Source organism: Poecile atricapillus, chromosome Z (genome assembly GCF_030490865.1).
Source record: "Poecile atricapillus isolate bPoeAtr1 chromosome Z, bPoeAtr1.hap1, whole genome shotgun sequence".
NCBI classification, from domain to species: Eukaryota; Metazoa; Chordata; class Aves; order Passeriformes; family Paridae; genus Poecile; species Poecile atricapillus.
The window spans coordinates 85205780-85277868 of NC_081289.1; the positions used below are offsets into that span (position 1 = coordinate 85205780).

A 72089-nucleotide genomic window follows, 5' to 3' on the forward strand; every position below is an offset into this window, starting at 1 on the left:
GGTGTAAGAAAATGTAAAATATTTCATGGTTGCAAAGAGCTGGAAAGAAACAGTCAAAACAATTACTCGTAACTATATGAGCAGGTGACCACCTCCCATATTCCTGGTATTTCTTTACTGTTCCTTGAAGACATTGGAAGAAGACCATAAAAGGATTGATTGCAATTTTCTATATAGAATAAGACAGGGACAGATTTCGGCTTTAGAAAATTTTCTGAGTGAATTCTCATCTTGTCCAGTGTTTTGCAAAGGTGGAAGCCACCACAGGAAAGGAATTTTTTCCTCATCACGAGTAGCCTCTCTTCTTTCTCTCTTACCAGCCTTTATAGCTGCAGAGGTTAGGCTGTTGTTGAAATAATGGTTCTAGGATTATTCTGTCTCACTGTTTCTTGGTTTATATACAAATGAGTAGAAACAGTGAATTAGGGAAAAACATTCAATAAAAACCCAGCTAAGCAACATATGAGAAAAATGATAAGCCTAACCTTCTGCCTCAGCAAATGGGGTTTCTTTCCAAGAATGGTACATAAACTGTTTATTTGGTCATTAAAACACAGTACTACAGCCAACAGGAGGCACTTATCAGTTGTTACTGAGATTGGTAAAACATCACTGCAGACTCTGGACAAATCAACTTTTTATTGTTGGATACATCTTCCAGTTTGGATAGACCTTATCATCCGGAGAGAGAGCCTCTTCTGTATAATGACAATTTATAATTTTTAACAAAAATTGTTGGTAGCCTGTCCAATGGTGCCCTCAATTAGGGAGTAAAATAGAGTGAAAATATAAAATGAAAGCAAAAGATCAGTTTCCTATTTTAGCAGTAAATAGATTTAGGAATACATTCACATACAGCATTTATAAGTGCAAACAAATTCCATATAGGAAGACAGAGATATTCCCACTGTGCCTAGTATTTTGTTCCAGTTTAAATTTTCTGCTTGTTCAAAATCCACACTCTTGGCACCATTGTAATCTGTTACAAGTGTTTTCTCTCTTGCAGGGAGAAAATTGGAAATACCAAATCCCAGGTAGAACTTAGTCTGTCTACTGCTGTAAAAGACCCAACTGATGTTTTTTAAAAATATATCAGCAACAAAAGGAGAGCTAAGGAGAACCTCCACCCTTCACAGGATATAGACAGAAATATAGTGACAAAGGATAAGGAGAAGCCTGAGATTCTTAATTCCTTTGCCCCAGTCTTGAACAGCAAGACCTGTTGTCTTCAGGGCACCCAGCCCCTAAGCTGGAAAACAGAGATAAGGAGTAAATGAAGCCCCCATAATCAGGGTCAACCATTTTGTCAGTGATCTGCTACTCCACTTGGACACACACAAGTCTGCAGGGTCAGATGGCATCCGCCCAACAGTACTGATGGAGCTGGTGGAATAATTCACCAAGGCACTCTGCATTTTTTACCAGGAGCCTTGGCTAATTGGAGAGGTCCCCATTGATGGAAAATGGTCAGATGTGATGCCCAACTACAAAAAGGGCTGTAAGGAGGATCTGGGGAACTAGAGGCCTGTCAGCCTAACCTCACTGCCAGGGAAAGTCAAGAAGCAGATCACCTGGAATGCCATTACATGGCATTTGCAAGACAAGCAGAGGCCCAGAGAGCACCGATTTAGGAAAGGCAGGTCTTGCTTGACCAACCTGATCTTCCACTATAACAGGATGACCCATTGTTGAAGGTTGAGTGTCCTTCCTTTTGTTCCTTCACACCTATAGAATTCTTACCCATTATTTGCAGGGAAACCTGACTGCTGGTACTTATTGGTACTTGCTTATTGAACACAAATATTTCAGCTGGGCCCAGGGAGGAAGTGATGCAGGAAAAAGAGAGGGTGGGGGAAGCTGGGGGCTGGCTGGTTTTCCTTGGGGCTTCAGGGCAGGACACAATGGGAGCTGTGGTTACTGGGAGAATGGAAATTGCCGTGACCCAGAGGAGCTTCTTTTTCTTCTGTTCTTCATCTGTGGGCCCCTGCACCCCCTGTCCCACCAGGGCATGCTGCAGTGCCAGCCACGGCTGCAGAGCTTGATACATCTCGTCCACCAGCCTGGGATCTCTGCTCATTCCTGCTGGGTGTTTCCACAAAGTCTGGCAGGAGCACCAGCATCCAGTGCCCGCAGGTGTTTGTGAGGCAAAGCCTCTCCTCCATCCCTTCCCGTCTCAGCCGAGAAGGCTGTCACAGGGCCCCTGGGTTCTGTTTTCTTGCTAACACTGTAGTTATTTTTGTTTGTTTGCCTGGTTATACCAGTAAAGAACTGTTATTCCTGCCCCCAGATCTCTGCCTGAGAGCCCTTGATTTCAGAATTATAATAATTCGGAGAGAGGGGGGTCTACATTCTCATTCCAAGTGAGGCTCCTGCCATCCCTAGCAGGCATCTGTTTTCTAAATCAAGACACTCATTTAGTCGATGAGAGAAAGAGTGTGGATGTTGTTTCCTTAGTGTTTAGTAAAGCCCTTGACACCATTTCCCACAGGATTCTCCTGGAGAAGCTGGCTTCCCATGTCCAGGACACATGCACAGTTCACGGTCTGAAATACTGGCTGGTTCACTGGGCCCAGAGAGTGGTTGTGAATGTACTTGCATCCCGCTGGCAGCCAGTTTCCAGTGGTGTCCCCAGGGCTCAGTCCTGGGGCCAGTCCTGCCCAACTCCTGTGTCTGTATGAGGGGATGGCCCCCTGTGAGAGTTTGCAGTGAAACCAAGTTGGTGCTGGATGGCAGGAAGGATCTCCAGAGGGCCCTGGACAAGCCGGATTGATGGAAGAGGTTGATGGTATGAGGTTCAACAAGGCCAAGTGCTGGGTCCTGCCCTTAAGGCAACAACAGACCCCTGCAGCAGTGCAGACCAGGGGAAGCATGGCTGGAAGTCTACCTAGTAGAAAAAGAGCTGGGAATGCTGGTCAGCACTTGACTATGAGCCAGCATGTGTCCAGGTGGCCAAGAAGGCCAGGGGCATCTTGGTTTAGATCAGAAAGAATGTGGCCAACAGGACCAGAGCAGTGACTGAACCCCTGTACTTTGCACTGGTAAGGCCACACTCTATTCTGTATTCACTTTTAGGACCCTCACTTCATTAAAGACACTGAGGTCCTGGAGAGAGTCCAGGGAAGGGCAACAGAGCTGGGAAGGGATCTGAAAAGCAAGTCATATGAGGAGTGGCTAATGTGTTGGGAGTGTTTAGCCGGAATCTCAGGGAAGACCGTAACCCTCTCCATGACTGCCTGAAAGGAGGCTGAAGACAGATGGGGTCTCTTCTTGGGAGTCTCTTCTCTTGGGAGTCTCTTCTCCCAAGTAACAAGGGACAGGACAAGAGGAAATGGCCTCAAGTTCCAGCAGGGGTATATCAGAAAATATTTCTTCTTTGAAAGGATGGCCGTGCATTGGAGCAGGCTGTCCAAGAAAGAGGTGTAACTATCATTCCCAGAAGCTTTCAAAAGGTTTTTGGATGCAGCACTTGGTGATATTGTTTAGTGGTAAACAAGGTAGTGCTGGGTTAATGGTTGGACTCAATGATCTTAGAGGTCTTTTTCAATCTTAATGATTCTATGATCCTGTGAACACACTCTTTGCCAAAATGAGCAATTCCCTGTGTTTGGAAGATTGAACTGGAGAAAGCAGACACAAATATAAGGCTGAATCTAGTGTCACTGTGTAAACAGAACACAGTCCAAGTGAGAGGAATAATGCCTTTCATACAAGAATTGGAAAACACAAAAAAATCATCACAACTGAAGTAAATAGTAAAAACAAAACCTCTATTTTCTGCTAAAAATATAATTTAGCATAATGTAGATAAAATATGCTATGTATATTTATATGCATGCCTATTTTAAACCTATTTTGATGTGTATTGTATACATATGTTAAGAATGCCCTAGTGCAGTCAAATATACAGAGCAAGATTAGCTGGATTTGTGGGTGATATTACTATTCTGAACATTTCATATTTCTTATCATCTCTAGGTCTTCCTATACAAAGTACAAAGCATTTGCCTGAACAAAAAATCTGTTCTGATACATACACACAGAATTGCCATTGATTTCTGCACTGCTGACTTCAATGGGACTTGAATGTGTGTACTGGAGGGCAAAAGACAGCTATTTATAGTCTATCATTCCCAGGAAAAATGAGCAGACTGGCTGTCCATTATACTCTCATCTATGGTATCTCTAACACTTTCTGAATCGTCTTCTCTCATTTAATCCAATTCATTGCAAATGAGCTATAGTAAAAGATGTCTTTGAATTAATCAATTTAGCAACAGAAAAATAGAAAATTAAGTACTTATCCAGGTTTGAAACATAAAAGCCACAAGTTTCTTCCTTGTTTCTAAATAATGTTGTCTGGTTATCTTCCACAGATCCCTTGGAATTTCTCTTTTTAGTGCAGAAGAATGAGTAGACTTTAACAAAAAGCAAGGCTTCCTCAACTTCGTAAAAACAGCAAAAAGGAATAAAAATCAAATCAAGAATTTTCATCTATTTGTATTTCTTTATCATTTTTTAGAAAGGTATGCAGCCACACAGATTGTCTGCTGCTTCATAGTGCTTTTCTGCTATGTCTGTTTATTTCAAAAAAGACAAAAAAAAAAAAAAAAAATTTTGGCTTTAAAAAAATTTTCAAAAGAGAAAGGGAAAACTCATTCTGGGTTCCTAAGTGAAAAATAGGAAGCCTTTACCTGTGTGAAAAATTGCTTCCCACTTTATCTTCCAGCCAAGAGGGTCTGATGTTTTTAAATTTTAAATCTGAAAGAATTTGTGAGAAAACACCTGCTTATTTTCTGTCTCAGTTTTGTGAACAGAGCATGAGTCTGAACTAGGCTTGAGTCACATCAGACATGTAGTCCTTGACGAAACAGGAAAAAGAAAATTTATCTTGGGCATAAAAGCATAAGAACATAGAGGTTCAGAAAAACATAAGGAGTCTTGAAACAAGGCCAAAGTCCAGTTTGACGTGGTTGAATTTATCTCTTTTCAATTTGGCTCAGCTGCTTGTTCTCTTAACCAAAGAACATCTTCCCCATAACCATTCTGGTAATAGTTGTGCTTGTAATGGTAACAACTTACTGAAAAAAAATATTTTTTTAGGAGTTAGGCCATAGTCTTCAAAAAACGTTGTTTGTAAAATTCTTAATGTCTGTGGGTAGTGGTACCACCAGAAACTTCATATTAAACAAATATCAAAGCCATGTATTTTACCAGTCTGGATACTCTGATTAATAAAGTTCTGGAGTTTGATGCTAGGATACGCCTCCTAGGAACAGGGTTGTGTTTGAAAGCCTGCCTCCAGCAACTACAGCTGTGTGTGCTTTCTATAACCATGTCATAAGGGAAGAGTTGCTTAGATAATCTCCATCCAGAGTTGCTAAGAAAATCATGATCACACCTTTAATGTGACATGGTCACTGGACAGCAGTAAAAGCACGGGCAGGGGTAACAGGAAATGCAAAACACCCTAGGGAAAAAAAAACAAAATAACAAGTAAAAAAGTAGTGCTACTAAAAAATACTGAAGAAATGAAAATTGCATAAGGAGATTCCCTCTAAAATACTGCAACTGCAGAGGAAGTGTTCATTTCAACCATGATTCCTCCAAGATTCTCTTGGCACAAGTGAAATACCAGGTACTTAAGGATTGACCCTTCTGTCGAGTTCCCACCAAGGTGAAAAAAAATTGCTCATTTACATCACTTGTAGGCAGCTCAAGAACTAAATATTTTCAAGAACTCAACTTGTTTTCTTAGGAATAAATGGTCAATATCAGATATTCCAGCTATCACTGATGCTACACAGACTGTTTAAATTACTATGTTTAAAGTTACCATGGGTAACTTCCACCAAAGGCATCTTCATTTAATCAGTTTTAGGATTCCTAACAAGTGTATTTATGTGGCAAATGTTTTCTAATACCTCATTAAACAAAACACGCTGTAAAATAATTTTAAATTCAGAAACTTTTGACTGAAGATTCAACAAATATATATACATAATATATGCATATATATACAACTATATACATAATATATATAAATAATAAATACATATATTACTGAAGATGTTATGTTCCAAGATCATATCCTGATTGAAAAAGGAAGAAAAATAAAAACATTTCTGTCCAGTGACAGAACTAACATTTTCACTTCACTAATGTCTCAATCAGCAGAGCAAATCTTTGGTAGCAGTCTGGAAAAATAAAACTTTCTGTAAATTAAATTAAAAGGACAAACTGAAAAATATGTGCTTCTACATTTTCACAAAGGTCCCTTTCATCTTCTGTACATGTAAAGATAGTGCTCTATATAAATTACCTATATGCAGTGTACTTTGTTTTGATTGACTGTGTTTCCACAGCAGTATTTCCGAATGAGGGAAAACCAACTGGCAAAAAAATGAGGCAAACAAGACACATATATGATTCCTCCCACGATACTGTTCAAGATGTTTGAGCACAGGTCATGAAAAGAGTGTTGAGAGCTAGATTTGTTTGGCCTCAAAAAAAATAAAAAGCAAGGGAGAGAATGAATGGCTGTTCACTGATGCCTAATGAAGAGGACAGAAGGAGAATGAAGCTGAGAGCTTTGTTAGGAAATGCTGGATAAATCCTAGGAAAAACTTTATCATCATGAGTAGGTTCAAGCAGTGGAAGAGATTGCTCAGAGAGGGTGTGAAACCACCTTCCTTGCAGACCTTCAGAATTTAGCTGGGCATAGACATGAGCAAGCTATATAGAGCTGGGCTTGTATTGAGGAAGGTATGGACTGAATACTTCCCTTGATCTCCCTTGGAAGTTAAAATATTCTTTGGTTCCAAGCATTTACTGCTCTCAGGTCTGAATAAAAGCTCAATTCCTAGCCCTGCCCAGGGAATCCCACTACTGACTACCAGCATAAAACAGGAATTAACTTAGTTTTGCATACATAGGATCTAGTTACAGATTCTCATGTCTTTTCTCTTTAAGACTGACACCTCCCAAGTTGATACTATGTCTTCACTAAGTTATTACAAACCTAAAATATTTTATAATTAAATCAGAAAAAAAAATCAATAGAGGAAAAATCTGTGCTTACTCCTAGCAGAATTTTCAAGCCATAAAACAAAGAAATATTAAGAACTGATGCTGTGATTGTGCCATATTCAGTGAAATGGACTAATCTGAGGAAAAAAAAATCCTCCCTTGTCTTTCTGATGTGGGTGCATGAAATGGATATCTCCTCAAGGACAATGCACCTAAGTCAAATTAAGAGACAGATTCTTTGCCCAGGTTTTTCATAGCTGTTTAAAGCAGCTCTTTTCAACCCTCCTAAGCGAATCTTGTGAGGGAAAAAAAAATATCAAGCGTAAGATTTGTTGTGTTGTTATCATTTTGCAGAATAAACAGTGTTACCAGGTCACAACATCAACCCTAAAAACAGGAATGAGCAATAAATGTCCTATTAAATTTTGTCACAAAAAGGAGACTTGGATGGGAATTATGCTCTATGATTTTGGCTGGAATTATTTACTGAACTCACATATTCTTCTTTGTTATCATCTGATTTCTTCAGCAGAGAAAAGCTAAAACCCACCAAAATCCACTGTCTTGTACAGGCAGGAATGTATGTAGCATTTTGGTACCTAAAGCTTGTGTTGTTTCATATGTTTACAAACCTACACCAACAGTCCTTGGTTTTCTGGGTTTTATTGCTGAAACATGTCTTTTCCTCTCCTCAGAATATCAAATATTAATATCAGTCTGAATAAAGAGTAAATGATATGCTCATGTACATAGGCAGAAGTATCTTCATGGTGAAAATAAAAAAAGTCACAGTTTTTCTGTAGGCATCAATGCAGTTCAAAAGACATTGCAAGAATATGTCAGAGTGAAAAACCAAAAATTAGTCTACTCTCTACTTTGGTTAGATGACGTTTTGTTAGATATTACAAGATGTTGTAAAGGTTTTCCCAAAATTACTAAATTAGAATTTTTAATCCATTTTGTATTGAAACATAAGCAAGTCCCTCGTGTACATTTCATGGACCAGAGGAAAACAGCATCTCCTTTAAGAGAAGGTCCTCTTGTAACCAGGCTTTTTTTTTAACCATTGTAAGGCTTTAGGGGATTTTTAAGAAACCTCTTTCTTAAAAGTTTATTTACTTGAGTAAGGTGACCTTAACAAAAGCCTTTAAAAGATTCTTCCATGTTTGTCCCCTGTTTGCTATAGAGAAAGCAGAAATTATTCAACTAACATTTCCTGATGGGAAACTCTTATACAGTCAAAAACCTACAGTCACACACCTTTATTCTCCCCTTCCCTTTCCCCTTCTCCCCCCCGCCACCCCTTTCCCATTGCCTTTTTCATTGAGGGGTAAGGACAGCATTGCAAATTGGGTTGTCTCAGTAACACTGAGTTCAACAGTGAGAGCAGCGGGAGGAAGCACAGGGGAATCAAATTCTATTTCAGTTTTTCTTTATGTTTTAGAAATCTGTGTGGGGTTTTACATGTTGGTTGTGGCCAATTTTCTCTTTCTCTGATTTTCTCTTAGGCTCCTTAGTTGTCTTCCTGCCTAGTCACTGAGCTTTGGTGTAGATCTAAAATCAAAAGTTCTTTTTCCTTCTATTCTTGCCCTTGACTACTTTCAAATCAGATCAAAATATATACTGTCATCCAGTAAAAAAAATAGAAAAAGGTACAAAAGAATACAGAGAGAGAGGGAAAAAAAAAAAATGAAATAACTTCCTCTTGCTTTTAGATAGTTTCAGAATGAAAAAGCTCCGGAAAATATTATTTGGGGTTCTTCCCTTTATGATAGTCTCTTACAGTAAGTGCTTTTTTAATAGTGGGAAAGCATAACAGTGTTTCTCTAGGATCTGTGATCTGTGCTAGCTGCATGGTTTTACCTGTATTTTTCTGATTTTTTCTATTCATGAACAGAAAATAATTTTGCTTGGGGGTTCACCTGTCAGCTTTGATTACATGCTGCAGTTGTACAATATAAGCCACAGCATGCAGAGTACAGGTAGTTATTAGTCCTCACTGAGACGGGGGGAGAGGAAGAAGAGGATGAGATAAAGGAGTTCATTTGTGTTTTAGGATTTTTTTTCAGGTGGCTGGGCTTTTTGGGAGGGAAGGTGTTGATTGCTTCTTAGTGTTCAAACAGAAATTAGCTAGATTCTTAAAATTACATTGTAATCATATAGGCCAAAAAGATAAGATCAGGAACACTGCTAGAAAGAGCTCTTGCTCTTTTATTCACAATGTGAATAAAGATGAACAAATGTAGAAAAACTGAGACAGACCTCAAAGGATCTCCACAGAGGAGTCTAGCTTGTGAAAAACTTACGGTGTTAAAAAGGGAGTAAATAAGGTTGATGCAATTCTTTAAAAAATTAAAAAGGCAAATCCACAGTTTACAATTAAAATATCTAGCTGTCACAACGGTCAGCTCCCTCCATCATAAATACCTCTTTTCTGTATTCATAGCCCTCTTTTTTTTTAATACAATAGACTCAAACTTTCAAATGTCAGGAAAAATAGCCTCCTGCTGAGATATTCTTACTCTTAACATTCTGTGTTATGTCACTAGTTTTGTTAATTGACTTTACTGTTTATATAAGTCTGGAATTATTATCATTACTGTTATTGCTATTATGCTTTTAGTAAGCATTCTGCATAAACACTTTTTGTCGTGGAAAAGAATCCAAAAGGAAAATACTAATGACTACACTTCAGGATCAAATAAAAATTACCTTTTCTGTTATTGCATTGTAAGGTTTCTGTCTCCTCTTTAGTACCAACAGTGGTTGGAAATATCTCTGCTAACATCCATATTAAAGGTTCACAAAAAGCTTTTTTTAGAAAGCCTCATTTTCATATAAGGTGCTAAAATGTTTTTTTCAGAAAAACAAGTTCTTTTAATTATGAGTTTAGCATTTTTTGTCATTTCTATTATCTTTCCCCTTTCTTCCCAATAAAAATGCAGTAGAAAAGCACAATGCTTAATTATTTTTCTTTAACCAATTGTAAGTGAAGAAAAGAAATCCTAAGTTAAACATAATAAAAAATAAAACTGGAAGTGTTGGTTTCTGGTTATATTTCTGCTTCCTCCACAGATGTACTTTTTCTGTGAAGAAAAACAGAGTGATGGACACAGGAGGAGAACAGGAAAAAGTTGTGGGGAATTATGAAAACAATTTTAAAATACGAAAACCACTTCCATTTGAAGAGACCCCTAATAATGCTAAACTCAGTCTTGAAGAGTTATTCTGAAAGAATGTTTTGAAATTTAGCAGACCGTTTCTTTTCTAACAGCTGCAATTGGTCTTTAACCAATTCTTATTGGTTAAAGAAATGTTGCAGCCATCCCAACCCTTCACAATTGCAGACTAGTTCAGTGAAAGAAGAAGCAGGTAGAAATAGTCATCAAATTTATGAATTCTAGGAAGACCTACTAAAATATATGACTGATGTTGTACATGTTTGGTGTCAAATTTTTTTCATTGATCAGCTATTTTTTGCCCTGACATAACTAAGAGGTGAACCATTTATGGCTGAAACATCTCCAGCTTCACTTTATGTTTCTTCCTCATGGCATATATTTTAATTTTTAAAAGACTAGTTGGTTTGAATAAAGTGATGGTCAAAAGTCAAAAACACACTTGGAAGCCACAACTGTAGATATTCAATAGGCTAAAAAAGTGCGTTCAGGGGCAGACTGGAAACTTATATTCTTCAAAAACTAGACTATTTTCAAACTTTATCGATGAAAAATAAATGTGGAAAATCTGTTGCATTAAATAGTGGTTCAATTATATTGTAAACTTTCAGTCTGGTTGCACCATCAGGAATACAAACTTTAAAAAAAGCTGGTACCATTAGAACCAAATACTATTTGCTAGAAACAGCTGAAGGTAAAGGATAGTTTTCTATTTTTCCAGCAGGGAAAGAAAAAGAAAACAGCGATAGAAATAGGATATGAAGAAGGTGAAGAAAAATCTTTTTTTAGATTGCTCTTTAGTATTTTGTCTCAGCTGTAAAATAATGTAAAATTTCAGCTGACAAAACAGTACCCTGGAAGCAACCCTACAAATAGCAGCAATTTCTAAATGCTCCTTTTGTAATGATGTGTCGTCTGGAGGTCAAAAGTGTCATTCTAGCACAGGCTTCGTTAAATGTTATTTACATAACAGCAGGAGACTCTTCTCCTAGGTTATGACAGGCTCCTAGCACGAACAAACCAGCAATCCACACAATGGTCCTCAGAATGAAAAAGTGCAAATCAAATAATTACTATAATAGCATAGCAAAAGACAGATAAATGCAGAAATTAGGGGAGAAGTATGGTAAGAGAGGTCTTCCGTCTAGTATTTAGGAAGGCTGTGGATTGCATTAGCTGCAACTCTTAATGATTATTTTTGTAAACCTAAGAGTCATACAGACTGTATCATACAGATTTTGACAATTCCCATAATATAAAATGGCTCAAACTACCATTACAATCAACAGCTATTACAATCAACTGCAGGACACAGTAGGAAGATACTGAAATGTCTTTTCTGCCAAGTTGTCATTCACTGAGGCTGACCTCAGACCATTTTATTCCCTTGCTGATTAGACCATCTCTTACTGCAGCCAGGACTCCAATTTAATACACAAGAATAACACAATAATTCTTTGTTGCTGGGATTTTTTTATTGTCTTGCCACTTTATGCCAGATTCTAACATTTTACCTATGTCAAGAATGCAGATGAAAGATGTTCAGGGTGTTACAATAGATTTTTGGGTGCTGACTACCACCGTCTTTTCTTATTTTATGTCACTGTAATTACATGCTGGAAAAAGGGACAGCCTTGGCTCTAAAGAGATAGGATCAGGGTCTTCCTTTCATAGGCACCTGAAAGAAACTACAACTTTCCCCCCAGCCCCCACTACCCCTCACTGTCACATTGCAACATGACACTCCCCTGGTTTGCAAATATTTCTGTTGCTGCATCTGAAAACAACGCAGTTGTGACAGTTTTACCTGCTACTGCCTGCTGTATTTTGCTGCTAACAGCTTCTGCCCACTCTGGTATTTTGTGTGCTTACAAGTACACTTCCCACCTTTATCCCTGTGAAAGCAGCAGTCTGGACACAGCTCAGGACAGCACAGTACAATGTCCCCCTAAGCACCATTCTGAAGAATAATAGCCAGGTGAACTAAAACCCACAACAGACTAGAATGTGGAGTCTAGAGCTTTTTTGTAGCAGCAGAATTACACAAATTCAATTCTGTTGATGCCAGTGAGCTCAGAAGAAGTGGGAGCAGAACGGTGAATTTCAGCTTAAAAACAGAGTTGGCTATTTCACCTGTACAGGCATTACAGTGGAGAGCAGAAACTTCTCTGCTTATTCATTGCAAATTAACTGCTATTATGATTCTGCATTGGATTAAAAAAGCAGTTGGCTTGAAAGAGAATAATAACTTGAGATGCTGAGAAGAGTCTAAGATAAGTATTTACTTTTTTTTCCATTTTCTTTCCTATCAATTGTAAATCGCTAAACATTCTATAATTTACAGGATCATGTAAATGATCCTTGCTTACCAATATGCTGTACAAAATATCTGAATATGTATCAGATATAGTTATGCTGACTTACTTTGATGCAATATTGGAGAAAAGGAGAGAGATTACCTCAGAAAAGACTTAAACGTCTTTTTTAGGGGGTAGAGAGAGGGGGAAGTATTTCATATCCAGAACACAGCCAGACAAAGCAACATACATTTCTTACAATGCCAGTAGGAATGTTAGATATGTATTTTTTATGCATTGTATTTACATCCATTTGTCTTAAGCTTTCCTCCAAGAATGCAGGAAAACCAAAGAATTAGAGAAATCCCTTCCAGCAGTTTTTATCTTCATTAGGCCATTTTTAAATTATCGTTCTTCTGAAAAGAAGAATCAAGTGTCATGAGATACATTTCATAAGCACTGACATTCACTATCACATTTTTGTTCATTTGCTGTTTCTAGAAGATGATAGAACTAACATTCTTAGCTAGACAGACAAAATTAAATTAAAATTAATTTGAACCATCATCCCTATTCATTGGCACCTGCTGAATGAGTTATGGGAGTAGTCATATTACTTCAGCGCCAAAACATAGAGTTCCTTTTGAAAAATTAGACATCTGTTATCCCTGGAACATACATGTGCTACACAAATTAGCCTTTTAAATCTTCTGCAATTTCTAGAGGATGACATCCTGGAAGGAGTGGGAATTCCAGAGTAAAGGCTGGGCACTCTAGAAGTGCAAAGAAGATTTAAAGAAAATCTCCCATGAGTCCCGAACAGGAATGAAAACACAGCCCCTGCTTTGGAAATGGCTTCAATTTGCTGCAGGATGTGCTCCAAAACTGCCAGTGGAATTAGAAACCAATTTTGAAAAGGTAAGTGAAATCAGAAAGCAAAAGACACAGCAACAAACAATCTGTGCTCTTCTCAACTCCTACACTACCTCTGTCATTGGCCTCGGTTAGCAGCGTTACAGTGTGTGGCATGACTCTTTTATATTTTCTGGATTTAAGTGTTTTCGCATGCTTTCATGAGTATTTCCAGTAAAATTAATGCAACTATGTTTTCTACATCCCACAGCAAACAATGTGCTAAATGGGTTCATTATTAAAACTGTGAGATGTTTTAAAGCACAGACTTTGGAGACTAATGGGAGCCAAAGAGCTGGCAAGGCATCTGTGGGGAACTCTAAGGACATTCCTGTGTTAAATGATGATTTGTTGCAACAACCCCCTCATTAGAGGTAGAAATGAGCTGAGACACAGACTTCTTGTTTATCACAGTATGAAAATGTCCTGGTTTACTCCTCTTTATAACTCAGTTATCCTGACTCCAGCTATTAACTGACTCTGGCTACAGCAAGCTCCTGCTGTAGGTTTGTTTCCCTTGCAGCCTCTGATGGCTGCTTATTTCCTGCTAGACTATGACTACACATATTATTTTGCAGACTCTGAATACAGGCTCTAACTGCAGACCCAGACTGACCTCACAGCAGATTCTCCCTGTCCTGTTATGTCCAGTCCTTCTAGGTCATTCTTCTTCCTCTAGGTCTTCCCTCAAGGTCCTCCCGTAACCAGCCAACTCATCCCTTTTATCACACTAATCTTTATTAGAAATAGCTGTGACTCTTCAGGGGCAAGGCTGCATTGGGTAATTAATACAGCTGTTACTTATCAGAGGTGATGTTGCCTATAATCCCGTCTCCTACAATGATTGCCATCATCAGTCATTTCAGAGGTGCAATCTGTAATGTAGCATCAATGGATAACTACTGTGTGTGAGTACATGCTTAGATGTATTATTAAGACAATTTGATACTGTGTAGCTGTGATGATCTGCCTATTTCAATGTCTGAATACTATGAACCATACTGTGAAAATATATTCTTGTAAAGTACACTTAATACGGTAATTTTAGTTCTAGTGAAGAATGCTAATACTTGTAAAAAATCACATAGAAAAAGATAATTTTAATTTTCATTAAGACATCATAAAGTCTATGTGTACCAGCAGACAAGTCCATGCCAAACACCAACGGCCTTCTGCTCATACGATTTTCTTTTGCCTTTGAAGCATTTTCTATTGATCCATAATGTTAGTGTATTCCATATCTATCTGAGCCCCAAAATTCTTACTCTGTAAGACTCTACAGCCAGACACCTTGTGTGTATTTCTGGGGGTGCTATCATGGGTGTTTATAAAATTGTCTCTCACGGGGAGCTTCTTCGCCGCGTGGTATTTGCTTCGTGTGCAGTCTGGTCTTTGCTCAGACAAAGGTTCTTTCCTTCCCTTTTCAGTTTTTGGGGATTTTTCCTCTCCACTTCTGGGGGAGGCTGTAGCAGGGGTTTCAGGCTGCCTTGGGGAAGGCTCTGCAGGTGCCTGTCAGCAGTGGAGGTGCTGCCCCAGTGAGCAACATCTGCCTCGGTCCCACAAGCCCAAAGCTGTCCCTGCTGGGCACCGTCTTGGGAAGGGCATTTCCAGCATTTCGGGTGGCAGATCGTGAATTTGTGTTATTTCCCCATTTTCCCTTGTCTGTTGACATTCTGTTACTAAACTTATTTTTTTCCACTTGTATCTACTCATATCTCATTCATCATTGTTGGGAAGAGATTGGTTGGAATCAAGAGGCAGGTTATTTATTTCAGATTGCCCACCTCTTAAAACTGTCTCAGTCCAAGACAGACTTAAAAAAATTTCTAGGGTCAAAAAGGCTTTTCACCTGCTTGAAGATTAATAGGTATCACTAAAAGGGGAATGTGTGACAACAGGCTATTTGAGATTATACCGGTAGTCTAGGTTTGTATTTTGGGACTGCTTTTTGAACCTGGACCATTCCCATATTTATCTTTGCTTCTCCAGATTGAAAGCACTTATACTGACCCATATCTCACAAGGTTTTTATCAAAGGTCAGGGTCATCACAGTGGGTCAAGCACATGTAATTTTTAGACCAAATCACTTTAGTAGTCCCTACAACATCCTCAAAAAGCTATTGAAACTCTGATGCTGGATGCAGCCACCCTTCCATTAAGCTGTGACAGCTGTAAATAGATCACACTACCTGCATCCTGCTTTTCTCTATCAGCAGTCCTAAGCTGTGAGTGCCATAATTTATGCAGCTGTGATTCCTGTTGTAGGTTGCAGGTGCCATGAAGAAAAATCACCTATTCCACCACTCCAGGGACCAGAAAATTAACGAGGGACAGAGAAGAATTTTAGCCATAAACTTCCTTTGTTTCTTGGTATATGAAACACAGTGCAACACCTGTTTTGAACTGGTGTGATTAATTGTAATCATAGCAGCCTAAAAAATTAGTCAGTAGTCAAAGTGAAACAATTTAAACAAATCAAGAATGTTTGTAATGCATTGTATTTGCAGTTCTTTTCCAAGTAAACACCTGTGCGTGGCATCAAACAACTCAATTTCAGACTCAATTTTTAAATTTCTTAATTAATTCCTCATAATTCAATGGGGGGAAAAAAAACAACAAACCAACAAACAAAAAACCCACAAATCCCCAAAAAGCAAAACAACACCACTTCCCACCCCAACGTTTGGATGGAATTGGTTAAAATAAAGGTTACTGAAAAACAGATGACACAGGTTTCAACATTTGGAGGTTTTTTTATTTTTTATTTTTGTATAAAAAGACTGAGTCATTGCTGGATCTTTTAAAATGCAGTGGTTTCTTTGTCTGCATTTCCAGGTATCTAAAGAAAATAAGAAAATTTGGCACTCTGGACTTTAAATCATCCTGTGGACTATATAAAAATGGTACAAACATAGAGATCCTGTTTCCATGGTCTTTTGTACCATAAACATACAAATCACAATTTTTTTGTTGTACCTTTGTGAGGGGCAGCATAGAGTTCATGACTCAAGGAAAGCAGATCCCTGTTATGAAGCACAGATTGAGTACAATCGGGGAAACTGAAGTGAAAAAATTACTTTTTATACCCTGATTCACATATTTTGCTTGAGAGACATTTCTATGTTAGTTTCTGTACAATTTCTTTGGTCTGTGTACATGCTTTGTAATGCAGCTTTTAACTCTAAGACCTAGACCCCACAATGGCAGCAGCTATCCTAAACATAGAGGAGAGGGCAGGGGAGGAAATAGGAGTGAAGAAAAGGAGAGGGGAAACAATCTCTTTCATGAGACTGACAGAGAGAGCAAAACTGTGTGGAGGTCAGCAGCAGCGACTGGGTTACTAAAAAAACTGCTGCTGATTTTCTCCTGGCCCAGACACTGCAGTCAACTTGCCTTGACTGAGCAGGGAATGATACTTAAGAAACCAGTGTACACCAGTGAATTTCATGATTAATTTAATTCTTCAGAGATTAATTTTATTTTGAGTTCTGGAGCATCTCATGGCAAAATTCCCGTAGCTTTGCCTCTGGATTTCCTTAAATACCTATAATCCTCTCACTGTGGATTCTTGCATTGATGATCCACTTGCATTGCTGCCTGGACCAGGCATTTTCCATGTGATGTCTGGACAAGTTATCAGGCCTTCTGCACAAGTCAGCTGTGAACCATGGAGTCACAGGAATGCATAAAGACGTGCAAGTGTTGATGTAACAGCATATTTGTATTAATCATTGCAGAAGAAAATAATACAAAAAGTTTTGTATATGCTTTATGCATATGCATACCTTATTTTTATTGATAAAACTTTTTGAGTTTTTTATTTCATATTTTATTTTGTATTTTTTAAATCATAATTTTCCTAATTAAACTGGCAATTTTAGCAAAATTTTACAGAGTAGTACTGTCAATACAATTTTAAATATTACTGCGGCACACGTAACTGAAAAGCAAAACAACTTAAAAGCAATATAAATAAAAACAATAGGTAACTTTTTAGATGCATTTCTCACAAAAATGGTAAAATGGGATACAGAACGTTTATAGATGCAAATGAAAATAAAACCTCATAATTAATTTTGACTCAGTTCTACAAGCATTCCCTGATATATTGCCAATGTCACTGCATTCAATAATCTAGACAGATTAGTACAGGACTCCTATTTTCAGGAATCCATCTGGTATTGTGGCAATTGCAGCTCTTCAGATTACTGCTATGTCCCAGCTATGTAAAATGCATCAATGCTGCAAGAGAAACCTGCCCTGTCAGTTCAGGGAAACCTCCAGTCACAATGTCAGGCCAGTTGCTGGAAGCATATGTGTTAGCTTATTTTCAATGATCATTATGTATAATTAATTCATGAACAGTCATATCATGTTTAAATTTTATACTACCTTCGTGTATCATGTGTAATGAGGAAGGTCTGACACATTCAGAGATTTTGAAAGGACATATATAATATTTTAAGGAAAGCCACAATACGAAGATTTGCTTGGAAAAAGAATAAGAATCCAAAACATCACTTACATGAACCAACAAATACGCAGCTGTGGAAGGGGAGGAGGAGGGGGGTGAGGCAGGTGTGGGTGTGTGTTTGGGTGTGTGCGTTCTTTCTGCTGCAAGCGTCAACAGCTACATCTAGTGGTTTTTGGCAGTATTGACAATTCACATGCAGCCAAACCACGTCTGAGGGAAGCATTTTGTATCCTGCATTAAAGAGAAAAGTTAAATTCTTCTCCAGTGTAGAGCTTCAGCATCAGCAGCCCTGATGCTTCACCGAAAATACTTTTTTTTCTCGAGTTCATTTTATATTAATAATAAATCTATGGAGACTAGGAGTCCTTTATAATTTTATTTTTTCAGTTGTATATTGTAAGAGTATATATATTTGTGTATATTTGTAAGACTATATTATATTTGTGTATTTTCCTTAATACTAGGCTAAATATGCATATAGATGAATAAAAATCCTAATATTTAAATTTTGTGGATTGTAATTATACAAGCTCAGGTAACTTGCCATAGGTTCATATCAGCATATGATGAAAACACTTAACTATCACATTGTTTCTAGACTTGGTAGATGAGCCATAGATTAACAAAATCTTCAAGTTTCCATAATATCAAGTATTCTGTTTTTCAAATACTCCAGAAGCATTTGCCCCAGTCAATTAGAGGCAAACATCCTATATTTCAAACAATTCCACATAATGATAATTTCAGATTAAATAAAACAAAAAAAATCCACATACAAACCTCCAGTCTTTTTTGAAGAATTGGATAGTGTTAGCAGGAATAATTAGCAATGTATGGTATCTATTCATATCCAGTTATTATTTGAAATAAGCAAGTATTTGGAAATAATATTACCAATTTAGAAATCAAAATAATTAATTTGCCAATAAACTCATGCTAACTGAAATGTTAAATTCCAAGAAAATATATTAAAAAACTTCCAGTCATCCCCATAATTAAGCATAATATGACTCCATGAAGAGTGGAGAGCTTTGCTGTAAATGGCAGAAATAGCAGAAGAACCTTTTCAATTCAACTGGACTTCTTGAAATCTGACATAACTTCCAGAACTTCCAGAAACTTCCAAGGTATTTGCCAGCTGTTTAGCAGCCAAGATCTAGCATAGGTTAGAATATGGCAAGAGGTGGTTGTGGAAGAAGGTGTTGAAGTTTAAAATGGATAAAACTGAGCAATAAGAAATTAAATTTTTTTCTTCATACATTAAATTTCATTCATCAACCATTTTAAAAAATCAGCTGGCAATTTTCTTATAGTGACCTACAACCACTTAATGCAGATAAGAAGGAAGGACTAAGCAGAGTTTGAAAGAGGCAGAATAAGTTTTATTACCAAGGTAATTTATTATTGCCAGTCAAAGATATATGTTATATGATACTTACTAGCTGCAACTGCTCAGAAAACATCTATTACTCTCACAGTGAACAATTTAATGTAAAGCTCCACATAGCATAATCAAGGAACATACAAGATCTAATTTCTGCCTTTCTTTATTCAGACAGTGCTAGAAATACTAAGATTCATTGATTTGTGAAGAATAGCACAGAAAATAATAAATATGGCAATGGGCATCTTGACACCACTTTTGTAAATCTGAACTCCCTAGAAGTGGAGTGTTTAGCTTTTCTACATTTGGGCCCACTGAATGAAGGAGGCATTTGAATAGGTTGTAAAACAAGACTTCAAAGACTAAAGCCCAGATTTTTAAATGACTTTTTGTCTACATTATTCCAACTATTTGAAGCAAAATGGACATACCATAGAAGTGCATAGCAATTGATAGAATTGGGCACAGACCACCTGTGGAATGGAGATGGAAAACCAGCCTGATTTGATAAAGTGACAAATTTGTCACTTTATCTTTACTCTAGATAACCACACAGGGCTGTTTAGCTGTATCACCTTGCCACAGCAACTTCTGCAGTGATGTCTAATCAAAGTTCACCCTTCTTTGCCCGAATCTGCTGAATAAGAGAGACATACCACATGATAGATGAGTCCTTCAAGTACAGGGGTTGTTAGCACCCGTACACATTTGCTACAGTTTTAGAGAGGTCTGATGGTGTGTTGGGTTTGTAGGGGTTTTTTTCCCATATTCTACAACTGTCAGTGTCAGTGCTTTGAGAAACTTCTCTTTGCCTCTACCCTTGAGAATATTTTTTCTACTTGTTGTTTTTGAAAAAAGAATGAAAAAAGTATGAAAAAAAATGAACACTGGAGCAGGGGGGAAAATAGAAACCCACCATTTTCCATAATATACTGAACTACTTTATTTTTTATTATGACAGTTGGGAAATAGTGTCAGTATAAGACCTTCTGCTGTTTGAGACTGAATTTCTGTCTCAAACTTGTCCTTGTCCTTGTTCTCGACTGTCACAAGGTGGCACCACAATCTTTTGGAAATGCCATTTGGAAACATAATCCTTTTCTTAGCCTCCTGTGAATCCATTATTTGTTTTGTGCGGGCAAAGTCATAATAGTCAGAAAAGCATTCACAGTGAAAGAGGACCTGAAGAATCTGTCCAATGCGTGCAGCAGATGGGTGGTAACAAATGTGACAAATGTAGCATTTCCAGTATATTTTATTAAACAGTCATGAAGGAGTTAGTGCTATTTGAAGGAATCGTTTTCCAATGTTTTTCTAAATTACTTCAAAGTTATCAGCCCTTATGAAAGCTTTTCCTGGTGGAGATGCAAGGTGGCCCTTTCATTTACATGTTTGTGTTGAAGCTGTGCCCTCACAGTAGTTTTCTTCTGATAGACTACAAGTGTATAGTGATCTAAAAAATCATATTTCAATCTACTTGTTGCCTTTCTTGTGACTCTTTTGTCTCTCCCTCTCCCACCAACTTACAGAAAAGCAAGGAAGTCCTTCTCATGAATTTCACTATGGCCTTTATTTTAACATATTTACTTGACATTTCCTCTTGATTTCACCACTCCATCACCTCTTCATTTCCTCCCCTCCATCACCTCTAAATAGTGGGATGGCCATTTCTCATCGAGTAGGTCACCATTCCTCACAAGCTGGAATGCAAGTCAAATTCTAATACATGACTTTCCAATAAAATCATATCTTACTGTCTTTGAAACATGACAGGCTACATTCCTTCTATTCCATGTTCACACCTGATTAAAGGCTTCTTTATTTTTGCAGGGTGTTATGAAATATCTGCCACATCTCAGAACAGGCATAAAAATTCATAAATTCAAAATTCAAAAATTCATAAAAAATCATAAATTGAGTTTCACTAAAATAGTGGTGAAAACCTGGGTGAAATCTGGGGTTGTTTAGCCTGGAGAAAAGGAGACTCAGAGGTGACCTCATCACTCTCTACAACTCCCTGAAAGGAGGTTGTGGTCAGATGGGGGTTGGTCTCTTTCTCCAGGCAACAGCTGACAGAACCAGAGGACACAGCCTTAAACTGTGCCAAGGGAAATATAGGTTGGATATTAGGAAAAAGTTTCCCACAGAAAGGGTGATAAAGTACTGGAATTGTCTGCCTGAGGAAGTGGTGGAATCACCATCCCTGTATGTGTTTAAACAAATACTGGATGTAGCACTCGGTGCCATGGTCTAGTTGAGGTGTTAGGGCTGGGTGGGACTCGATGATCTTGGAGGTCTCTTCCAACCTGGTCATTCTGTGACTGTGAATTCTGTGAACCCCAGCACTGTGCCCCAGCAAGCCTTCCTCTGGACAGTCTGAATAAGCACCAAGAAGTCCTTTACAGTACAACACTGTCACAGTTGCCTTTTTGATTTTGAGATAACTTAAGAAAAAATCTTTTTTATTTTGCCTTTCTTACTTTTCCTTATACTGCTGCTTAATATCTAACATTGGGTGGGAAAACAGCTGCAGAAAAATGTCAGTGTACTTCTTTGGAACAAATCTGATTCTTCCCATGCTTGAAGTTCAACATAGAGAGAGGCATGCTACTGAATGGACTCCTTAGGGACTTAATGAAACTCTTTTGCAGTGATTTTATGTGACATTTACTCTTTTGATGCAAAAATATAGGAACAAAAAAATCCAAACAACCTTTGATTACTGGTCTTCTGTGGTAATTCATCTTAATGACAATCTGACTAGAGATAGCATATAAAGACTTTCACTTACATTTCACTGCTAATTGCTCTTATTAATTTGCATTGAAAATGAAGATTATTTGTGCTGGTCTGTTTAATTCTCTGTCCCCCTTACTCTGCAGCATAGCTCTTTAAGACAAGGATTGTCCTTCTTAATGACAGAAAATGACCTTTCCATTTATGTTAGCATACCTAAAAATCTTTGGTTTTAATTTGTGTTTTTGTTTAGCAGCATCTCTCACTTCTACTCAGACCATCATGGGGCCTTCTGGCATTGAAATAGATGGTGCTGTTTCACAAGCATTAACCTCAGTCCTATTTTTTGCAGTATGAAAGTTTCCAGACTGTAATAAAGGGCTTCATGTTTCCATGGCAATAAACAGATCATAACACTTAAAACAATTGTAAAATATCCATATTAAAGGAATTTTTAAAAAAACCTTCTGTTTTTTGGGTTTTTTTAATGTTTAAGGAAGTAGCTCCCTAAGAGTACAGAGACTTTTCCCTCTCAGACAGAAGTGAATGCTTAGGGAGATTAAGCTGGCTTGCAGTAAAACTGTGACTTGCTCCTTGATATAGCACTACACAAACCAATCCCTCCTCTTCAAAACAATCAGCATTTGCATTTTAGAAGTAGACAGAAATACAATACAAGCAAAATGCAGCTACTCTTGCCTCTAGCTAAGATGCATACATACAGTACTTTAAAAAACAGTGTAATGCCTTAAAATTAAGATAAGTGCTTTAAATGTAGCAATGCACAGTAAACATTTCCTCTGTTGCATGGTCCTACAAAGCCCCTGTAATCAGGTAACAACTGTTTTCATACTAATAACATGTTTAACTTTATCTTCTCCTTTACTTTAAATTAAAATTCTCAGTGCTCCCCCATTCCTATCTTGGAGTTAAGCAGGTAGGCTGGGCTCCCACAAAGGACACATTCCTGCTGAAACCCTTTTACATTCTGCTAAAAAGAAGTCTTATGCAGATCATAATACTGCTACATGGTACTTGATATTACTACATTATGTTTTGATTAAGGTATTTACTGATTTTTCCCTCACACAACTTGAAATTAAATGCAAAATAGCAACAAAGGATATACAAAGTTAGACATGTCTGAATTTTATTTTTAAAAGTTTATTTGCTTAGCATAGATAAAAACTTTACCATTTTTATAATTAATCATGTGAATATAAACTTGGAGACATTCTTTCATTTTGGATAAATAATGGCAACCAGAAATATTGATGCCATTCAGAGCAAGGATATTGAAAAAAAATACATTCTGAGTTAGAAGTTTTAAGCATAATACATATTCACTAAGTGTCATTCCACAGAAACCTCTGTGTGTAAAGCCTGTGTTTTACATAGACATGCAAATCTAAAGACTTTCAGCAACTGGGCTTGAGTGCATTTCAGGAACATGAAACTTAGTTATCACTTCCACATAAAGCCACCAGGATGGTTTCATAATCCCCTTTGAGTTCATCCTGTAAATTTAAGCATGAAAACCCCACAATTGTTAGAATAATGGTCTCAAGTAAAATAAATTTCAATCAACATTCAATATATATTGATCAAATATTAGTACTCCACCTATATAAATTAATCCCTTGATAAGACACCAGTTAGCCACAGACTGAGCTGAAACCAAGCACCCTCACTGAAGTTATTTGATGATCTAGAAATAAACACAGGCATATCCAGGGTGGACTATAGGTAGACAAGGCTAATAAAAATGCTGGGAGGTCTAGTGGCATAGGTAAAGAAAAGAAGCACAGAACATTTTTTATTTACCCAAGAGCTTAAGCTTTTACTCTGAATAAAATGATACTTTCTTTCTTGATCAGTGGTGTCCAATGCCCATTAGTATTTACAGCACTTTGTGTGTGCAGATTGTGTCCAGGAGCATCTCAAACAAAGGCTAAACAATACAGTAATACTCTACCCACCATGGAATTGCTTATTCAGCTTGGTTAAAATGGATAATAGGCATCATGTATGAAGTGTAATTACTACATGCATTTCTTGTTTTCACTAATTTGAATCTAGTTTTCAGAGGTATATGAATTGTTTAGGGTAGCCAAGCTATACCTCAAGGCATTTGGATGCAATCGCCACTTTGGAACATGATGAGGTGGTGTAATTATGTACCAAATCATAGGTCACACACATTTAAGAGAAGATTAAAACTTACCTTTGGCATCTAACTGTAAAAGTAGCAGATGTCAGTAAAATCCATCATACATGTATGGAGTATGTTTCTACTCCAATGAAGACTTTTTTTTTTTCCCCCCAGAAATGTCTACTACTCTCCAAAAAGATACTATGCTTTGCCAGTTTAGCTTTCTTTGAGTCCCTTACCACTTGAATTTTCTGTAAAAGACGTTACTTTTTAGCAGAATATTTTGAGTAGTTTAACTCATTTATTTAGATCATAGTGAAAATGGGGAAAATAAATGTTAATAAAATTAAAATATTAATTTGCTGGAGTACCCCGAATGTTAAAAGCCAATATCCAGTTATGTCAAATACCTCCCTTAAAGCTGTCATGGTAATCATCTCCACTCTCCTGCTAAGGTACTGCTTAAGTACAAAGAATTTGGGGATACTGTACTGTCCATTCAGCTCTTGGATTCTGCTGTAAGAAGATATCTGAGAGATGTATCACTACTATTTCTATAGGTCTTTTGACAAAAACTTTGACCTGGAAAAATTATTAGTTCTCCCAGCTTGTGGGCCATAGGAAACATAAAACACTTATCTACAATGAGCTATGCAGATGAACAGGTGACTGAGGAGCAGAAAACTAACAGATCTTTACTGGACTTCAAAAATCATCAGGTTGTTTTGTGTTTCATGTGTCATGTGGCAGAAAACCTACCATAATGGCCTGGCGGAGAGAGATGCCATACAGACTCTTATAGTAGCCTTTGATCTCATTCATATCCACTTCATGGCGTGAAACCATGATTCTGATGAGGTCTTTGTGCCGGGTCCCAGCACCCTATTTAAAGAAACAAAGAGAAAAGGGGGAGAAAAAAAGAGAAAATAATTATGCTGCTTTCGTCACTGAAATATCTTTAATCAAATTCTGTATGTTAATCCATCAGACTAGAGATAAATACAACCCTGTCCTTTTTCTTTAGTATTGCTCGTAACAGGGAGATCTCGTATCTGCCTTATGTTCCCTATGAGCACAATTCACTTCTCACAGGCTACCTCCACCCTTTTCTTTTGGGGGCTTTTATGATATTTTTAAACATTTCTTTTAGCTGTTTCTTAAAAGCAGACATCTCCTCCTTCACTGTGCTTGCTAGACATTAGGGACAGCCTAGACTTCACTGCCTTTTTTCATTACTTTTTTAATAGTTTCATCGTCTGCATTTTTATAATGTTTCACTCAATTTTTCACATACTGCTCCGAACCAAGTCACAGGAGTTATGACAATACCTATGTACTACACTGTCTCATGATCTCCATCTGCCTCACTAACATAGGTTCCAAATCTGCCACAAGGATCGTGGTTATCTCATTATAGATTAGGCATCCATAAGGCTCCTACCATGAACTATAGTTGCTCCTCTTTTCCCTTTTTACTATAATTGTTGTTTCGTAAGGAGGGTTACAGCCTGTTTCCTGTCACTGTAAAAGTAAAAGATGTGTGGATGGACAGATGCCCTCCTGAACACACCACAGCAAACAGACAACCCCTCCAACAGAAGTTTCAAAGAAAGCAATAGAAGGAGTGAGAGAAATACTCTGAATTTCCCTCTGCAGTTTTTTCTGCCACACAAAGGGCCTAGAGACCTCTAGCTAACATTTTATTTCTCAGCTTATAAAGCATCTCATATTTACAAAGAGGAGATATTTATTTAGATTACCTTCATCGCCAAATGGAGTTTTTCTGCAAAGAAAGCTGGCTTGCTTGTGGCACACTTTACTGTAATGAAGCAGTGAGACAAGGTCACTTCGGCTATACATTTAATAAAGGTCTACCAATAAAACACTTTCATTTTTCCTACCCACACACCCTATTTATGTACTTCTTTGTTACCTTTCTTCATAATGTATGAGGACAAAAGGATCCTTTCCTCTGTTTATTCAGAAAGCAATTCAGTCAGGGGAGAATAATTACTATAAAAACAACAAAATACTTCCTAATTTACTGCCACAAAATTAAGAAAGGTTAATTTCCCAAGAAGAAAAATGTGAAAGCATTTATGCCTTCTATGTCAGAGCTGGAGGTTATAATAGGTATTTTCCAAACCAAGATATAGTTCGATTTTGATATTTAGTGGGATTTGATGGAAATTATTATTTTATCTGAAGTATGTTTGACTGTGATATAAAAGCTAAGAACCAGATCAGTGCCTGGCTCCCAATTACATCCTTGATCCAGTGGTAAGAGGGAGGACCTTCCTTAACTTTTTGTTCATGAACAACAGTTACTAACTTTATATGAATGTTTTCTTGAACAAAACCACTGAAGGAATTTTTCTGGTTTTAATAATCAATATTATAATATTGATTATATATAATATATATTATATATAACATATTATATTATATATTAAATTATATTATAATATTATATATATTATATTATTCTTGCAACATGAACCTTGGAGAAGAGTGGCTTTGGTTGGAGACAGGTTCAAAACTATTGGGTCTTTGATACAAACTATACCTGTTCTGACAGGTTTTTTGGTATATTGATTTCTTGTAAAGGTCTATGTCAGCAATTCATCTGTTCTCCTCAGAAGACCTTTCCAAATATCAGGAAAGGTATGTCTACTCATTCATCAATTTGAACTGATTTTAGGTTTCAATTAAATCACTATGATTAGATTAGACTTCCAAAGGTATTATTTAGCAAGTTCTCAATGAAGCAAGGTAAGTACAGAACAGTTTCTGATCAGAGCAATTATGGCAGAAATAAAAGTTTAAGCTTAGTCAGAACATACAGTAGGTTTCAATCTGCAGAACCACTTACCAAGGGCAGTGAGGCAGTTCTCAATATCACCTTTCAGCTCCAAATCCAGTACCTTGTTCATGTCATGCTTGCTGTATTTGGTGTACTTCTGAAAGACTAGATAATGGGAAAAACAATATTCTCCTTGCACTGTTTCTGCCCTATTCTGTCCTCACTGCTGCAGCAGAGGACTGTTTGTGGGTCATCTTTCTCACTTTCTTCAGACAGCACAGTGTAAAGAGCAGTGTTGCTGCACAGACTGATGGAGTCAGCATACAGAATGGGACTTTGGTAGGATGGAAGGGTTCATTTCCCATTGGGTGGGGTAGAGTTGGCCCACACTAGAGCCTGTGACACTCTGAGATAGCCCCCTGTCTAGGGCAAACTGGCTAAGAAGCAAGAGCATTTTGGGGAGTTTTCATTGCTTGGCATTGTGATCACAGCTGAGACTTCAGTTTTGCAAACAGTCTAAGTGATACTGCTCATCCCTACTCCTGAAAGAACAGCTAGGCTGCCAACCACACCCTTACTCAGCAAGCACACTTCCAATTAGAGTCACTCTTGACAATCTGTATCTTTGAATTCATGACCAGGCAGTGTTCAAAAATCATCCCAGAGAAGCATGAAGCTTTGTTCAACTTACCCCTTCGAAGATGTGGGTAACTTCTTGCAGTAAGAACAGTTACAAACACACCAGTATCTGTTCCTTTCCTTTTCTCTCCTGCTTCGTACAAGGCCTGTCATGAAGAAAAGATGGTGACAAGGTCAATATCAGAATAGTAAAACTCAAACAGGAATACTGTATTTTGAGATACAAATTGCTTGTTAGTAGTGAGCACTATCCCTTGACCCAGATCAAAATGGTACCCTACCTCAGATTAACTCCAGCTCTGTAAAATAATACTTCGTATTTCACTTATGTCGTAATAGCACCTAGCAAACATTGTGCAGCTAGAAAGCAGACTTTCAGACATTTTATGACCATCCTCTAGCTGTCCTAGGTATACTACATTCTTGAATTAAGTTATTTTTCATTTCTCTTGATAGCAGTCTGCATGCAATCTCAGGACTGGTAGGATTTCTTAGGACTAACAAAACTATGGAAGCCCAGGACTGGTAGGACTTCACAAGACTGACTAAATTATTTCTGCAACTACCTTGTGCAACAAGCAGGAGAAACCTATGCACTTAGTACTTCCTCATCTTTCCAGGAGTGACTTTTACTTCCAGGAAAGTGAAAACCAGTCTCCTCCATTTTCCTCACCTTCTCAAACCTCTCCAAGAGTAATAATAGAAGACCTCCTCCACACAGCATGAAGATTTAAGTCTGCATCAAGATAAACAGTACTGAACTTTCAAATTTAGAAAAAAATATTAATTTACTTTCATATCTAGGGCTGATGACAGAACTAAACTCCTTATGTAAAAGGAATTAAAGCAGTATTTCTCAATGGCCTTTTCTTGTTTTGTTTTTTTTTTTTTTTTAATCAATTTGAAGTAATCCAAGTTTAAATTGCAACTATGATGTAACATTTTGTAGGTAAAAACTCAGCAACAACTAAGCTAAACTCAGATAAAACTCAGCTAAGTTTTATCAAGATTTTAGCAAAGATAGTCCCACTAATGTTGGAAGAAATAATAAGATCAGAAGTTTATTTTAGAATTACTAAGAAAATGACTGTGATGTTTACCAATAATCTTGAAGGGTCTGTCACTAAAAAGCATCTGCTGATATGATATTCTGTGGTATCTAACATGCTGCAGACTTCACAGTGGTCAGTGTATGGTAGCTAATTCTGCACATAGATGAGCATATCCTTCTCACTTAATTCAAGAACTGTTTTATAAACAGAAGCAAGACTGGGTCTGTTTCCTCCACTTGTTAACTTGTGCTTCAAATGGTCTGCATGCTTTTCACCAACTAGACAAGGTCTTGCAGAAATGTTTCTGAAGGTAGGTATTAGGCTAAAGATCTAATTTCCTTTATATAATTAACTTACATGAACCGAGTAAAATACTGTCTCCTCAGAAATTATTACTGTATGACATTGAAATCTCTGCAATGCACAGAATCCAGACAGCCACTAGAATCTCAAACAAAGTCAGAAGAAGAAGTTCTGAAAAGTGCCAAGCATGATCTTACCCTGGCATCACTGTCAGCAAGTTCATCATTCACATGAGGATTTTCACATCGATCAGCCTACATAAAGAAATAAATAAAATTTCAGTGGTACTCACAATCATTCAGTTCATTAAACCTGAACACTTGAGAGTTCTGCAGCACCGCGCCCTCATATATAAACCAGTACATAACTGGAAATTGATGCAGTTATGTCAATCATCCTGTAAATAAAACTGTTGTATTTGTAATCAGAGGACATACTTCTACAGCCATCAGCAACTTATTTCTTAATTCCTACCTAACAGTCCACAGTAAGCATTTGTTTCTTGACATGAAACTAGAGGCTTCAAACCTATGACCTGTTCCCTGATGATCATTTAGCAGACTTCCTTTCAAGCTGATTTGATAGCTAAAACTGGAAATCCAAGCCATACACATGGATCTACCAAAAAATCGTACTGTATACAAATACAAAGTTCATATATATATACTCAAAAATCAAATATTTATTAATTTTAGAAGAGTATTTTAATTGGGAAAGTCCAGTGTTTGAACTCATCTACTTTTGAATGTAAATTTACAAATCATTTTGTCCACTTATTAACTGCCTGCCCTTGAACTATTTTCTAACTAGTATAAACATACATTAAAAGGGAAAAAAAATAATTCTCTAATGTTAAACATTTCTTCTTTTCCTAGTCAATTGACATGACATTATGCTTCTTACTTTTGCTAGTGCTTAAAGATAGCACAAAAAAGTCTTAAAAGCGTAACAGATAAAAAAAAATATATTTTTTTACAATAAAGTTTTTTAAAAGGCATTTGAGATAAATCTCATAGTTTGTTTAAGAACAGTTTCTAATGGTCTAAGATATGAAAGTGAAAAAAAAAAAACAATGCAAAGAAATATTGCAGAAATCTTTAGTTTTTGCAGGTCTCTCTAAAAGAGTCTTGAGAACATTGATTTTTGATTGTAGATATTGTCACTCAAAATGCTTAAACATAGCATACCTTGGCTAGAGCAACCAAAGCCTTTTGAAAATCTCCAGATGTGTCAGAGATGATGTCTTGTGTCAGGTCTCTCTTCAACACTGCAATCAAATAGTTTGTTTTGAAGTTATCAACTTAGTTGACTACATAATCTTTAAAGGTCCCATCAAAGCATTCTCTGATCTTTTTCAGTATTTTCTTAATTGCCCACTTAAGAAATGTGATTTTCTTGCTTTCTTTCATTTGGTTTCAAGTAAAGGAGTTTGTTTGTAATGTATCCTTCAAATCCTGAGATGTGCTGTGAAACTGGAGGCTAAACCTAAAGTGTGCTGAAAATGTCCCTCTCTAAGGTCTTGTGGGTAAGCATTGTCTAAGATTTCTGCTTATAAAATACACAAACATTTTTCTGAGCCTTTTTCTTTTTCATTCTTACTTTTGGCTGTTCTTATCTGTATTGAACTCAAACAAAAAACTCTCCAAAAAAATCAAGCTCTTAATGTAAGAATCTAAGAAAAAATGTCTTGGTAAAAATTTACCTCATCATCTCAGAAAACAGGATTTAATTAGACAACACAGTAAACATGATATATAAGAGAGACACCACATTTACATTGAACTAATTTCTTCAAGTATTTTCCCCTAATAGTTCACTGCTTGCTCCTACTGCTAACATGCCTGCGTTGCTAACTTAACTATGTTTTGTTTGGTTTTTTTTCAAGCCTATGCTTTTATTTTAAAATGACAGCCAGGGTTTAGTTACAGGGGAAGAAAAACAGCTCGGCTTTGCATGCACCCAAGAAAACACCTAAATGTGTGCCTCATTCCATGAGACACCCACAATTCCAGCAGTCGTGATGTATCTTTTCCTTCTCTATTAGGATCTACAAAGTTCGGCAAAAAATCACCATGACCTCCCTCACCAGCAACCCTGACAAATCTTTGTGAAGCTTCATTTGCCTCCCATATTGTTATATTTATATATTGTAAGTGAGGTTTTGACTCCGATGTGTCTCCTATATAGTTATACAATGGTATAACTACTTCCTTGCATCTTAATACTTCTTTCCTGCTCTGAAGTACCTTCTTTGTAGTATTTGCTGGCTTCTCTGATCTGATGGTTGTTTCTTGAGGCCAGAATCTCAATTAAGGTATCTTCATCAGTTCCAAGCCCCTGATAAAAGCAATTGAAGTTTTAGAGATGTTATTCAATAGAGAAAATTTAAAATTCTTATCAGAAATAAGATGAAAATCATTGGATTAGCTTTGAAGAAACCACACAGAATGGGAAATAAAAATTAAAAATATTGTACTTCCATATAATGTAATTTCAGCTCCTTTGGAATTAAATTTCTATCACATTCACTATACTAGTGCCCGAAAGAAGTGCTAAAAGATCAAACAGATAAAAGATAAGAATATAAAATCTATGAAGAAGAAGAGACTCCCCTTTTTTCTTTCTCCTATATAAACATGAATGTAAATGTTGTGGCTCCCATTAGCAAACAGTTTTCAGAAGGCAGAGAGAGTTCATTCCCACAAAAGAATCTCCTCCAACTCTGAAATTCATCAGGGATTACTGGGTCTTGTTCTCATAAACCAAGTTGCCAATACAGATTTATGTAACAAAATGAAGTTAAAATAAAGATAATACCCAAGCCTTGAAATCTATGTCCAGTGTTGTTTACAGGCCTTGGTAAGTACAGATGCTCCCTAGAAAACTTTTTCTTTGGAGATTTTGCCCTTACCTTCATAGAGGCTCTTAATTCTTCAGCATCAAATTGAGCTGGAGTTTTGAGCAAAGCCACAACAACATCTTCTAGATGGCTTTTCAGAGCTTTTTTCAAAGCCTCTTCCAGACTCTGTTTCAGGAGGAAAAAGAAACACACATTAGTTAATGAATGGTAAAAGCGTAGCTGCTGTTCAGCTGCAGTCCAAAAATTAGTCTGGCCTCTGAACCATCTTAGTCTACATCATTCCTATATCCATAACAGAAAGAATTATGAAGCCCTACTTCAAGTTTCAAATTTGTCACGTTTGAGACATTAATTAAAAGTGTCAGGCAGGGTTTTTCAGTGAGGATTCTGGAGTGCTTTCACACATGGCAGTTCAGCTATATTGAAACATTTAAAGCATCATAAGAACACTCAAAATAGGCTGCTCATTCTTCAAGACAATGCCATATTACTCTTACTATTATGATTGAGTTGCTTATTTGTGTAACATTTGAACTCATTGTTTATTGCATGAAGTTTGAAGTGAACGTATGTAATATCACACTAAAAAAACCCACAAGTTCTGAAGATAAAGGCTATATTCCAATTTGACCTAAATTTAAGTGGGGTGAAAAAAAATAATTAAAAATCAGATTTATTATGCCACCTATCTAAAAATGCTCCAAAACCACTAGAAGCCCCTCCTTATACCAGTGCTGGTATACTTGGGGAACAGTGTTATGGCCCAACAACTCTACTGTCCTATTCAGTATTCTGTTTTTATTCATATATACCATTTGAGCCAGGAGAAACATTGACATTCTGGGTGAAAATTAAGCTTGGTTTTAATATACTTTACCTTTCCTTTAGCCTGCTGATAGGCAGCTTTGATCTGCTGTCGCTGAGCATTTGTTCTCTTAGTCAAGATGTCAATGATGGTGGCTTCATCTACACCTATGAATATCAAACAAAATTCCAAAATATCCAAAATAGATTTTTGAATACAGCCAGCTAATTTTTTTAGTTATTATCTGCTTCAAGTCTTTGATTTATTGACAAACTCATATTTAACCAAAGGAAAAACTGTAATAATCTACAGACTCACAAGATTAATGATGAAGCTAAGAAGCCAAATTAATAGATCTAACTAGGATGCAGAAATTCCATAGAAAAAGTCTTAGTGTTCTGAGTGTAGATCTTCCCCTACACTGAAAAAGCCCTAAAAAACTCCAAACAAACAGAAACCCTGACTAAAAAACAAAATAAATGGCATACTCCTTTTATCTCAGTAAGTCTAACTGAAAAACCTTTTGAAGGTGAATGAAATGAGAAGTATACAATATATTATCAGCATTATCATTGCCTGTTGTAGGAATTTTATGGAAATCAAGCCAAAAAGTATTAGTATGGTATGCTGAAATAATATTTCCTTCCCTACAAATTAAATTTTTACAACACTTCCTTCAACATATTCAAGAACTTTAATATAGTGTTAAGGTCTGAAAACATAATGCATCAAGCTGTGGAAGATAGAGATTCTTCACCAAGTGGCATAATTTAATGTACTGCCAAGCTTTCAAAAGTAGAGGCACCTCTCCTGCTGGCTACTTTACTACCTCTTGCTCCAATATTTTATTCAATGCTATTCTCAGAATCTTCTAATCCTAATGTACTAAATGAAATATTTACTTCTCTTACCCTTTACAGTAATAGCTCTGTCCAAAGCAACAACATCAGCTGATGGATCAAAGTTTGGGTATGTCTGTACTCCACGGGTACCTTTTGAACTCTTCTGCAGAGGGAAAATAAAAAATAAAATTTAAAAAAGGAAAAAAAATATATGCTCATACCAAATATTTTTTTTTACAGAAGCAGTTTTGAATGCCCAAATAAACTATGCATTTGAGATTGCCTTTTATCATCAAGAACATAGTTTTGTAGCTACAGGTAATTTAATGGGTTCAACAATGGATATGCATTGGATCTGGCCCTTTCACAGCTCTCATATGAAACAAAAAAGTACTTCATAAATTGGTTTAGGTACCTGAACACCTATTTCTTAAGGTAGGTTGGATTGTATAAGAAAATAATTAACTATTATAATTAGGAAGTTATGCTCAAATTCTATAGGCTCTAAATCCACAAATCCTACAGGCTCTTCCATAAAAAGTGCTAATTTCTTTGCTCATCTTATGCAAACTGCCTGGGTATCACATTGAGTGTGCCCTCAGCTGATTCATAACTAAGCTTTCAAACACTTCTTGCATTCAGGATCTGGGGGAAGTGTTCAAACCTAACCCTACAAAGAAGTGGAGACCTCTTGCCCAGCTTCTTTGAAACTTTAGACATAAGGCACAGTCTTGGCAAAGCATTATCCACTAGCTGGTTGTGGTGAATCTGCCCCTACATGGGCACGCCCTAGTCAATGTCTGAAGATCTCTGGGAGCTTTACCACAGATCATTTGGCTTACCCTGTCAGCAATGTGACACATCAAGTTACGGGTAGGACCTAACAGCATTAAGTAAGTCATACAGCACTCAAGAGCGCTAAATAACAGATTCTCACCTACTGCTATTACAGAACTATAAAATGCTGCAAGATTATTGGATGAAAGATTTATAGAAAATTCCCATTGTAGTGGTATATGGTGAGATTTCTTATTAGAAGACACCAGTAGTTTAGCTAGATGACTCAGAATCACCTTTACTCTTTCTCTAGTTTCAAAAACTAGTATTTTATTTTTTTTAATCTTTTGCCATTAAAATAAAATATCCCAAGAGAAAGGGCAAGATTTTCTGAATAAATGTTTTATGTACAAAAATTTGTATTGAATTTTGTACACTTCTATCTGATAATTAAATGTTCATCTCCTTACACAATTGTCTCACTAGGAGTTGTAAGAGAGCAGACAGACCGCATACTTAAATCAGTGTCTTGCATACTTTTCAAGAGATCATTGTGTCTTGTGTGCTAAGTCAACAGAGGAATGGGACTGTCTCACTGCCTGTTTCTCAATCTCAAAGGCTAGCCTTTGTATACTGGTTTCCATGCCAAACTTATCTACCAGCCATACAAAGCTCTCTGTAACCACCATAGCCAAGAATGTCTCAGGGCCCTGGGAATGGAAGTGGGAAAAGATGGTGGAGCCAAAGGTTTGGCACAAATTGTTGTAAAGTCAAAATTACAAAATCTACAGGGGCCTAGAGCAGAAAACTTTTGTTTAATGAAATTTCCCCCATATAAATTTGTTTTCAAAATATAAGTTTTTTTTAGGGAACTTGTGTGCTTTCACAGTGTACTGCTTTACCTTTGCTTTCATTTCAGTATCTTCACCTCATTCTGACAGACTCTCCATATCATCCTAGCACAGTAACTCTTGACTCCTCACAATCATATCCCTCCCTTCTAATGTACAACAGTAGTCATTGTCTGAGGCTTTATATTACGTGCTGTGGCTCGTTCCACCATGAGCATGACATGTGATATGAAAGCTAGGATATACACTAGTGACTTTCACTTCCTCCTTTACATTCCTGGGTTCCAAATCATTGGCTTCCTACGCCTCAGCCAAAGAGTTCCTGTTTTATTCACATACATTACCTGAACATGTTCACACACGTCCACAACTCAGCATCAGATTACTATATTAAAGATGATCTGAGTGAATTAGTTACTGGCCACTGGGAATTACAGTTTAATCACACCAACTAGTTCGGCCTAGGAATTGATAACTTAACAGATAGGTGCAAATAGGAGCAATTTTTCATCTAGTAGAAAATTTCCTAGGTTATATGGTTACATCAGACTATACACTGCAATAAAATTGGGTTCCAGTTCTAATCTGCTAGAGTTTTGCCATTGTTTTCCTTACATCTGTGTGTATGAAAGATGTTTAAATGCTTTTAAACCACTTGTAAGAGTACAGGAAAATAAGCATGGTGCTTTCAAAAGCTGATAACACTTACAATACATTCCTGCTCCTGATTGTCCATGAACCATGCCTGCTTCAGAAATTCTGATACCATAGCCATGTTGACAGAGTTTCTGGGAAGAGATGCATCAAGTTACAAACCATTTTCATCATTTTCAGAACCAGTGCAACTCAAGATTTTCCACCCTCAAAATCACTTCTCTAGCACGATGACATGTCGTGGTTAATGTCCCACATGGCAACTGGCCCATGCTACTGGAGGCAAGTAACTTTGATGTTTCAGGAGTGATGTGATGCTCCACAGCTGCTTGCTCACCCCTACTCTCTTAGCTACTTTCAGAAGTTTCAGATAAGAACAGCAGCAGCACTATTTTCTTATTAGCATAACAATAAATACATTATATATACATATATTATTAATAAATAATAATAATTAATAATACATTAGCATTAGCACTTACTTACAAAGGGAAGTTACTATAAACCAATTAGTCTTTCTCACAAGTAATCTATCATCTATGCCCACGTAGTTTGATCATTTGGAAACTCACTGGTAAACAAGGGTTCTTGTCTCCTTCACTGTGATTGCAGTTCTTGTGTATTATGTTAGGACCAAAAAAAGATACTCCCCTGTTAAATATACTTTCATGTAATTTCTTTGACTAGACATTTTCTAAGGAAGGTGAGTAAATCTGGATAGTTTTATATACATTGTTTTTTTCTGACATATTTTCTACCATTTCTCCATAATAATGGAGAAATAAGAATTTAAGAAGAGGAAAGAAAAGTAATTTTTGGTTTTTACCATTCAAAAAGAAAATCCACCCAGCTTTCCCAAAAGTCACTATGCAGAAAAGGAAAAAAAATGAGATCTGGTGTAACAGTAAGTACTCAAAAATAATGAAGAGGTTGCTTCATAACAACTTCTGTTGTTGATGTGGGGAACATTCTGTTTGCTAACTGAAATAGTGAGGAAATAGAAAGAGGAAATCAATTGTTTATCAAATAAAGTTAGTCAAACTACATGTTGCTTTTTTAAAACACTCTTCCTCAGCAAGATTTAGGGAATACTTGGTTTTAAAGCATACATGTAAGCAATAACTAGAGATACTATTGCTGAGTAAACCAGACTTCCTTTGAAACTACTGTTAAGAGACAAAATTCTATTTGCAGTCTTTGAGTACAGATGAGAAACACAATTTTAAAAAATTATGTTAGTTATGCTGCAAACAAATCCTCTCTGTCCTGTAGGAAGGGCAGAGATCAGTCTTTTAAATCAACAGAAGCTTAGGACCAAGGAGTGTAGCTGCAGCCCAGCTCTTCCTTTCCCTCACAGAAAAACTGTAAAGATTGCTTCTGCCAACATTCATCTGCCAACAAAGTGACAAATACCTCACACAGCCTGCCTGCAACTCTCTCCAAGGTAAGAGCCAGCCACATTCCCTCTTCCCCAAAGAACTCTTGCTTTTGCTTTCTTCCCTCAGGAAGGAATTTAGCTCTGCCTGTGCTGCCAGAAAAGCTGAAACTGATTTAAAATTTGTATTTGTATGTTATTTAGAGTAGGTCTCAACTGGGTAAATAATGGGCAGAATGTTCAGTCAGATTTAAGGACCAACTTTTTATCCAGGATCAGAAAAGCATGCTCACATCACAATGGCAACCTGCACTTTTCTCAAGCAATCAGAGTGACTCCTGCACCCTTCTGTGACAGAAGTTAACAAGGGCAGATGAAGCAATACGGTACACGAAATTCTGCTGCATTTTTTAACAGCACACATGAAAGCTGTGTGCAATAGGATGGAAACACTGAAAAGTCTCCACACTGGGTACACTGAGTCATCAGCACTGACATGTCCTGGTATGTCTGCTGACTATCTGACTCAGAGCAGAGAACCACTCCAAACTATGAAACAAGATTCAGTCTCCCAGCACCAGATCTGAGAAGAGTGTTTTGCCTGATAAATTAACCCTTTCCAGGGGGAGCTGGCTTCAGGAAGCACTGCTGAAGGGATGAACACTGAAGGGATGTGTTCATACCTTCCTTCTACATATCCCCACCGCCACCCTTGACACCAAGCTCTAGAGGTTTTGATGCCTTTGGGGCAAGAAGTAGTAGAAGGCTACTAAACTACATTAAGTTTGGTTTATTAAGCCTCTAAAACTTCATGCCTTTTCTGATTTAAATTATACAGTAAGGGGGAAAAAAATAGAGGTGTGTCTTAAAAACTTTTAAAAGTACTTTTTCTTTTGAAATAAAGACAATGGCATGTAGATCCATCTATTTCCATATAGTAAAGAAATAATGCAATTTTTATACAAGTCAAAGCAGTCAATGGCCCTTGGGAGGAGCTAAAAACCTTAGTCTGCTTAAATTAGTTTAGCAAGATAAGAAACCAACTTATATATAAAACTCTTCTTCTGCTTTGGAGAAAACTACATCTGATAAGAAAAAAAAAGACTGGAATCTAGGAAGACAGCCAGCCCACTGATGGAGACAAGATCTTGCCCAATACTTTGTCCTGCCACTCTAAAATGTAAAGTGATCGTGTAAACAACACCTAGACCATGAGGGATACATTGAGTGCAAACATCACTTTAATATAGTACCAAAAGCAACGGATTCCCATTTGGAATTACCAACATGGCAATGGGACTGAAAAATGAGACAGACATCCAGGCTGAAAGACCTAACTGTTGTTTGGCAAAAAAAAAAAAAAAAGTCACCATAAAATTGCTTTCTGCCTGGCTCTTAATCCCCTGAAGATCCCCCTCAAGCAGGACCAATCAAAAATTTATAAGGTTTTGAGAAAATACCTTATTAAAAATATTTAAAGACACAAACTACATTTTTACATTACAGTCTGTGTCAGATGACAGTATTTATCTGTACTTATTTAACCATATCATGAAGGATGTAAGATGCCTGGTTACTTTCAAAGTCTCAATATCAGGATTTTGACAAAAATTACAGTCATGATATCCAGTCATATAAACAGGCAGAATATCTAATAGAATAATTTAGTTTGCAGTGGAAAGTCTTCTGAATATGGAAACATCAGAGAGAAAAACAATCTTATCCTTGTGAAATTCTATGGAAAGATTTAGCAGAAAGAACTCCCGATGAAGCAGCTTTTACATGGCTTTGCCAAGTTCTTAGTCAGAAAAGCAGAATTTTGCTCTTATGTTTCTAAAAGATTGGTTTGATTTGTAAAATTTTATTTCTGATTTTATTTCTAAGAGTTTTGATTCTCATCACTTTCATGAACAATGATTCCTCTACAGTCATAATGCAGCAAACTGTTGAAGTTTCTATTTTTAAAATTTACATAAAAAGCATAGTAGTTTTTTAGGAACTCTGGTTTTACTGCAGATTTCTACAGCAACTAAAAAGGCAAAGAGAAAGCATATGAAATGGTCAACTCCAAATAAGTTTACTTTCCAAGTTTTATCCATTTTTTATTCCTTTTTTTTGATTGCATTAAATAAAAGCTATAATTGTCCAAGCCTTTGTGTGAAATGTTCCAGAATGGAAGGAATTTCTCCTGCCCACACCCGTCTTTTTCTCTGACAGTGAGCACAACCCACAGAAAATTTGCACCAGGTCACTTGGCAAATTCAGCATACAATTCCTAAAGTGTGCTGGGTCTACAGAGAGCAATAATGAACTGCAAAATCCTACCTTCCTCCTCACAAACACTGCCTTGCAGGGCTGCACAATCAGGAGTAAAGGAGCAGAGGGCTCTCAAAGCTTTTATAGCCTGTGAAGGAAACTCCACCCAGCAACCAGTGTTTCCACAGTCCTTGTAATCATTTGCAGCAGTTATATCTGGGTGCCACCCAGAGTGGAGAAACATCAGGGAAAAAAAAAAGTCATTGCGAAATTATGTGCTGGCAAAAGTATGAGCAGATTTCAGAAGGGAAAAGATAACAAATGAGCAAGCCACAGTAGCTCTCCTCTCCTGCCCTGACCACATCCCCAGTTTTAATAGATTGCCATAAATCTTTTGGGATCGTGAGATTAAATATTAAGAAAACTAAACCTGAGTTATTCTCTTCACATGTTGACATGTCTGATATAATTTCAAAAGTGAATATGTTATGGTATACCTTTGCTCAGTGAAACTTTGAGAGAGGAAAGGGTAAAGAGTCAAGGCAGCATCCTCACTTCACTGAGATCCACTGGCTATCAGCTCTGCATCTTTTGCATGCAGGCCCATGGCAGAAATAACCCAGGAATAAAACACATCTAGTATTTCATATAAATAACTTTTTTTTTTTTTTTTGAAAGAAACTCATGGAAAAAGGCAGGCTTAATATAAGGGCACTAACTAATTGGCACCTACGTAATTAGAAAGAGATTGAAACAATCAGATTAAACTCTGAAGTTCAAAGTGAGAGTGGTTTGCACAAGATGAGGGTATATCTGCTAGAAGTGGTTTTCTGCAAGCACTTCCTTGCCAAGCCAGCACAGCACAACACCATGCATATCACTAACGTCTCACATTGGCCTGGAGCATGATGCCCAGTGAAGAAATACCTGCTGCTGAACCAGAAGTGCTTGCAGTGGGCAGATAGGGTTCCCAGCAGACTTTCATCCTCCTTCTGCCAACTGGCTGCAGTGCCCAGGTACCCCCAGTATGGCTGATCTGCCTCGAATGAACACACAGGAAATCCAGTCTGCCCTTGAAACCCATGTCTAACAATTAATTATATGATATGAGGAGGAAGAGGAACAGGCTGATGATAATTATTAGAGGGGACCCTCACAAATTTCTCAGATATAACATAACATACATGCACATTCCAGCATAGTTTACCTCTTCCTCTGTGCACCCAAATATGTGGTGCTCAGAGTTATGTGAGTACAGTGCCCACCCCAGGTGTCCTGCTCCTGGCTTGGGTGATGGGATAGGAGCGGCTGCTGCTGACCCTCATGGGAATATATCTGGCCCTCAGGGAATCCCCAGCCCCCCTGGCTCTCTAAGAGCAATTTTCTCCTATGCTTTGTTATTTCCTTTCTCCCTGTACATCTAGTATATCATTTCACAAAAGTATTTTAAATGTTTCCAGTAAGCTGGATCATTGAGGGGGCCTACCAGCTGACACAGATATAGTGAGCAAGCTGTCAGGTGTATGTTGATTTACTTAATTATGATGTGTGATATTCAGATTACTCTAGCCCACCTGAATTCCATGTCAGAATGACACTAGAAGTCTTATTTCACTTGGGTCAGGTGTTGGCCAGAATCTCTGTTTATACTCTTTTTCTGGGGTTGTTTCCCCTGTCTATTACTGAGCATGGCTAGCAGTAAAAATCAGTGTGCTAGCATAGTAAGACAATCCTCCTTGTTGACTCCTTTTTCTAATACAGTTTTTCCCTAATCAGATTACTATCCGATTTTTATTGCCTATTTTTTAACTTCTGATTTATTTCTTTTGTTTTTTGGGTTTTTTGTTTGTTTTTTTTTAAATCTATTTCTATTGTCTTAAGGCCCATGTTTCCACCTTGAGAGTGATGTCACAAGAAGGCATTGTGTTACTACTCATTGCAGGAGCTGTTTGCATTTGCTTTTCCTCCTTCTTAATGGGATTATAGATATTGGTTGACTCAGTCTTCCTGGAGCTCAGCTGAGTCACCATCTGTTCTGGACTGCTTCATTGTACAAAATGCCACTTAAAAAAATGCAGCTTAGTTTCACAGAGCTCTTAAAAATTGCTTATTGTTAAGTTTTTAACTGTTACTCTGTCATTTGTTTCATAAAGCTATCACAGTTTGCATATTGTTTATTGTTGAGTTGTCATTATTTATTCAGAAACAGCAAACCATGTAGCCACTGATGTAGAGGCTCAAATGCTCCAAAAGTAACAAAAATAAGTATGTTTGTTTACAAGCCTCTATGCATGGAATGCAGTTGAGAGAAACAGAAATGTTCAGTGAAAATAGAAAAGAAAAATGCTCACTTGATAAAATGCCAGATTTGGCCATGCCAAATATTTCTCTTAAGGCTAGTGATGACAGCTCAGTTGGGAAAATGAGATATCCCCAAGCAATCCATCCTAGACAAAATGTTAGGAAAATGAGTTAGGAATTTTCATGGAGTTTGAGAGACAGAGTAGCAGCCCTTGTATATATTCTGTTGTGACTCTGTTTTTATTCTATCCAAGAATAAAACTCTTAAAGAACAGTTAAGTTTGGGGAAATTTAGGAAATTACGATTCTACCTACACTTGACCAAAGACCCCATTTTATGAATGAGCTTCAGACTTTCTCTTTAAGAGAAAATTGATGTTCACAAATTGCACTGTTATTAAATACCATTATCCTGAAAGAGCTCCTGACAGTACGGTCAGGTGATAATTCAGAGATCTCCCTGTTTCACACCAGGACAGCCATCCAGTTTGAACCATCTGATAACAATCCAGAGCCAACTGGAATCTGCCTCTCTCATCTTTTGCACCTTGTGACATCAGTTATCTTCAGTAGCTCTTATCTACTTCCTAAAAACTAAGGAGGAGCACATTACTCAATTTCCTTAGGCACCCAGGACCTGCAGTACAGCACCTATACTCAGGCTTCCGGCAACAGAGACATTAATATTGATGATAAAGATCTAAGAGCATGTATGGCTTACAGCAAGCCTACTGAAGGCAGTAATAATTCCAAGAAATCATTCCAGGGATAATGCAGTGTTTTTACTAACACATATTTACCAATTCCTGTACAATTCCTGTTTCAGGAAGTGTGTCTCAGTTGCATTATTCAGAAAAATATCTATCCTGCATATTGAGGTATAGGGTCTCCTCAGACCTTCATCTCTTCCTTTGACATAAGAGGTTAAATATTAAATTCAGTTAGAACAGCTACACTATCCATTCATTTGCACCTGATATGCATGATTGCAGTTAGGTCCTTCTAGAGTCAGGCTGTGATTATGTATATATCCCTGCGTTCCTATATTATGGGCTGGATGGCTTCAAATCTAGACGTACAATTTCTTTTTTATTTTTATGCTTAAACAAAAAAAATATATATATATATTCATTAGACACAATAGGACACATTCAAAACTGTGTAATATCTCTTATGGATTCTCTGTTAAAGGTTTTATTTTCATTAATATTGTATTTCCCATTCAGATCATGTTTCAGTTCCGAACCCCTATGCAATCTTGTAAATAGGGAAGAGTGCATTTGTTTATACTGATGCAAAACAAATAATAAATATTTTTTAGGAATTTTCTAACAAGGATTTATTTTATTTACACTGCATAAAATATTTAACACCTCTGTCTTTTTACATGGATTTGCATTTTGTTATTGCCTCATGAAATACTGAATTAGCAATAATTCTCAGACAACAGGAATTCCACTGTTTAATTAAACATGCATCTGTTTCTATAATCAGCTTTAATACTTACTGCTCTCTTGCAGTTGCAGTAAATATCTTTCTACAGTTCCATAGATTTTTGAAGTGTAATGGAATATACCGAGTCTCATGGTTAAACATGGCTTGGCTATCCAGAAGACACAAAATGTTAGTGAGCAACCCCCTGCACAGAGAAATAGAAATAGCCCATCCTCTTGTAAAAACAAGCAGAGTGGCTGCATGAGAAATCCTCTAAAGGTAAAATCATTAAAAATCCCATTCAGTATAAATGAACTCAAGTTCAGGTAAGCACTTCCAGAAGCTTTTCAATGTCTCAGACTGCATTCCAGACAAAAACTGTTCTGTGTGCCAGAGTAATTTATATGAGGAAAATGTGGACCTTCTAGGCAGCCTCTAGGAAAAACGACTTTGGAAATCCTCATTACACATATCTTCTTCCAAATCATGGTAGAGCAAAACAGACCTGTTTGATGAGGAAGCTGTGACAAAAATAGTAAATTACAGTGGAAGGTAAAACTCAGTGCACATTCAGGGAAAAGTGCTAAGGGGACAAGGAAAAGTGGGAATGCATAAGTTTTTTACTGTCCTATGCAGTGTACAGTGCTAATCAGAGGGTGCAATAACATAATAACAGAAGAGTCATTCAGGTCAAGGGAGCACATGTGACTTTGACAATTGAACTGTGCATAAAAGCTGTGGAAAGGTTGGTGCCCTGAATGGAGAATATGCCCAGACATCCTCCCCAACAAAAAAAACAAACCAAAAGAAGATAGTTGGTGGTGTGTCATTACTGATCTTGGGAGGAATGGAACTGGGCTGTCTCTTCTACAGAAACCAAGCAGCAGGATGAGGAGTCCTCTGATTTACAAAATACTGAACCCTGCTGCACAATTAGGTTGTTGTAACTTCAAAGAAAGAAGAGACAGCACTAATTAACAAAAAAATAATCAGCAGATGAACCACCTGTGATACTGCAATATGCAGGTTAAATTTAGCCATCTGGGATTTCCCAGTTTACTTGGCATTCTGAAATTGATTCTTTGAAGTAGCTTTATATCTACTGCCATTTCTTGTGCCACTTTTTCTTTTAAAGAAAAATAATATTCTATTTTATTTTAGATATATTTCTTATATTAAAAATATTAATTTCTAATATTATATTTTCTTCTAAAGAAAATTAATATTATATTCAATTTATCATTATGCCCTTAGCAAACTGTGCTACTTTGGTTGCGGTTGAAATACATACCAGTGGGTGGATCTATTGACAAAAAACTGTCCAGGTTAAACCAATAAAATATATCTTATTCCATATCTACAACAAGAAGCATGTATCATGCTCTAAATTTTCAGAATCACTTCAGTCAAGGTTACATTTGTTCTGAGTGGCACTGCCCTCACTTGGGTCCCACAACTATGAAGAAATAAGAATTACATAAGTGCATAATAGTAAATAATGTTTTGCTCATTGTCTAAGTTCAAGGTGTGGTAAGAACAGTCATAAGAAACCTGAGGAAACCTGAGGAAACTACACATTCCAATCACTCTTGTAACATCTTCTTCCCAGAATAGTGGGGATGGTTTGTGGTTAGGAGTTTTTGGAGACTGCTTGGCTCTTACTATTTCACTCAGCACCTTAACTGCCAAAAGTAGGAGACAGAGCTAATTCACAATTAGTCAGTGATTGCCAAACTGATTTGCTTCTATGGAACATTAGAATAATCTCAGACAAAATAAAACTTTTCATGCACCTTTTCTTCAAATCTTCACCAAAACCAAAGTATTGACAGTGAAAAATCCAAATGGCAGTATTCAATTTGAAAAAGTATTTTTTATAACCTCCTGCCTCAGTTTGGAAGACAGGTTTCTGCTAGGGAGGGCAGGAGCTTCCCTTGGAATGGAAAATGGAGACCCTCTCCCTTCGAATTATTGTAATTTTGAAATCAAGGGGCTCTCAGGCAGAGATCTGGGGATAGGAATAACAGTTCTTTACTAGTATAACCAGGCAAACAAACAACAATAACTACAGAATTAGCAAGAAAACAGAACCAGGGGCTCCACGACAGCTTTCTTGGCCGAGACTGGAGAGGATGGAATTAAAAAATCCTGGAGTAGTCAATCCCAGTGCACCTGGAGGACTCTGAGGAGCACCAAGCTGGGATGGTAGGAATTAGCAGAAATCCTGGGGTGGTAGATGAGATGTGTCAGAAGCTCCAGAGCTGTGGCTGGAACCATGGGATGTCTCAGCAAGCAAAGATGAAGATGAAGAAGAAGAAGAAAAAGAAAAAGAAGAAAAAGAAGAAAAAGAAGAAAAAAAAGAAAAAGAAGAAAAATTATATAGGCAAGAAGGAGCAAAACAAAAGAAACCTACCCCTGAAAACCTCGTCCATTTTATGTGGTTTTTTCTTCAATTTAAATATAAGTTTATTGCTGACTTTCAGCAAATTATTATTTGGATCCAGGCGTTTTCCTACAGACTTCTGTATTGTGATGTTGAACAGGAATTCCTTATTGTGTTTCCAGCTAAAACTCCAGAAAACTCCTGTTCTTTTGAATCAGTTTTACTCTAGACTGTATTGTCTCAAGTCTGCTGGGGAAGTAACACCTCTAGGGCACAATGGGTGACATGGTGCAAGTCACAATTACTAAAGGGAAATTTTATAGTTTAAGTTTGTTCCTGTTTCAGAGATAACAAGGTTCAAGGCATGTTTGTATTTGTTGTAATTTGTCCCATTATAGAACTGCCTCAAGGTACATTACTCAGAGTTTGATTTGCATCTGATTTTCCTCAAAGGAGAAAGATGCAGATGAAACATTTCAAATATAGCCCAATTCTATACCAGTGTAAATCATTTCTCCCTGGAGCTGCTATAAGTTTCTCAGGGTAATCAAAGTTATTGGGAATACACAAAGAGGAACACAGAACTCCTAGCCATAGAAATTCATCTTCACATAATTAGGCATGAAATAATCATGGATAAAAAAATATAAGTGTGGAATACTGAGTCTCAATGGCATTAATATAAGGAAAAGACATAAAGTGTAACTGATAACTGTAGGTATTTTTTGAAGGTTGTTTTAAGTAAAGCACGAAATATTTTTGAGGTAAAGATTCTTCTTAAAGTAAAATTACCAGGAATACCAGCCAAAACAAATATACTGAAAGGAGTGATCTCTCCCCAGCTATCAGCACTACCAATCTGTTTTATTGTGTTTCTTTAATAGCTAGCACAGTCACATTCTAGTTCAAGAATGGGACTACTACATAGCCCTAAAAGATTAAACAACACAAAAAACATCACAATGAAAATTAAAAATTTAAGTAGAAACCTAAAATACCCTACTTAAATACTACTGGGAGTGTGGTATTTTCTGATTGCTTTGCCAGTTTCTTCATTTAGCAATAGCTGTAGTGCTTATGTGTCTTACATAATTTATCAGTGTAAAAATAATTTGGAAACATAATCTGTCAAATATGTTTTTACTTTTATAAGATTGTGATTATCTAAAATCAAACACCCTCACTTGTTCCGATGGTTCACTTTCTATTGTTTCTTTTTCTTCTTTTCCATTCTTTATTCTTTTTTTTTTCTTTTTTCCCCCCCTGTGGTAAGAGGAAATAGGAAGGAAGGCAAAAACACCCTTTGTTATCATAAAAAGAAAAATCACAAAAATAGTCCCTTTAAAAAACCCAAAAACTCAAAAAAGCTTTTTGTATAGGTCCCATACTGTTTTCTTTACATCCCAGTGAAGCTATAAAATATTCAAATTTGCACAATAGAGAAAATAGTCATAGAAATTAAATTAGTGGTGGGTTATTTATACAAAGGTTCACAATGAAGCTGCTTCCTGAAAACTCACAGTGAAACTGCTTGTTGAGTTAGTGATACCAAAAGCCTTCCTTTTGTACTATAATCTAAAGGCAGGTTTCTGGGTTTAGTCCCTTTTGTCATAAGGGTGGGGTACACAAAAAATAGCAGTGAGGTAGAAATCCTGAGCCACTGGTCTTACCTGTCCAGGCTCGATCATGTCAGCCTGCAAATTTCATTCTGTATTTTCTTTTGCAATTGCTAAATAGTACTTTCTTCTCCCTGCTTCTGCTGCTGGTTTTTTCATATTAATATAGGAATACCTGAAGTTTTGTGCCTGGAGTTATTCCAAGAAACTTACAGTTTGATTTACAGTTCAAAATAACCAGCCTGTCTCAGCTGAGGCCATTCACCGTATAACGGCATAGGCAGCGATAAAAGTATGGGCTTGTTTTACCTTTAATTAGCAGAGCAGAGAAATGACAATACACTTCCTTGTAAAAATTGTAAAAGCCAGGGAAAACTTTGTTCTAATGTAGTAACAGCTTCATCTGGACTGATTTAATCACTCTGTTCATATGAAATTAGAGCTGCAATTGTATAAAATACTGCTTGGAACTCTATCAATTTAACTCCTTCTGGAAGAAGAATCATGTTTCACATTCTTCGAGCTGAAACAAGTTAGAGACTTATAAATTCTTCTAATGAAGCCCTTCTCATCTTGTGGGTATTTGTGCTTTCATATATATAGAACTAACCTGTACTTTTTTCACTCATAGCTAAGTTTCCTACAGCTTTGAGTTTCATCTAGTAAGTTTTAGTCTGCTGGCAAAACAGGCATTGCCTGACACAGGAGTCAATGAGAAGAAACCTGATCCACGTCTATTTTATTTTCTGCAGGTATCTTGTTGCCTAGTGAGGCTCTTGCATTTTTTGCAAGTTAAATATTTATGTTCACAGTGTGGGAGGTTTTCAGAAAATACCAGAAGTTAACTCTCATCTCTCTGGAAACACTGAGAAACAGACGGATAAACATGGATGAAGGTAATTGTTTAGGGCTTAGTATGTATTTAGTAAAAATAAGAAATATTTGTCTGTGTTTCATTATGACACACAGCTATTGAGTGTGGAAAGGTGGAGCCAGGCCACTATTTTATCAAATAAGTTGAGTTCAAAGTGTGAAGAGGACAACCATTGGTTTTTCAGGGAAAGAAAACAACTCATGCAAATGAAATGCATACTAAAAGAGCTAAGTCCTTTACATAACAGAAAGATAAGCACAAATGAATGAAAATAGTTTTAAACATAGCTACTTATTTTTCAAAAGCTGTCTTGCTAACCTAGGAAATATGTGTTTGAATGCTACGGATAATTTGGAAAGTTGTGTATGTATGTGTCTTCATAGACATTTAGAAAAGTGTGATAAATTAAGGTCTTCTAAGTCACTGCAGGATTTACAAATAGTTTGTGATTTTTTAGAAAAATAGGCCTGACTTTTCACAGTTCAACAAGTTACTGAGTATTTCAGGCATGATGCTCCTTTCATTTCAGGAAATGCAATCTTAGAAGGTGAGTAAGAGAAATTGTACTGGGGAATCATCAAAGAGCTGATGAATGTGGCTTCTGGTGAATGTCTGAAAAGTGGAATGATGGTCTAATAATGTAAGAATCTTTAGTTATTTCTTAGAAGACTGAGTTCAGAAATATTCAAAAATCATCAATTTCATTGTAGGACAGGAAGCAATAAACTTAAGGAAAGGGAATTTCAATTGGATTTTAAACATAAACCATTTTCACTAGTAAGTGATTAAAAATAAATATCTTGTTTACTATTATTTTATTTAGGGCTATTTTTTTTTTTTTACAAACTTAGAGCTTTTCTCAAAGTCTTGCATCCCTACTGCTCATTTCTTCCCTGAAATTTTAACTCCTGTTTGCTGAAAAAAATTAACCTGCAAGGCAAATAAATTTTCCCAGAGGATTCTGTCTCAAAAAAGAAATTATAATGATGCCACAACAAAAGAAAAAAAAATTGTATTGCCAAAAGTTGTGGGTTTCCTCCTAGATTTTTCCACAAAGATAACATGAATCCTAACCATGGCATCTTAAAACTGTCTTTAAATTATCTTTGTACTCTTAAAATAATTTTTGTTATGCAGATTACCTCCTATAAAAACTATTGTGACTTTTCAGACTTCTTTTTTTCTTTCTGATGCAAACCCTCATATGTCCATATTTGAGGGCCAACAGGTAACCAAGGTTGGGTCCCAAAAATTAAAACATTCAGCATCCACAATCACTGATAGTTTGAGACTTTTATTAAGTACGCATTTAGGGTTAGGATAAGTGAAAGCAGAAGGCCAGATTCTATAATTGCCTTTCAAGGGTGTACAATTAAAAAAGAAAGGAGTAGTCATGCAAAGCCTGTAACAAAAATGCAGGGTGGTTTGTCTTGCCCCACCTTAGGGAGCAGGGTGCTGAAAAGCAGGATAGGGAAAGATGAGGAAGATCTTCTATGCAACCTGCAGATTCTGACCATAAATCATGAGGGAACAGACTTCTCTTACCTAATATTAGACCCTCCCACACATATTTGTAAAAGTAGTTTTTCCTCAGATGTCAAACATAGTTCTCAAGCATTATGTTTAAAATTTAAATGCAATAGTAAGGATTAACATTGAATTGCCAGGTCTGATTTAGAGATGAATAGCACCATTGGTGGTCTGTTGGTAGTCTCAGGCAGCTGACTAATGAATGAGCAGACTGGTAATAACACGGAATCTCGGGTCTAACCAACATGAAGGAACAACTCTGTCTATCAGTAGACACACAAACACACATCTTTTTCCAAGGAAAGTTAAATCTACTTTCCTGCATTTTGTCCAGCATCTCTGTGACTTATAGTACAAAATATATTCCTTTATTTTCAAGATGAAATATCAACAAAATACAGCAAGAAAAGCTTTGCTGTCTGTGGTAGCAAACTGGAATATTAACTCCTGACATGGGTGTTTTGCTCCATATTGGCAACTTATCAGGTGATAGCTTCCATATATTCTCTTCTTCTTGCCAGGATACTAAACATATACACATATATATCCTGACTGACTGTTTAACCTTCACACCAGAACTGAAGAATAACAAGTTAAGCAAGTTTGATTGTCAGCTCTGTTGAGCAATACAACTGGGCAAGGTTGTTACTTAAGGCAGCGTAACTTGAGAATGTTAGAGATAAAAATGTGGTTTGACCAGAAAGAACAAAAAGAAAGTGTTTGCCTAATATATTTCCATCTTGAAAAGAACTGAATTGTAGCTTACACCAATGTAGACAAGCCTTTACTTGTAATACACTGTCCAAATTCATTGCTAAATCACTGTCAGGGGATGAGATGGAGTTATAAAAGATATCCTGGTATGAATCTTCATTCCAGCTGATACCAACATGATGTAGTACTAATGAGGAAGGAGTGCCCTTCAGAAACAATCCAGGCAGTTGGTAAATAGGAGGGGAAACCACTATTCCATGCACAAAAAAAGAGATGAGGGTTCAGAGGGCCCATTTTCCAACTATGAGGTATCCTGAATATTGCAACTACGTTGCTACATTCCTGCTTCTCTGAATGATTACCAGCAGAGATAAAAATGACAATTTCCACATTTTTGCAAGCCACAAAGAGAAACAATATGGTCTTGCTTATCAGGACGTTGGAAGAATGGTCACTCTCTATCCACATTGTTTCATGTTCTGTTTTCCACATGATGAAGGAGGAAACACTCTTTATATCTCTCTGCCCAAGTCCAGAAGCAATGGTTTTCTCTTTCACTCTGGCTATTCTAATGAACCACACTTTAAGGACACTCCCACCACTCCTACCAGTCCTCTTCTCACACTGCTGTTCTTTGTTTTTCATCAGAGCACAGAGGGTGGGACGGGCTCTGTTCAGTCTGCTGATGTTATTGTAAGGCAGCCCAGAGCATGCATTTTCACTATGGGTGATGTTGAATAGCAGAAAGTCTGTTCATCAGTAGAAAGTGTTGTAACAGGAAGCAAAAAAGAAACTTGCTCTCAGACAGCTGCTGTACACAAAGATATCAAAAAAACGTTTGTTTTATGTTATGAGAGAAGTGGTGTGCTTAGGAGTGTGCTTAGTGTGTGTTTAGGAGAGTCTTGGTGCAGCCATTGAACTGGACGTCACCATTCCTAAACTGCAACGCCGTCCAAAGGGACATCCCGTGCAAAAATATTGTGTGCTGCAATAAAAGTTTAGAGTTTAGAGGAAAAGAGAAAGGATTTTTTGAGTTACAGAATTTGTCTTTTAAGTAACAATTATATGCAATGGAGCCCTGCTTTCCTGTAGAAGACTAAACACTCACTTGGCCGTGGGAAGTAGTGAATTAATTCCTTACTATGTTTTGCTTGCATGTAGCTCTTTGCTTTACCTAAACTCTCAACCCATGGTTTTTATCACTTTTATCCTTCTGATTCACTCACCCATCACTGTGAGGAAGCGAGGCTGCATGGGCCTGAGCTGCCAGACAGGCTCAAACCACAGCAGAAGCTGGTATTAATCTAGCAACATATTCTTGTGCTGCTTCTGTGGGCAGTGCTACTTACTAAATTAATCAAGAAAACAAAAAAAAAAAAAAAAATCAAACTGTGGTGATCTTGGGAGGGAAGGATTAAAGTTAAACCAGATTGATCTTTGTTATATTACATTTCTGAAATGCATTTCTCAGTCTGTCGTATGAAAACATTCTGTCAGCTTCATTAGATATGTAGAACTTCAACTAGTCCATGGTCATTTCAATAACTTTGCAATCATCGTAATTCTTTATGACCACTTTTAAGTGTAATTCTCAGGCCTTTTCGGTGGGCACAAGCCATTTTAAAGGCTTTAGTACTTTTTGTGTGAGGTTGACAGGCAGTGGGCAAGTCCCAATTCTGACAGCTTTTGCCAGATAGCTGAAATTAGTGCAATGACATGAGTTCAGTTGCTGAACTTAGAGTCACCTATGTTTTTATTCCTGTGCACATGCTCTAATTGCTTCCCAAAAGGCCTGCCATTTGTATTTCATGTTCAGGATCAACTATTCATTTTCTTCTGTTCTATAAACCTTGAAGGTCTAGAAAAGCAACACGTTTCTCTATGGAACTTATGAGGTTGGCAAGGCAATAAAAAAAAAAGAAAAAAAAGAGAAAAGAAGAAGAAGAAAGATCTTTTTGCTTGTAAATATCTTTGGTTTCTTTAAAAATCATCAAGAAGACCTTCTTCTGGGGAAACAGAAACTGATCATAAAAGGAGATCAAATGTCTTAGAGACTTCCAGAGACAAAAGTTGGCCAAGAGTTATGCACTGAGGAGTGTGTTTATGATGTGCTTTTGGATGGAAGCTGCATGAGATTTGCCAGGTTTTATTCAATATAGATGGTGAATTCTGACGATATTTCATGGACCTCAATGTGCTTTCCTAATTCAGCTAAATCTGATGGTCAAACCAAGATTAAATCACCAAATCACATTAGATTTCAAAAAAGACAGAAAGACTCAAAACCAAAGGTTTTCTCTGATCAGTTTCTAAGAAAGTCACCCAGGTTTAATTAAACTGCTGATAGTTTCCAATATTTTAATCTTAAATCCATTTTGGTGTCTGATACTGCAGATCTGGTCTTGTTTCACAACATTTGTTTTTAAGACTCTCAACTGAATGCCTTGAGCTACCATTTTATTAAGAACAGTTATATTGCTTGTTTTTCAGAAGCATGGGTACAAAGTGTTGACCTTCCATGCCTGCAAGTCCCCAAAGGTTCAGTGCAAATTGATCCTGAAACTAAACCTCAGACCACCACACACTCCACTGTTGTTCTACCAGGGAGCGTTACTGATGATTCGGAGGACGCACAGGAACATCCTTCGTGTGTGATTGAAAGCGTTGTGGTGAAAGACACACCTGAGGAGCGTAAGTAGTAGTAGCAGAATCAGATTGTACTCCACTGCTTTCCACAAAAGGCAGTGGTGGTATCTGTACTGTAGAGTCACAGCAGCAGAACTGCATAAACATTATATTATATGCTCTTGACCTACACACATTGATGTGTAAGTGGCTAATTTTGCCTAAAGTAGGATTATGGGAAGGGTTGCTAAGAGTCTCCAAGATGGCAAAAAGGAAACAAAATGTGAACCAAAAGGATGTAGACGCGAGACATCGAGTCTTTTAAAAAATACAGATTTTGTGTCCTTCAATGACATTATCATTCACATGAGATCATATCATAATCACAGAACAAAAGCTGATATTTTTATATATGTAGTGTATAGCAATGAAAATAATGAATTCAGGAAAGGAATAGCTTGGGTAGAATAGCAAGGGTACTCTTTTCAACATGCACTTTATGCATTTTGTGAATCACCAAAATTGGATCTTGGAAAACAAGGCATTTATGGCTGTACCTGAACTGGACCATCTGGTAGCTGGACAGACTGTATTTTAGAATGGTGCATCCTCTTACAGTACAGCTAGTAAAAGCAACATGCAGAGAGTTAGTATAAAATCATTAGTATAAAAGCATTTGTTAGTATAAAATTGCTGCAGTATGTAACTAAATAAAAATTGTGTTGGGAACTAAGGAAATATATACATTTAAATTTTTCCAGCGTGCAAAATTTCTTAATTTCTAATAATTGTTTTGACCAATTCAAAGAGTCAGAGGACTTCTTTCAGACACTGTTTTCTCTTTCACATCAGAGTACTTGAAGGCGTTGTGGCTAGGTTTTCTATCAGCAAGTGTTGCATGCATCGAGAGTCAGACACACCTCATGTAACAATGTGATGCAGCCCCACCTCTTAACACGCACATACACACACACTCACATTTTCCAAGATATTGGGAAAAATCCAGTTTATTTTGTAATTTTTAAAATAACATTTTGAAAACAGTCCTACATAAGGTGAGAAAGAAGTCCAAAACATTGCTTTTGCATTCGATATCCCTATTTTCAGGATCAAGTGGAACCATTCAAGTCTCACACAAGTCCTCACACATCCTTCTTATGCATGTGGTTTTCTCCATAACTTCCCAGTCTCTCACATTTTGTATTCCTTTTAATTACTTAAAACACTCTTTAGCCAAAGAGAATCAGGGCAAGAATGTCAATAATTTTTATAATATTTTAGCCCTTGAATTTTGTTAACAGACTTAGAGGGAAGCTCATGGTTGCACAAGCTTGGAATGAATATAAACAAGTGGTCATTTCTGAATTCCCTGATCGGATGGAGTGAAGACAGAACTCAAGATAAAGGTATATTTGTAAAGCAAGTATTATTCTTGGTTTTGGGAACAGATAATTCCTTAAATAAAATGAGGAGGTTTATTCTTTCTTTTCCCCTTTTATGTGAGATCCGATTGAATTAAGCTGTGTTGCTTGGACTTTCAAATAAAATTCTTTAGCTTAGATATACACAAGTCACTATTCTAGATAATTAAATCAGTATTTTTGAATGCATACTCCTATTAGTTAATAATGATACTGGGTTGAGAATCGTGATACTGAAATTAATTTTCCAGTAGGAAGTCAGCTACTGTATTACGCAAGAGCAATCTGATGGGGGGGGGGGGGGGGTGGGAAGTAATTTTACATTCTTATTTAACAAAAAGGAAGATTAGAAAAAAACTAAGATGTATGTCATACCCTGATAAAAAATGTGTCTATCAAGTAATTTGCAGCAGCTATTTTCCAGGATGTAAAGTGTCTTCTTAGTTGTCATAAAAGCTAGATTTCTTAAGAGGCAACCTGCTTCTGCATGGGTTTTTTAACCTGTTTTTTAATTTTTAGTTTTAATGACATAAATCTATGGAAGTAATGAATATCAGAGTATTCATGAGCAAGCAATTGTCTAATGTAAGTCTGTATGATGGTGTCTAGAGGAAGAAGCTAACAAGTCTGCATTACTGTATTTCTCCTCCCAGGATCCTATTTTGTTATTAGAAAAAAATCCCAAAAAACAACTATAAAAGAAGAAGATAGCTAATGCCACTAAAAAAAATTAAAACTGCAATATGTACATGTGAAGTTGCAGTGCATTTTAGTTGATAAGGTAAATTTTGTTTTACACTAGATCAGTTTACCACATCTGGAGTTTGTTCTGCTGCTGATCACAAAGCAACTGAGTTGGAGGAATGTACAACCAAAAAAGTGCCATACATTCCATACAGCTTAGCTACATTGCATATCATCAAGGTAAAAAAACCTAAAGCATCCAAATGCATATGTATTTGTATTTATTTTATATACAAAGGAATGTGCACAGATGATGTTCCGTAACTTAAATATGGCTAAATACAAAATCAGAAGTTATTCTAGTTTCGGGCACCAAAAATATGATTTTGTATTTAGCCATATTTAAGTTTTGGAACATCATCTTTGCACATTCCTTTGTACATAAAATAAATACAAATACACATGTATCCTGGTTTACTGATTTCCTTGTTTTATTTATTCCACTAAATATGGTCTTGTATTCTTGGTCTTTTAGTATGAGTAAAAAAAGTTCAGTGGTGATTTCTTTTGTACAGGCTGCATGCAGACTGCTGAGCTAGCTGTAAGACAAGTTAAATACCTGAAGCAAATTACTAAAATGACTCAGACCTCTGTGGGTGATGAGATCTGGAGCCCATCTGGAGCTTTTCAATCTCCTCTTTAAACAGGCTTTTCTTGTGTCTTACACTTTTGATTGTGTCTCTTTGGAATTCCGCTACTTCCACAGTAGTTTTTGTGGATAAAGAGTAAATAGGAAAGTATATTTCAAGACTGCATTGCTGCTTGGTTACTTTTATGTCATTTGCGCTGTGACAGTATCAGATGGTAGAGACTCCTCACTCCCAAGTCAACTGCTTGAAAATATTCACGAAGATTTAATCTGTCAGCCTAGATCCATGCTAACAACTACAACTATTTTCAAATAATTCATCAGCCATAATAAATAATCTGAGACTGTATTTTATTTATTTATTACAATAATCTTGTAATTGAGATTATGTTTTTGCTTTAATTTGGCTGAGCTGCTAACTGTCAGCAGAATCTGCATCATGTGAAACTTAAATGAAGAGCTGAAACCAAGGAAATCTCTGGAACAGTTCTAGATTTTTATAATTTTTTTATAATTTACATATGATAGTTACTGCTGTAATTGACAGAGCCATATCTGTTAATCTCATTCATGTGTCAGTGAGATTTGACATTGAACCTACCAGACAAGTATGATAAAAAAAAGGGGGACAGCAGAAGCTAGGATGGAAACTGATGGAATTCTTCTTTAGTGACTATTATGAATTGATGAAAAACCAAAATTAATTAAAGAGATTCATTAAGGAACCTGATACCATTTAAAACTTAAATGATTCACTTTCAAACAGGAAAATGCTCAATTTGTCCATCCTGGATGTAGGCATCTCTTTTTGTTAGTCATTAAAAATGCCAGTGTATCTTAAAGATACATCAATTTTGTAGGACTTCAAGTTATTTTAATGAAATATAAAATAAAATAGAACATAATCTGTAACTACTATATTTTCCTAACTATAAAATGCAAAATTTGTCTGCCGCTTCCCTTTTTTTCCCCCAGTTACAGGCCTCATAATACTATTCTTTTTTACAAAATTTAGAATTATTATAATGACTATGTCATTATAATAGAGGAAGTGGAAGGTGTAATGTTAGGACCAAATGAAAAATTCCATTTCAAGTTATTCACAGACTTTTATTCAATAGTGTAATATATTTTCTATTATTGAAGCCTGAAAGGTTTAGCCTGCAGTTCTACTCACTATTTATCTCTGATTCATTACAAATGGAGTTGCTAGTGCTATGAGTTTCTAATTTCCATCTTCCTCTACAGATTGTAAAAGACATGCAGCAAATGAAAAACAGACACATGAAGATAATTAGAAAACTAGATGATATAAGGAAAGAAAAGCAGGTAATTATACTGGAGCATTAGGACTGTTGACCATTAATCAAAGTGATACAGAGAGATAAAATCTACTTCATTCACAATTACATCTCTTCCATTCATGTACTATTCTTAGTGTCTGTATGTAATGACAGTGTATTTTGAAGTGTACTTTATATTACAACTTTGTGAAGTCTGGTTTAACTTTTTGTCTGGCACAATGGCAGAGATTTCTCTAAAATGTAGTTGTTACTAAAATTTTCTCTTAATATCACCTTTATGTCATGACTGACACCATGGTTTCAGCATTTACATTTCTGTACCCTGTGCCTCTCAAGAATGACTGCAATGGTAAGGGCTGTGCCAGGTTGTATTGCCTTTATGTCTTTTTTTCCTGAGGGTATTTTTTGTCTACTGTTCACTTAGCTTGGCTTTAGCCTTGCAATATTTTGTCAATGTAGTTTACAGAGTTGCAGAATAAAACTGTAAACCTGTAAACTACTTCAAAGTGACAATGAGGATCCAGAAGTGCCAGTCCTGTGACCAAAATTGCACAATACCTCTCTTTCCTTTGTGGAAGCCTTTCTGCCTTCTGCTAGTCAATAATTCTCCCAAAAAGAATTACCTGTATCATATTTTTCTACACTGTTCTGGAATCTTTTCTTGCACTTAGAGCTTGACATTTCTGTCTATTTGTCACATCATCTTCCTTTTCTGATCCAGACAGGCACTCAGTTCCCATGAAGAGGAATGCTTTCCACACAATTAAAGTTTACTCTGGGCACACAGAAAGAGGAGATTCAGAAATTCTTCTAAAGCCACCAAGGGGAAGTGAACAAAATCTTCTGACTGTCAAGTAAAATCTAGAGAATTTCCTGTACGTAGTGCACAAAGCCTAGACACCCTTTGGAGCACAACAAGATTTCATCTTGTAGTCAGGTTGTCACATCTGCACAAGCATAGTAATACCAGTGTAAATCAATTTCTGAACTTTGGTAGGGATGTAACCCTCGCACACTCACATCTTCCACTTTCAACTGCCTACAGCTCACTAAGGGAAGAGAGAAGGGAAAGAGAGCAGGGGAGAGCACAGCTGCATAGCAAGACACAACAACCTGCTGGACAGTGATGCAAACATAGGGACTGTAATGATATTACTGCACAGAATCACTGTCATTTTGGTTGCTGTGTGGTTTTTTTCTAAGCTACTTCCAAACTTTCCCAGTCTGAGCTAAGTTTAATTTCTTTAAAATTGCTTAGCTGTACTTGGGTGAATTCATTCTGATCTGCTCTGAGAGTGGCTTTGATTTTATTTCTGAAAAAATATGCATAGAATATATGTTATTTTAGGAGTACGTTTTGCTTGAAGTCTGCAATGAATGACAGTACAAACCTCCTGTGATTAACAGTAAATGTTTGCAGACAATAAAAATCGTTCATAAATGAGAATAAAGAGAGCCTGACGTGTAAACCATTTCCTTTATCACACCCAACTTTCTGTTCTCATTCACTGTTTCTTTTCTCAATAATATTTTTTTACAAAGGAGGAGACTATAACTACTATAAGGAAACATTACAGTGAGAAAATGAGGTGTTTGAAATCCCAGTTAGAAGCTTACCAAGAGCTGATGAATAAGAGCAACATACGCTGGGAAGATACAGTTAAGGTAAACAAGTTTTTCTGTTTTACATGGGGATAAGCACAGCAGATATTTACAGAGGTGGTAGGAACAGGCCTTATAATTAATGCTCTCTTCTTATGCACAGGCAGATAAATGAAGACATGCAGCTTGTAAAACTGTCAAATTTTATTTTAAAATAAGCTATGGTTTTCTCCTTCTGGACATGAATAGAGTTTTGTTTAAGGTTTTCATGGTTTGACCTAGTTGTGTTATGCACTTGGCAACAGCTTTCTTTTCATGTAAATAATGTGTGAAGGATAGTCCTAGAATATATAGGATGTTTGCTGCTTATTTGGTGACAAATGGATATTAAGGTTTATCATGCTCCTCCTTCTGATCTGCTACTGAGGAAAAGACTCAGAGTCCTCCAGCATTTAGAAAGGGTCTTTAGAAACAGACTACCCCTGGACACAGGTAATCATTCATTGCTAAATGAGGAATTTTAATTTTGTTTAGGTCCACAGGCCTTAGCAGCCTGGTCCAAATGTTATGAATTTTCAAGGTGTGAAACAAAAAACCTCAAACTTAGTGCCTTTCTGAAAACTAGTGTTGCAATTGTCAACCCTTTTGCCTTATTTTACTGCCTTCAGAACCTGACAGAAAGAAACAGACAATTGATCCAAGAGAAGGAAGATCTTCTTTATCAAATGAAGCAAAGAACAGAGAACTGGAGAGAAGAAAAGGTAAAGAAACAGAGTTTGTATTTTCTTTTTCAAGTCAGATGGTGTTCTTGTTACTCCAATGTGTGCTGTTTGCCTACCTGACTGCCTTTAGATATGTACATCTAAATCAGTGAAAATTGAACTACAATGCACTTGCCTTCCTCTTTTTCAGAGAAAAATTTTGGTTTTTGCCCTTTAAACAGCAATGAAGATGATATATGTTGTCTTTTCTTACTATATTTTTCTTTCCACTAAAAATTATTAGATGGTCATTTCTCTTGCATTCCATGTTTTATGTCTTTTTTTGAAGAATTTTAAAATTACGGTACAGCACATTGCTTCTTCCTTGTTTAGCAATTGAAAATAAAAATCAACAAAAGCTTCTGATTGTCTAAGTTATTGTAATATTGAATTTCAGCTGGCTGACACAGCAGCAAAACTACTTTATTTGGTAGTTCCCAGGAAAAACTTCCTAAAGTTCCTGAGGCTTTCCAAATTTGTCTGCAGTAATGACACTTTTAATTTATTAACAGCACAGGTGTAGAAAAAAAAAGAAATTTGTTGGGTTTTTAACACTTGTAAACATGGCCTGATATTTGTTATTTTCTGCACAAGGTTCGATTCTGTCAATATGTGCAGCTCTTCCTTTAATTTTGCACCACTGCTTTGTTACAGCCAGCTTTCATTGCAGTTCTCCAAGACACGATTTCAGGAACATCTCAACTTGTGCTGGGGAGTGGCTGGGAAGGGAGGGAGGGGGTCTAAGAGTCAAATTATTCCTTAATTCGTGAAACTGAATGCAGATTTCTGTATGATTTCTGCGTGAAGATCTCAGGCAGGTTTTTCAGTATCTCTTTTCAAGTGTCCTAGCACCACCTTCCGTTAAAGTTCTGCATGGCACCAGTATTTAAAATTAGGGTTTTTACTTTTCAGGCACGTTGAGCTCCTGTAATATACCATGCCTTATTGATAAACTAAACAAAAAGAAAACAAAAAAAAAAAAAAAAAACAAAAAACCGTGAGGGTTTGTTATCATATTATTATTATTATTATTATATATCGAGGAAATGTAGCAAAAATACTATAATGAAGAGTTAAAAGTGGTGAGGACACTGTTCTAAGGCTTGTGGGAAGAAGGAGTATTTTCTGTTAGGCAGATAGTACTGGTAAGATTTGGCATGCACGATCTTTTCTGAAGGGTCACTGTAGAAATACTTCCAAAAGCTTTTGTTATTCAACTGTTTCAGGAGAATCAATCATTTTGTCTCTGTTTTCATTTCAGTATTGTGGAAAAATGCTTAAGAAAGTAAAAGCGTAGAACCCCTTGACTGAGGCTCTTGTGAAAACACTGGTGTTTGAGCAGTCTCTGTTTATTTCTGTATTTTATTTTCCAGTAACATTTGATTAGTGCTCAATAACCTCTTTGTACAGGTTGTACACATAAGTAGCAATAACATTATTCCCGCTTTATTGATTATTCTCCCCAAAGAGAATATAATGAAAAGTGGTATTGATTTCCTGCTATTATTCTTTTCTTCTCTTGCAGGTCTGCATTCTAGAAGATTTGTGTAAAAAGCTAGATTACCTTTATACACAACACATGCTGAGTGAGTGTTTCAGATGCAGAGTTTCTTGATCTGTTTCTGTTTCTTCTCTGTTTGTTCTTTTGTTTACACTGAGCTGCATACCTTCTGAAGTCAATGTAAGTATTTTCTTTTCAATATTGTCTGCTCAGGTGGAATAAAAGAATGTTGAAGCTACAAATACTGCCTGTAGTAACTCCAAACTCCTTAGCACATCTTGCTTTTTACAGTCAGCATAATTTCTCAGTCGGTTTGTTTCAACACTTGTAGCCTTTCCTTTGGAAATGTAAATCGAAAGAAAAGTATGTATCCTTAGTAATACTTTGATTTTAAATAAATTAAAATTAGTTATTAATTAAAATGGAATATTGATTATTAAAAATTATTGGTTCATGATAAAATCTTGATTTCTAAAGGGAGATAATTTCACCTAGACAGTATGGTTGGAACTGCAGATTTGAAATGCTGAAGTTATTCTTACCTGTTTTTTTCTTGTTCTCAATTCAGCTTTACAGGAGCTACACAACATCAGTTTACATGTGGAAAGATTGCAAGACCTCATGAATTTCCAGATAAAAATTCTTCAGCAGAAGTCTGAAAAGGCAGAAGGACAAAATTCACACGTGTCGAGGGTTTTAGTATTAAAAAAAGAACAAGTGAGCACAAATATGGAAACGTAACTGGTTGTTTATGGGATTACTGCAGGTATTTCAAAGGCAATCAGGCTGACTCTAGCAAAAGCTGAAATCAACTGATATCAACTAACCATATTAAGTAACTGAATCGGTCTAATGGATAGTAATTAAGGTGTGTAAATATATACATGGCTTGAGAATGACACATTTATGAGGAATGATTAAAACATCACAATAATGGAACAAACTCATTGGTTCAGGAATCACTAGTAGTGTGCTATGGCTGTCATTATATATTTGATAGTAGACACTTTGCTATAAAATGCTTTTAAGTATCCACCCCTTTGACTTATAGAAACTATATTCTGAATGTTCCAACCAAAGAAAGAAAATATCTTATTCAGTATTTCATTTTCTTTTCTCCATTTCTACTCCCCTTATTAAAATCTTGGTGGTTTTGCATGAAAACTATCAAAGTTTAGATATTGGCAGAGTGTATTAAAGTTATACAGAGAGTTTGTTGCCTGCAGGCAGCTAATGAAGGAGAGAAAACCAACTGGTCAGTGGAAAAGCAGTATCTTTGGCAAGCACACATCATCCTGCAAGAGATACAAGAATCTTTACAGAAACGAGAGAGGGAAGTCACTGATCTCCTACAAAGTGAAAGAAGATTTAACAAGGCGATGAAACCTCAAATGACAGTGCTGATGTTCCTGAAATCTCTTATCAAGATGGTAAGAATACAGTTTCTGCAAAGATGAAAGTTTATTTAATGGGTTTTGTAAGAACTTCATTAAAAAAAGAGAGTGCAATTTAGTTTATTAATGTTATAGTCTTAGAAGTGGAAAAATGTTACTTTGAATACTATAATTTACAGCTAAGATTTTCAGAGTAACACATGGAATTAAGGACTACCTTGAATACACACTAGGTGGCATTATTTTTAAAGATAAATTAATTAAGCATGAGAATAGTACCATGTAAAAAATATGTATTTCTAGCCTTTCAGTTATGTGAACAGCAGAAACTGCATTTTTTTATCTATGTTAGGTTCACACCATATACTGTGATGTCCCTGGGGCACAACAATGCATCCGTGATCTTATCAGGAAGAACAAGGATGAAAGAGCTGATCTGGAAGAAGTTTTTAACAATGCTCAGGCTGACATTCTGTCCTATGAAATATTTTGTGGAAATGAACTTATGGATGACACAAGGTATATTGAATAGTTAATAAAACAAAGATAGAAATAACAGGAAAATAATTAGCTCTTTTCAGAGAGAAAATATATTTTGGACATTGTTGTTATGGTTTTCATGTCTATTTTGGGGGGGGAAAGTATTAAAATAGTGTCTACATCTATATTATGAAAGAAATCAATAACATAGAAATACCTTGTATAAAAAGCAGAAAAACGTTTCAACTTAACTGTGCAAGTTTTATCCATTGTATTATAAAATATGCTGAAATAAGCTTATTTGGTAGCCCTGTGCTACAACATTATCTTCTCTTCCTACTTTTTCTGCAGGAAGCTCTTTACAAATTAACTTCCTTACAAGTAACTTCTACTTTTTCTTTCTTACTCTCTCATTTTTTCTTTTGTTTTCCTTTTTTTCTTTTTTTTTTTTTTCTTTTCAATGATAGGACACACCTCCCAATGAAGCTTTTCAGAAACATTGGAAAAGCAAAATCTGATTTAGAATATGTTGAAACAGAAAAAATTGTGTTTGATTGTATCCAGACAGGAGAAATCCCCAAATGGATTAAAAGGGATTGTCTTTATGTACCCTGGTCAGGTGAGAAATCATCTTGTCAAATCATAGAAGCTTAACTATCCTCAGCCAGCATACTTTTGAATACATAAAACAGTAGTACAGCATTAAAAAACATGTTGTTGCAATGGCTTTAGCGTTCCAATGCCACGTCTTCCATTTTGTGCATTTTAGTCAGCTACTGTATGAATTGCAATAGTGTGTCATGGATTTTAAATTTGACTTCAAAATTTAAACTCCATCATTCATCTTTTCTTTGGTATCTTTATCATTTTGAAAACTGATGTACTTTTATATTGTGTCTAAATATCTCAATGCATGTTCTAGGTAGATGCACTCAGAATCTCCCTAGATTTGTCAGACATCCACTGAATAAAATAACAAACGTGGAATTTATAAGGCAGTAACCCCTTTTCAAGGAAACTTAAAAATATCTATTGCATGAATTTAACAAACTATGTTCCTCTGGTGGGACTAGCAGAAAAATCTTTCTCAAAATATTTTATTTGTTTTTTATGTGATTCTGCAACACAAAGCCTGGTCTTGGTGAATTATGGAAAGGATGTGTTCTTCTATTTGAAAAAATTATAATTCCTAGTTTAAAAGATTTACTGGGTTATATATTGATCTTGTGTTATATCATGGGTTATATATTGATCCCATAATTATGGGAACTCTCCAGAAGACCCTGCAATATGCTCTGAGGAGATAGAGTCACCATTCCAAGGAACTCATGCAGAAGTTTAAAATGGAAATCAAGGTAATACATTAAAATGCGTCACTCAACTTGGTTTTAAAGTTACTAATGTGCTTGTTTTCTTAGCTGTTCTTAAGGGATTTGAGATCTGCTCTTTTTCTGTGATGTCTAAGCACATTTATGCCCAAGAATGACATCGTTTTGCTAACTAGTGAATGACAGGGTTATAGTTTTCTGCATGTTGAGAGGATTCCCATGTTTTATTTTGCACCTGTGTATCTTTTTTGTTGTTCATGTTCAAGACTTTATGCATCATGGTGGCCCTTGATGTCTATTACAAATTAAATATATTAGAATCATAGAACTCTTTAGGTTGGAAAAGACCCTTATGATCATTCAGTCCAACCATTAACCCAGCACTGTCAAGCTGACTGCTAAACCCTAAATAAGTCTAGAGTGCCACATCTCCACACCTCCAGCTATGGTGATTAAACCACTTCCCTGGACAAACTGTCCCAATGCTTGGCAACCCTTTACATGAGGAAATTTTCCCCAATATCCAATCTAGACCTCCCCTCGCTCAACTTGTGGCCGTTTCCTGTGGTCCTCTCATTTGTGTCCTGAGACAAGAGGTACATCTCCATCACACTCCTGCCTCCTTTAACGTAGCTGCAGAGAGCAATAAGGTGCCCCCTGAGCCTCCTTTTCTCCATGCTAAAAACCCAAAGTTGCCTCAGTCAATCCTCATAAGATTTGTGATCCATCTTTGTTGCTTTTCTCTGACTCCAGGAGCTCTGGTTTCATATATCTAATGATTTGGGATTCATGGATTCCCTGCTTATTAGTAGGTTACGAAAGAAGCTTTGCCTCTTGTGAATTTAGATCAGAGTAAATAACTGGAAATAGAAGTAACTGTTTGAATTGAATTTTCTCAAACAACATCCATGAGTCCACGGGCCCGGGCAGTGAGTGCTGAGAGAGCTGGCATAAATCATAGCAAGGCTGCTCACCATCATCTTTGAAAGGTCATGGAGTTGGGGAGACATGCCTGAAGACGGGAAGAAAGCAGAGGTCATACCAGTTTTCAAAAAGAACAAGAAGGAGTGCACAGAGAACTATCACCTCAATTCATAGAAAGGTGATGGAGAACCTCATTCTAGAAGCCATCTCTATCCATGTGGACAGGAGGTGATCAGGAGAAGTCAGAATGGAAGAATGGATTCACTAAAGGTAGATCATGCTTGACCAACCTGGTAGCTTTCTGTGATGAAATACCTGGATGGAGCAAGGGAGAGCGTTGTCTAACTTGGCTTCTGCAAGGTTTTCCACACTATCTCTCACAACATCCTCATAGGCAAACTCAGGGAGTATGGACCAGTTAGTGAGCAGTGAGGTGGATAGAGAGTTGGCTGAATGGCAGATCCCAGAGGGTCATCACCAGTGTCACAGAGTCAGGTTGGAGGCCTGTGACTAGAGGTGTGCCCTTATTTCTGATACCAAACTCTGATATCCAAGAAAACACCATGAAAATAACTATTAAAGTTAAATAGAAAAGCTAAAAGTGTGTGCAAATTAGAGAGTTTTCTTAAGTCACTGGGTTAAAAAGTTAGAGTTTAAGCTAGTTTAGAAAACAGAAGACAAGATGGACGAATTAGGGTGTTGTCTCCATTCATTCTTCTTTTTTCTTCATCTTCTTCTCCTAGAGGTTTTTGGGTAATAGTAAGTGATTGGATACAAAATGCCACAGTGCAGCAAACAAGTGATGGGTCATTGGGTCACTAGGAAGGATAATATATATATGTCTACTGTTAATTGGGTGAAAATAAGTATCAACAAGGCACAATACTGGACCTGGTATTGTTTAACTTATTTTTCAATGGATTCAATGGAGAGGCAGATGTCTCCTCAGGAAATTTGCTGATTACTTTGAGCTGGGAACAGAGGCTGGTATCACTGCTGTGCTGTGCTCCAGAAGGACCTCCACAGACTGAAGAAATGGGCAGAGAAGAGCTGTCTGAAGTTCTGCAAAGACAGGTGCAGGGTACTGCACTTGGGAAGGAACAACCCTGTGCACCAGGCTGGCGTGACCTGCTGGAGAGCAGCTCTGTGGAGAAGGACCTGGGGATCCTGGTGGACAACGAGCTGTCCATGAGCCAGCAGTGTGCCCTTGTGGCCAAGAGGGCCAGTGGTGTCCTGGGATGCATCAGGAAGAACACTGCCAGCAGCTTGAGGGAGGTGATCCTGCCCCTCTGTTCAGCCCTGGTGAGGCTCATCTGCAGTGCTGTGTCCAGTTCTGGGCTCCTCAGCACAACAGGGACATGGAGCTCCTGGAATGGGTCCAGGGGAGCTGTACAAAGAGGATGAAGGGACCGGAGCATCTCTCTTATGAGGAAAAGCTGAGGGAGATGGGGCTGCTCAGCCTCAAGAAGAGGCACTGAGAGGGGCCTTATCAATGTCTGTAAGTAGCTGAAGGGAGGGTGCCAAGAGGATGGAGCCAGGCTTTTGTCAGGGGTGCTGAGCAATAGGACAAGGGGTAATGGGCAGAAACTGATGCACAGGAACTTCCACCTGAACATGAGAAAGAATTCTTTACTGTGCAGTTGACTGGAAGAGATTGTCCAGAGATATTCAAGAACCATCTGGACAAAATTCTGTGCCATGTCCTGTGTCACAGCTCTGCTTGAGCAGGGCAGCTGGACCAGATGACCTTTTGTGGTCCCTTCCAACCTGACTTATTCTGTGATGCTCTGCTGAAATTGATCCAAATATATACATTAAAAATGCATCAAAAGCCAGAGTGCAGTAAGGCATTTAGGTTATTTTCACTGTTGAATCTCAAAGTGAAGAGATTGAAAATTACATTAAATATTTAAGTACTCTACATAGGTAAGTAGGGTAGGACAATGAGAAGATGTCCATCATGTCAAGTTAATGTAAAGACGTTCTTCATTGGTAAATAATGAATAAAAATGGTTTGGGGTTTGGGTTTTTTTGCTAATTTTTAACTGCATCATTCGTTGCATTTTTGTGCTTGGTTTTGTTTTGAGTTTTTAGCTTTACCAGCTAATGAAGAAGCACTAAGAGAGATACCAACTCTGAAAAAAACTCCCTGTTTTAGAGATGAGCACTGGAGAGAAAGCTTGAGCACAAAAGAACTCTCTGCAGTATTTTTTGAGTGAACAAAAAATTAGAAGCATTCAAAACCTGTGGTTTACTAAATATCAGAAAACTTATGCAGGCATATAAGTGATTTGAAAATTTTATGCTCTTTAATAAATATTTTTTAATAAATCTTCTACAAGAAAGAAACAAGAACAAAAAAGTGAAAACAAACAGCTTAGCAATGACCTGAAAGAAAGAGTCTGTGACTGAGCAAAGGAGTCTTTGAGTCAAACAGACTGCAAGTGGATGGGGTACATAAGCTTTTGGTGTCTAAAGTGGGGCATTTAGTATGCCTCTGCAAGCAATATCTTCAGACACATGGCTCCTAAGGCTAACTTTCATCTGTGAAGCACAAGCCTCCAAAATTAACTTTGCTTTGTCCCACTTCAAATTATTTAGCAGTTGTTTTAAAGTGCTGTTTTTTTATATCATGGTATGTGTTTCAACTTTACACACTGACTCTTTCTTTTGTTTTTTTGGGTTTTTTTTGGGGGGGGTTGTTTGGTTTGGGTTTTTTTATTTGTTTTGTTTGGGGTTTTTTGGGTGGTTTTTTTGATGGTTTTTGGGTTTTTTCTTTTGTTTTATTTTAGTTTTTTAATAAAAGATGAAATTCAATAAATAATAGACATGAAGAAAACTTTAAAAATATAAACTTCTAAATCATAGTTGTAAGAAGGTTGTAATTACAATCAAGTTGTAATTCATTCCCAAATGAATGGGAAGATGATGGTTGTTTTTGCTGAAGACAACACTTGGCTCTAAGAGTCTCTAATAGTTGTTGAAGATGATAATGCAAAGTTCCTGGAAGAGAATGAACACTTTAAATACTAAATGTGCCCTTTTAGAGTCTGGTTGAGGTTTTTTTGTCATCTGTTAAGCATGTGTACCTGGAGCTGAGTGGTTTATTTGAACTACTCAGCTGCATCAAGTCTCATATTATAAACTGAAAAAAATTTGTCCAGCACTGATCTATAATTCAAATAGTATCATCACAGGCATAATTTTTTTTTACTCTATGTCTGTTCTTAAGGTGCATCTTCTAGGTTTGAATCACCTATCTGGAAAGAACACTCTGTACGGATGAAACATCCCTCTTGTGCAAACAAATTGCTGTGTACTTATCACTGTCTTTTTGGGAGCTGTCCTTGTGGGAACACAATGTCTGTTCCTGAGTGCCATTATCGTACTCAGAGCGTTTTGCATTGGCCTCTTAGGGCGCACCGTGAGACTATCAGAAGAGAATGCAAGAGAAAAGGAACAAGGACATAGATGTCACTGAGATGTAGATGCATTATGGTGAAGGTGCTGTAGAGAAAAACAGAGTGGATAGAGAGGGTGATCTTGAGTGCTTTGCTGTGAACATACCACTCCAAGATGCAGCAACACTGAGGATAAGCCCAAGCTTTAGACAGGACTGAACCAGATCCAGTCCACCAGAGAGTGAGAAAAAAAACCTAAATATTTATGAAAGCTATATACAATCTATACGCAGAATGTACACATAGACACTGTTTGATTTTTTTACTTCTGTTAGAATTTTGATTTTGTTGGTAATGAGACAGTTAAAGGCAGTTTTAAATCAGCTTTAAAGAATGGAAGTTATGTAGTAAGCCAGAAGTCTGTTTTAAGTCAAAGGAGATTTTTGAGCTGTGGTTCAGCTATAGAACTGTGTAACACAAAGTAATTGAATGTTTTATGTATAAAAGTGTAAAATAAAATATCAAAAAAAGAAATGTTTTTATTAACTTTATTGTTTAACTTTGTTAGCTATTTAAAGTCCTCATTGGACTTTAAATAGCTAACAAATCTATGAAGAAATTTTGGCACTATTCTTATTCTTTCTCTAACCTTTTTGAATGTCTGACTCCAAAGCTTACAATTTAGCACCTTCCCACACCTAATCTCATGTCTATGCAAGTTTTCTGAAGCAATTTCATGGTGTCATATGCAAGTTGCTACCTTTTATGTCTTTTATATTTTTTCATTATGTGATAAAGTGAAAAGGAATAATTTCTCTACTAAGCTATTGGTCTTTGCTTACTTACAATGTCAACATTAAGGCCGGGAACTAGATTTTAATTAAAATTATCATAAAACATCATTTTATACCAGTCATTACATATTTTAAATGTAATTAACTTAATCGATATATAAATAAGTGATAAAAATAAGAAAACAGTGCCATTTTGTTTTAGAATCATAGTCCAAGAGCAACGTACCCCAACAAGAGGAAAATTGGGCAAAAATGACAGGAAGCCTCCAAGGATGTTAAAGGAGTTACTGGGCAAATTCAGAGCAGAAAAAGAAGCTTTCAGGAAGTAGAAAGAAGGACAGGTGACCTGGGAGGAATACAGGGGAATTACAAAGGAAGCTAGGGACAAGGTTAAGGAAGCCAAGGCCCAGTTAGAGTAGAACCTGACTAAGGATATTGAGGATAAAAAAGAGGGCTTCTATAGGTATGTTGCAAGCAGGAGGAAGCCTAGGGAAAATGCAGGCCCTCTGCAGCAGGAAGCAGGACACCTGACTGCCCTGGACAAGGAGATGGATGAGATTCTCAAAGAGTTATATATCTCATTCTTCAACTGGGATGTGGCTCCAGCCACACTACTCAAGCTGAGAACAAAATCAAATTCAGGAACTGGGAGAATGAAGACCCTAAGCCCACTATGGGAAAGGATCAGGTTTGAGACCACCTAAGGAACCTGAATATGTACAAGTCCATGGCAGGACCTGATGAGATTCATCCCAGGATCCCAAGGGAGCTGTCATAGTTGCTAAGCCATTTTCCATTAATTATGAAAAAATGTGACAGGCAGGTGAAGTCCTCAATGACTGGAAAAAACAAAATATAACCCCCATTTATAAAAGAGGGAAAGCAGAAGACTCATGGAACCATTGGTCAGTTTCACCTTAGTGCCAGGCAAGATCATGGAGCAGATTCTCCTGGAAACTGTGCTAAGGCACACAGAAAATGCAGAGGTGCTTGGTAACAGCCAAGATGCCTTTACAAAGGGGAAATCATGCCTGACAAATCTGGTGATCTGTGATGGGGCTACAGCACTGGGTAGGGGCAGAGCAACTGGCATCATCTACCTGGATTTATGCAAAGCATTTGACAATGTCTCTGATAATTTTACTTCACTATTCCTCTGGTGTATGGAAATAAACAAATAAAAGATTAAAAAGTAATGTAATCAATTTACAGAAGAGTACAATGAAAGAACAAATAATAATTTAGAAAAATCACATTATCCTGAAACTTAATTTCAAAATTATTTTCTTTCATCAGGGAAGAATCTTAGCTGTAAAAGTCAAATACTCTTTAAGGAAACTTCTGTATATCTCTAATTTAACATATCTAATCTTTTGTCCTGGAAAAAAAAAAAATATAATTTTTTCCTCTTGTTCATAAAATATTTTTTTTTGAGTAAAATATTATTACATGAATTTATTATTGAAATTTTATTTGAATGTCCTGTAAGGATTTGCTATATGCACAGGAAAACAAAACAAAACAAAACAGAACAACAAAAAAAAAAAACAACAAACAAGACCCCAAACCAAACAAACTAAAAAATCAGCAGTAAAATGTAAGCTAAAACTCCTTATTCTAAAATACTCTGACATTCTCATGAATACCAATTAAAAGCTTAGAAATGCTTTATTAATACCCAACAGCTCAAAAAAAGTCTTCCTATTACTGTTTGGTAAATCTGGAACTTTTTCATTAGTTGTGGGTTGCATATCACCTATATTTAGAACATTAAAAATGTCTCTGAAATTATTTCAAAATTGAAAAAAAATAGGTGATAAACTTTCATCCAAAATCCTTCTCATGACAAACTAAGTATCATAAGTAGTAGGCTTCATATCATTCTGAGGTATATAGAACTTGGAGCTGCAAGTACCCTAGATATTCCTTCCATGGGAATTCTTGCAAGTGCACTGATCTAGGGTGTGTTCAGGTGTCTTCCTTAGTCCTCCAGGACCCCTGCTTCATGTGGGATGTTCTAAGCTGAATAAACTAGCAAATACTTTTTTAGGACAGAAAAAATAAATAAATTATTAAACTGTTAGTTATGATATGAAATAAATACTGAACTCCGGATTGCTAGTAAATGAGAAAGCATAGCCTCCTGGTTTCATTCTGCACAGCTAGATCTATTGCCTCCCATCAAATTCAAGTCATAGTTAAAATAATTTTTCACAGGTTATATTTCTCAGTAGTGTCTTATAATGCTTTATATGTGCACTGCTATATCTACTCTCAAAATGACAGCTGTAGACACAGGTGCATAATTGAAAATTATTATCAGGCAGATTAGCCTGTCCGAATCCTGCATGTATAATATTTTCTTTATTATGAGTATAATCCTAAAATGAGTGGCCTCACTTTGTGCCCATGATCAGTGCTGGTCCTGATGATGCAGGCTTTGGCTGTACCTACTGTGTCTCCAGTGCTGGGCTCACCTCAACAAACAGAGCAACCAGTTGCATCCTCTCCACATTTGGGGCAGAACCCAGGCTGTGCCAGCAAGCCTGGCTCTGCTTGTGGCAGTGAGGCTGTGTTTTTATGGGCTCAGATTGAACATGACCCCATTCCTGGAGCATCTGGGTGACAGGGCAGCCTTCTCTCTGGGTTATCACAGGACTGCCTACTGCTTACTGAGAAAAGACTCTGTGCTTCTGCCTGTTGTTGATATATTTTATGTATTAGTAAAGGCCTGTCTGCACAAACCAGCCTTTGAAATAAGTCGTGATATTAAAGGCTAAAGTCCTTGAAACCTTCCTGCAGAAGAGATAGTAAAGCAAAACAATATCCTTGTGTGTACGAGAAAAAATGTAAACCTGTGTGTTAGCCAATAGTAGCTTGCTCTGCCCGCAGACCCTGTAGAACTCTATAAAAGATGTGCTAAAGATAGAAATAAACGGCGTTCACTTTTTCTTCTGTGAAGGGTCGTGAATAAGCTGGCGGTCTCTCAAT

The 72089-nt window shown here is 36.8% G+C and overlaps 1 protein-coding gene across 1 annotated transcript; it reads right to left on the bottom strand.

Annotated features, from left to right (window-relative positions):
- Positions 1-23147: 23147 nt before the first annotated feature.
- Positions 23148-39552, bottom strand: ANXA1 (annexin A1). The gene is made up of 13 exons (XM_058827801.1): positions 39448-39552; positions 35803-35881; positions 33535-33628; positions 32696-32790; positions 31870-31983; positions 31205-31295; positions 30146-30225; positions 29156-29212; positions 27656-27749; positions 27034-27129; positions 25922-25980; positions 24921-25043; positions 23148-23526 (listed from the first exon to the last, which is right to left on the bottom strand). The coding sequence occupies exons 2-13, from the start codon at positions 35866-35868 to the stop codon at positions 23467-23469; spliced, it is 1029 nt and encodes a 342-aa protein (XP_058683784.1). The 5' UTR covers positions 35869-35881; positions 39448-39552; the 3' UTR covers positions 23148-23466.
- Between the last annotated feature and the right edge of the window lie 32537 nt (positions 39553-72089).

Bases quoted from the DNA above. Each gene is read 5' to 3' on its own strand.
- ANXA1 (XM_058827801.1), bottom strand. From the start codon at position 35,868: ATGGCTATGGTATCAGAATTTCTGAAGCAGGCATGGTTCATGGACAAT. The intron at 32,791-33,534 runs GTAAGAGAAGTA...TGATATTCATAG, and splicing joins CAGAGCTATTACTGTAAAGG to GTGTAGATGAAGCCACCATC. The intron at 27,130-27,655 runs GTAAGTTGAACA...CCCATTATCTAG, and splicing joins TTACCCACATCTTCGAAGGG to TCTTTCAGAAGTACACCAAA.